The 55256-nt window shown below is 40.1% G+C and overlaps 2 protein-coding genes and 1 long non-coding RNA gene across 3 annotated transcripts in view; 1 reads left to right on the top strand and 2 right to left on the bottom strand.

Annotated features, from left to right (window-relative positions):
• The first annotated feature begins 8663 nt into the window (after nt 1–8663).
• IFIT5 (interferon induced protein with tetratricopeptide repeats 5) lies at nt 8664–13323 on the top strand. The gene is made up of 2 exons (XM_026085015.1): nt 8664–8797; nt 11337–13323. Exons 1-2 carry the CDS (start codon nt 8793–8795, stop codon nt 12769–12771), a joined length of 1440 nt encoding a protein of 479 aa, XP_025940800.1. The 5' UTR covers nt 8664–8792; the 3' UTR covers nt 12772–13323.
• A 5273-nt stretch (nt 13324–18596) lies between these two features.
• On the bottom strand, nt 18597–47690 carry SLC16A12 (solute carrier family 16 member 12). Its single transcript, XM_026085018.1, has 7 exons — nt 47601–47690; nt 29085–29302; nt 26914–27017; nt 25472–25615; nt 22487–23078; nt 21134–21393; nt 18597–19196 (listed from the first exon to the last, which is right to left on the bottom strand). The coding sequence occupies exons 2-7, from the start codon at nt 29192–29194 to the stop codon at nt 18934–18936; spliced, it is 1473 nt and encodes a 490-aa protein (XP_025940803.1). The 5' UTR covers nt 29195–29302; nt 47601–47690; the 3' UTR covers nt 18597–18933.
• Nucleotides 47691–54870: 7180 nt separating this feature from the next.
• Nucleotides 54871–55256, bottom strand: part of LOC112975236 — a 1282-nt gene continuing 896 nt past the window's right edge. The window contains exon 3 of the long non-coding RNA XR_003256522.1: nt 54871–54947. This is a non-coding gene — a long non-coding RNA (uncharacterized LOC112975236). The remainder of the gene's footprint in view (nt 54948–55256) is intronic.

Raw genomic sequence — 55256 nt, forward strand, 5'->3', positions numbered from 1 at the left:
GCCTGAGGCGCCCGGCGCCCCGCCCGGGTCACACCGGGGTGGATTTGCCCCCCGCGCTCCGGTTTTCAGCCCCTTCGGCCGCGGAAACGGGGCCCCTGAGTTTTATTTGCCAGCGCGCCTGCCCTCTGCGGCCTGTTCCTAACCGGAGTCACAGTAATCCTCCCCGCGCCGCCCCGCGAGGGGCTATTTCGTTTCGTGCCCTGCGTGCCACCGCCGAGGCCGCTCTCCGGGGGGGGGAAAGCCGCAGCCAGCAGCGGGCCCGCGCTCCCTGCCACGGCGGCTCCCCGCAGGCGGAGCGGGGAGGCGGCAGGCGCCTGGCACCGCTGGAGGAGGCCTCACGGCCTCGCCCATCAGCGCGCTGCACGCCTACGTCCCTGCAAGCGCCGACAAGTTGTAAGGACTACAAAGCATTGTCAGCATTGGAGAGGACACGCGGAGAGGTCATCTATGCCTTTGAGCATAGCCTAAACATATCAAATCTAATACAAGCAGGCTTAAGTTACATGCTGGCGTGCAGCTCCAGCACAGTTGCCATCACAGCTTCCAACAAACCTGTTTACCTTCTTGCTCTGGTGCAACTAATTGGCATTGCGCATCTGTAAACTCCCAGAGAAGAGCGCCTGTGGTCAGAGGATATGGGGCCATGCTTGCAGAAACTTGGACTGAATTCAGTCCTGAAGTATAATACAAATATTCATGTTACTAGGTCCACAGCAGTATCCTCAGAATAATACAGAAACCTGAAATAAAATACGCAGTGGTAGAGCAGGAATGTGTCAAAGAAGAACAGAAACATTCCTGATTATTCAGAGAACATTAAGATTTTCAATTAAAACCTTAATGCTTTTCAGAAACCACACCCATAAGAGAGCTCTCAATTTTCTCCTCTCCAGTATGAGAACACAGGTGTTGGCTCATGATACAGAGTGGAGGGATTGGGAAGCAGAAAAGATCGTATGATGGAGCGGGTGGATTGCAGTGCCTGGATACAACTGAAAAACTCAAAATCACAGCTTTTAACAAGGCTGTTAACGAGACTGTGTTACACTGCTAGGTAGCCAGGCTCCCCGCAGCCCAATGCCTTGGTCCCTTGCTCTGCGAGCCAACCAGTTGTGCTTGGCACATGGGGTCACAGCACACCATGTACAAAAGCCGCCAGGTTCCCACACTGCGAGTGTGTGCCATAGGTAGCAGAAAGTAAATCCGGAGCTAACTGACCATGTCTCACTCTTAGCATCTCAGATTTGAGAGTAGCAGTTCTGCAACTTTGCATGAGAAATGGAAGAATTCTTCCACCCAGCAAACAGCAAAACGACCCTCCTTTTCCTTAGATTATATCCCGAAGACCTATCCAGGATAGCCAAACTGTAACACCGACTCCACTTTCTGCATATCCCATTCAGCAGTAAGACAGTCTCAGTCTGCTCTGTTTGCCCCTTCCTTTACGTGCTGTATTTCCTACACAGAAATCTTATACAGCTGAGACATAGGGAAGGGGTCGCTGCTTGCTCTCCCCTTGTGTACCAGAATATGAGAGAGCTAGGAAGGATTTGCCTTGATGTTTGTTTCAAGTTTATAAACAAACACATTTTTAAAATAATGATTTTAAAATATTTTAAAGTATCCTTAAAGCATTCTACCATTGCATATTCTTGCAACTCAATTCCAGGCCCAGAGCTTTGCAATTTGCTATTGGCCTATTTGCTATAGGGCCTTAGTCAAGGACCCCAAACTTGTTCTGCAGTAGGGGAGGGGAATAATTATTTGGAAATTACTTAAAAATGTACTAATTTATAGCAGAGATGCTAAATATCAGCATCAGTTACTCAGAGGGTGACACTTTGGCATTTTGCTTAATAGCCTGGCAGTACTCCAAAGAAAGAGTTGGGCTTGTTGATCCTGGTGCCTACACAAATTCCTTCTCTGGTAATGACATTCTGCTTGGCTGAAATCATCCTGCACTTTCTCTTTTCCCCTACTCAAACTGTTTTACATTGGTGATTACTGTGCTTTATTAAGCATTCACTTCAGGACACTGCGTAGTTTCCATTGCCCTCACATGTGAAATGAAGCTAGACCTCTCACACTGTGTCGGAGACTGCTGACACTGCAGTCACCTTCAGGTACTAGGAAAGCACCACCTGCTCCGGAAGTGGAGAGCTATCCCATGCTGAGCTCCAGCCTACCGTGATCGCCTTGCAAGAAACAAAACTTCAGTTAATGAGCTTAAAAGTTGGATACACCTCTATGAGCTGCAGTACCAGTAATGACTGCAGAGTAGATACAGCCAAAGGATTTAAGCCTGTGGAAATTACCTCCTGTGCAACATGGCCTGTTATCCTCTCTCCCCCATGATGGGCATTTCATTAGACCGCTACACTATTACCATTAATAGCATTCTTCTCTAGCTTTGTCAGTGGAGGCCTGCGCCTTTGGAGCCAGTTTTAGGCAATGAGGTATACATCTGTTTTACTTCCACCATACCTGTGGAAGTAATTCTTCTTTGTGATTTTCCTGCTTCCTGCAAGGAATTTTTGGGATTCAGTTAGTTTACAGGGTAAACCATCAGATGAAAAGCACTATAAAAAGTGCAAAGGTAAAATGCCTGACATTTAGAAACAGAATATTATAAAACAATACTAATATGAGTCTCAAGGGCACTTTTAATAAATTTATAAGTTTTTCTGTAGTCTTTTTCAATCACAAAGATGCTAAGGCCACAGATGAACTGCCTTTGGGGAAATATGATAGAAGAAAAGAGCCTTCTAAGGCATTTCAATATCACAGCATCCACTTGTTCTGATATGTAGGAGGTAGTTTGCGCGCTTGATAAAAGTGATGATGCACCCTTTGTATTCCCGGATCCTGTTTCTTAGGGCATACTCACTTGTAAGCCTTAAGGCTTCATATTTTATTTAGAAGAACTTGGGTAGCAAAAATATTGCTCAGTGTTTCACTTCGATTTTTTGTAAAATTAATTACAGGGTACTCTTCCCTACAGAGAAAAACCCAAGTTATAAAATGCCACAACTGCTGCTGTCAAACATAGTAATTATATGCTAAACTAGGCTAATTGTAACTAGCATAAAATGGGGTATTTAAAGTGATTCTGTCATTTACTATGGTATAGCTCATCTACATTATTTTAATAACGTAAACTACATTTCAGACAATTATTTGGCTGAGCTAATGATCCTGGGGGAGAATTCTTTGTCAGCAGGTATCCATTTCAGCTCAAAGGAAAAGTACAGATTTAAATTTTATCTCTAAAATGTGTAAATATTTTTGAAGCCATTCATATTCTTGTGTGTGCTCTGAACACTCAAGTAAATTAAGCTTTTGTGTTAAATATGACTGCAGTTGTTGTTTTTTTCTAGCCCTTTTCTGCTCATGCGTTTTCCAAGAAGCGCTTGCATTTGCTGCTATGCAGTGCAGCTCTCACAGATACCAGCCAACCCAGCTGCAGCTTTCCCTGAAGTCAAAGCAGCAGGATTAGAGAAATGTTTCTGAATTTTCCTGTGTTCTGTCAAGCAAGTTACAAAGATAGCTACAGAAAGGCCTTGCATACATTCTTCTCTTACATTCACTTACTCTATTTTAAGCACTTTCCTGCACTTATTTTATTCAATGATCATTTCTGCCTAACTGAAGCATATGGATGCAACTAAATTTACAAAAATATGGATGCCAGCACAAATCATTGCTTTCCAGATGGAAAATTCCTGTATTCTCCCACACGTACACATGTGCACTGGAGAGTGTCCACACCTTCTCATCCTGTTTGAAACAGACTTTCAGGCCATAGCATGGATACAGTAACTATGAGACACGCAAAAACAGTGGTGAGGAACATGCTTTCTTCACTAGAAAACAAAGGACCAGCCTATAAATCAATACTTCAATTCCTTAGTTATCATATTGCAGCTTCAATCCAACCCTGTTCTTTCTTGCCAAGAGAAAGTCTGTGAACACAACACAGACTAAATGCCAAGCAAGCAGGTAATACAAGGAAGACAGCCAGCCAGGACAGAAACAGAAACAAGAAACCCATAGATACTTAGTAGCACAGTAAATCACTAATGTCTACAGTTGATTTTGGCCTTGCATAAGCATTTAAATACATTTTTCCACAACAACCCATAGCACAGATTTTCCATAAAATACATGGATCTGTGTAGATCCCCTAACCCTTTTGCCTGACTACTTCACTGCCTCTTTTCACTGCTCATCAAATACATGATTGCTGGAGCGTTGCATGCTATGCAGAGTAATAGCTGTGCCCACCTTTATCTGGAACTCTGAAACCTCAGCTCCAACAAAAAAATTATTCACCTAAATGAGACAAGAAGCCCATATCTGAGCTGTGATCCATAAAAGCCTTACTCAGTTGTTACCTGTACACAGACATGCCTGACTTTTTTACTTTTTTAAGTTTTCCGGAACTGCCCCAGTCATGATAATGCCAAGCAGCCTGTGTTTTACTTGGATTTTCTTTGGTCCAGCTGGCATCCAGCCAGAGCCTTTCTTCTGTCCCCATCTCCAGAGGGCCTGACCCAGAACATACCCAACAGAGTGATCATATGAAGTCTTTACAATATGCGCTGGTATCTATCATTTTCTTTCAGATGAGGTAGTAATGATGGTTGTTTCCTTTTCCATAATAGCCTAATGGTTGGAGTGCTCATTAAGAAATGGGAGAACCAGATTCAGCTCTCAGCTCAGCCTAAACTGCCCAAATTCACATTTTTCACATATCAAGAAGGTGCCTGAAACACCAGACTATCTGCTAATATAATTTGGGGCATTCCCACTCCCATTAATGATGGCCAAGAGTCACAGTCACTGGATCTCAAATCAGAGCACCAGGAAAAAAAGTATGATGTGGTCTTCTGGCTCGAGCACTTATCTGAGAAGGGGAGTTTGGGATTCCAGCCCCTGTTGCTTCTAATTTTCCCCAAAGTTTCATTACTGGCTGTGAACCAACAAGTGGCTAATCTCAAACACAGAAAGCCCTCAGATCAGTACCTGGTACTAACTAAGGCTCTCCTACCTCTTGTAGGAACCAGAAGCTCTCATATGTAAGGTTGGCTTTTTTTTTTTTCCTTGAAGAAAAAGGAATGAACTCTTCTCTATTTATTTGAGGAAAAGGGTGAGGCATGGCTTTCAGGCTGTGGATACCAAGTAGAGAGAGGTGACTCCCTGCAGCTCTGAGTGAGGCATCTAAGACCAAGAGAAGGACAGATCTTAATCTGTGCTTCACATGTGGTGTTAGCTTGCAGCAGCTCCCAGAGGATGCGCTGACTGTAGCTCCCTGCTCAGCGATTTCTAGTTGTTGACAATTTATCCTACAGCAAGGGCATGCCCACTCTCAGCAAAGTTGTGCTGTGCAGATATTCAAGCAAGGATCAGTGTTTTTTCACACATCATCCTTCCAAACATGGAAGCCATAGGGCATTTTACATTTACATAACACCACTGATATATGGACCAAGTTTACCAAAGGTACTCTCAAAATTTAACATGAAAGATTCAGAAAGTGAGGACAGATTCCCAAATTAACAAGGAGATTATATAATTACCAGTTAGATTACAGTCTTCCTTTCTAACCAAGGGGTCAATACTTGTTTTATCTGTGTTCTTTCTGCTTCATCACGATCTTATTCACACCTTTTCAAACTCCAGATAACCTTCAGGACTCAGGCTCTTTCCCCACTTTCCTGCGGCATGCCAAAGGTATCACGACTGCAGGTTGATACAGGAAGATACATCTCCAACACAAGTGCACCAATACTCCTATTTATGGATTGCCACTGCTGTGGGAAGGGAATCACTCTGTTCCTTCAGCCATCTTGAAGTTACTTCTAATACTAAGGGAAAGGAAAAAAACAACATTTATTAAAATGCAAGATTAGTAAAGCTTACTTTGTTTAGAGACAGGTATTCAGAAACAAAAGAAAAATCTCTCTATAGAGTGTGTATACTTTAAACTAGCACCTTAGTTTGTTTTTAATTCCTTGATTTGCCTTATTCAAATAAAAAGCTATCATATTACCACCACACCAGCAACATAAACCAATCCTTATGCAAAACCTGCATCCAGGACAAGATGTCAGCGAAAGGACAAACTTGTCCTAAAGATTCATTTCTCTCCTGGGATTCCATTCAGATTAAAATCTCTCCCCAATTTCCTGTAAGACCTACTAAAGAGATCACTTTGTAAAACGTCATTTATTGCCCTTATTTAGCTCCAGACAATCTGATGCTCATTAGAGCTGGCTAGATGGAGCCATCTCCTGGCCAAACCATGAGGATGAATGCAGTTTATCAACAAATCAAGAACTGACCTCTACTTTGAATAAATGATTCCTACACACTTTTGAGGAGGGGATATGGACTTTTCAAACTGCAGTAGGGAACCTTTTAAAAATTAAAACCTAAAACTCTTACAAGTGTACAATTTGGAAGTCACAGAGTATATATGGCTTATAAATAACAATGAGTACTGTTAATTTTTGTCTCTTTACAGAGATTGAACATGGTGGCGGCAGCAGCCACATATATACATATACTTATATATATATGTAAGTAAAGCCAATAATTTGTTGTTAGTGTAATAAAAATCTTAACAGTCTAATTCAAGAATCATCATTCATCTAGATGTAATTATTCCAGAGAAATGAAGAATGATAATGCAGTTAGAGTACTTACATACAGAAAAAGTCACAATAAGAGTAATAATACAATTAAAATTGTAATATACACACACTTCTTGGTTTCTATCTCTTTTCCTGAAGTTATGCTCACCCTTCCATTGCTCCTCTAGGTCTTAAGTCAGTAGTTTTGGACTGCTGGGGAGAGTAACACCATAAGTCGTCAACTTCTGAAGTTCTTTGCTGGGAGGAATATGATGTTGATGTCGCTGGTTTCTTCTTGCCCTCCCCAGGATCCACTTGGGGTCATTTGCATATGTTTGCTAACATGCTTTTACACTTTTCTGTTTCTCCATTGGTCTGCAGCTCCAGGTTACATCCAAACTCACTATATGTGGTGCAGTTTATGTATGTTAGATACCACTACTTTGTTCTCTTTGTTACCATCTAAAACCAGTTTTGTCTCTCCATGTTTGCCTTTTTTTTTAACTGACCATTAGTGAGTTGTTTATAGCCAAAAGTAAAACTGATTAGCCCCAGACACTTGGTCAATTAGAGAAGCTGCTGTCACTGTTAAATGAAGTAAAACAAAGCTGCAGGCAGGTCAAGAGAGGTTCAGACAGAGCCAGCCTGACAAGCCTCAGATCTGAGGCCTTGCAAACTCAGTACACAGCTTATGGCCTCATACTAGCAACAGCAATAGCACATTAGAGGACTACACGGTTAAGAGTGGTGCACGTAAAAAATAAAGCAAACCTTCTGAAAGGCCTCATGGCCGCCTTACACCCACAACCCCCCCATAACATTGTACTGGGGCTCCTTGGACACAGCTGCAGATCCGGGGCCTGCGTGACTTCTCCACCCTTCTTCACAAACACACTGGGAATATATTGCTGTCTCTTATACCACTTGTCATTGCTTTACCTTTATTTCAGCACTGGCTGTAACAATAAGTAAGTCACTTTCACGTGCTTTGAGCATTAACAAAAAAATTTTCAAACTTACTTACATAGACATTCGTTATTTCCACATAGACTACAAATCTGTCTGTATAACATGTCTGTTAGCACATCTTCCCATAATGTGTTTCCAGGATACAGAGCAGTCCTGGATAGACTTAAATGAGTCTTCTGCTTTGCTATTTCCTCCTTATTTTCTCAAGAGGATGAAGATAACTGATGTGAGTATTCTGGTTCTGATCATAAAGTTTATCAAAGAAAAAAATCCTGCTGCCTGAACAAAAACTATTCAGAATTAGTCTCACCTCTTCTGGAAATCTATTCTATAGCTTGGTCCCTATGACCAACAAACTTTTGTCCTTAGGGGTTTGTGTTCTGGACAGTTTTAGAGGAACCCTGGCAATATCTGCACCTATAGCAAAGGCAAGGGATGTTCAGAGGGTCAGCAAGTCTAGGAGATAACTGACTTACACTTGGGAATACTTCTGCACCTTTAAAAGTGTGATTTAGCCATCTGAAATAAGAAGGCCTAGATGTTCAAAAGGAATCAGGCTTCTAATTCCTAGTGAAAATGGTACTAACCTAAGGGCCTTCTAACTGTTATGACCTACTAACAAGTATTAAACGAAGTAGTTTGGAGCACCTGAGGATCTAGGAAGTACGAATCTGAATTGTTTTTATCCTAAATGCAATGCTGAGTGACACAATACCTTTAAACTAGGAGCTTAAACTGTAGCACAAAATTTTGCAAAGATTCATCAGCAGAGGCAGGAAGGAGAGGTGACCCCATTCCCTAGTCTATACAATGGTATCAAGTTCAAATTGCATTAGTCTGAAATATTTTCTTTAACATAGAGGTCTTTGGATTTTAAGCAAATTAAAATGCTCTGAGCTACTAAAAGCTGTTGCCACTTTCTCTGCAGCACAATTCACTTTTTGGCATAAAGCCAAGATGAAGAAAAAACAGCACAGTCACTCCGATGTTTCTATTCCCCTACTGGCAGCTATTTCAGCTTCTTTAGGAGATTCAGAGAACAGTCTGAGTTTCACTTTCTGATTCCCAGTAACTTACACACAGATCACATGAGCACCGGAGCACATAAAAAGGAACTCGTAACAACAGCGAGCAGCACTCCATTGCTCTTTAAAGCTCCCCTAGAGCAGCTATCAGAGAAGGAGAACCATGAGGTAAGTCAGCAGCCCAGCCTCTGAACTCTGCCTTTTTACTGTGTTCTCATGTCACGTGAAAATTGTAAGTTATTATTTGTAAGAAATGGAAGCAGTCAAGGACTTGGAGGACCAAACATTAGGAAAAAAATTACAGAAATTACAGAATATTTACTGGGAGAATCAAAATAAAATAAGGATTCTGTTGAATGCTGTAATGTTATTGCTTCTAGGACAAGGGCCAGTCTCTATTTTGTAAACAGAACTGCAAGAAAATCTCTGCATGCCTTTCATGGATGAAGTAATACAGGTTGTAGTAGTAGCTGGTGAACAGCTAGATGGGTGATTGGCACTGGTATTTCTGAGAATTTGTTTTCTTTTTTCTACTACTGTGAGGAATAGCAAACAAGATAGTGCAAGTTACGTACTGCAGTTTGTAGCATAAGAGAAAGGATAACATTTCTGAAGACTGTCACACTCACCCAAATTCAGCAAAGCCAAGATGTTTATGACAATTTTGAAAATATCAGCACTTAGAAATTATATGTTGAATTAAGCTAAATTATATTTATATAATATTTATATTATATTATTATATTATATTTATATTAATTTATATATTTAAATTATATCTGCATCACAAATCTGTTTTTATGATTTATTCATGAATATTAATTTTCCATTCATTAATTACTCTCCACTGTTGTTTTCACCCATCAGTTTTTATGGTTAAAATAAGGATCTAATTTAGAAGTCTTATTTATAAAGCTGTGTTTACTTCCTTCTTTGAGGGAGGCAACAGATTCTAAGACATTCTACAGCTTTTGTCCATAGACAAGACAGTATGGACTTTAACACATGCAAATGATCAAACTGAGGCTAGGAGCTACATACCCAAACTTCTGCATGTCCAGTTCAGCGCATGTTAAAGCCTAAGTTGTTGCTTTTAGAACACATTACTTAAAAAGTAGTGGTTAAACCTAAGACAATATTTAAATCCTAGTTCTTTACATGAAGCCTAAATGGAATCAAGTTTCTCAAGTTTTATTTCATTTTCCATCATACAACATTTCCATAAATGGCCAAGGGATAAAACAGTGAAGATAAAGAAAATACTGGTAAACAGAAGCAAGACAGTATTTGCCAGAATAAGCAATCGGGCAAAAGTACAGATTCTTTTTTTTTTTTTTTTTTTTGCCATTAGTGTTATGCAGTTGCATGCCATAGTTTATTCACTTTCAAACTGTTTTCTAATACCCACTACCTACGAAAATAACAATAGAAACAAAGGAAGAAAAGGCATTTTATAGAAATACATCTTCTTTTATCACTGTTCTACATTGTTAATGTGAGCTTTTGAAAATTCTGATGTGTAAATATGGCTTTAGAAGCCTACAATTAGGCAATTACTTCTTCAAAATCTTAGCCACAACTTACAGCTGTTCTGCATCACACGCTGCCCCAATCTTTGGCCTGGTGCTCTCCTGATCTGGAAGAGTGGATGGAGCAAGGGATGTCACCACACAGCATCATGCAGAGAAGGCTAAAACTCGAACAAACTTGTGCTTGTTTACAAAGACAGTGGTGGCAGAGAGCTTTGGTGCTGACACCTTAACTTTTCTGCAACTACAGTGGTCATATTGTCTTTCCATATTCTGAGGTTATGTTTCATGAAGCCAGCAGAGGTGTGGCGCTGTCCAAACACTGGAGCAGCTCCTAAATATGGATGTCATTGGTGCAGGATATGACTTTTCAAATCAAAGGCACACAAGAAACACACTTCTGAATAAAAAGCAAGCAGGTGGAAGCATGCAAGGTTGGTTTGACATGACATGATTCTAGGGCAGATCTGTTTTGGCCTCTAATGCCCACACGTGTGCTTAAAATATACAGAAAACAAGAGTAGTAAAAGTCAAGAAAATTTCTTTGTAGGGTGTAATAAGTGAGTAAAAATAAAAATAAGTAATAGAAACAAGCATATTATTAAAAAACCATTACAGGAAGCAATAATATTCACAAATAGCTATGGGAAACAAATTAAATATCAATTCATCAATATCATCAGAACATAAAAATGGTGTTATGATCCAACAAGCAAGCATTTGCAAATTCAGGAAATTCAAAATAAATTGTATAATACAAACTTTAAAAACTACAGAGGTATGAGAAAGGCACTAAATCACTTCCTCCAATTTTGGGGGGAAGCTTTTATTTGATTACCTCTTTTGGGTAGGCTTCAGTGAATATTTTAAGGGCAGAAATATACTCCTGAGGCCCTAAGGTGTGCTAGCTTTACAGTAGAGACTGACCCTCTTCTATGACATCCAGGATCTTTTGTTGTATAACAGGTGACCTCAGTTACATTGGCAAGAATTACTAGAAGAGCTATTCAGCTCTTTAGAATGATGGTTTCCCACAACTTTGGCTTACTTGATGTATTGTTGTCTAGTGGTATCAACTGAGTTATTGCCTGCTTTTAAAGTATGTCATGCCTGATTTAAAAACAACAGTAGCAAGAAGCAGATCAGATGTAAGTAAGCTTTTCTGTGATTTCTTCTAGTATCATTTCCAAGAATGACTTCAAGAGCACCCTGCTGCAACTAGAATGTCATTTTACATGGATTTTGCTGAAGGATGATGTGGATCTAGATAACCTAGAGGACAAAACAGGGCATCAGATTGAATTTCAGTTCACAGAATCCAATGCTGCAAGTTACAATATGCTAGCATATGTGTGTCACCTAAAGCACTTAAATGAGGATGCCCTGAAAAATCTACAAAAAGCTGAAGAAGAAATTGAAAAAAATTATCCAAATGAAACTGACAGGAGACGTCTTGTTACCTGGGGGAACTATGCCTGGATTTATTACCACATGAACAGATATGAAGAAGTTCAAACCTATTTAAGCAAAGTGGAAGACACCTGCAAAAAGCTTTCAAGTACTGCTCAATATAAGATTCAGCTTCCAGAGATCTATGCTGAGAAAGGGTGGGCATTATTAAAGTTTGGGAGAACATACTATGCCAGAGCAAAGGAGTGTTTTGAAAATGCTCTGAAGAAAGAACCCAACAACCCAGAATTCAATGCCGGCCATGCAATAGCAGTGTATCGCTTGGAAAGTATTTCTTGCGGAAGCAGTGAAGATGAAAGCTCATCCCTGGAACCCCTGAGGCGTGCAGTGGAACTGAATCCAAATGATACTTCTGTTGTGGCATTACTTGCATTAAAACTTCAGGATTTAAATCTAGCTGATGAAGGGGAAAGATACATTGAAGAAGCAATGGAAAAAACCCCTGATTCTCCTTATTTTCTGCGATATGCTGCTAAATTTTATAGAAGGAAAGGCAAATTAGATAAGTCACTGGAGTTGTTGAAAAAAGGCCTAGCAGTGGCACCAACATGTAGCTTTTTGCATCACCAGATGGGACTCTGCTACAGAGCAAAACTGTTTCGACTGAAAAAGGCTGCAAAATATGCCCCCAGAGAGCAAGTGGAAGAACTCATTCGACTTTGCATTTTTCATTTTAAAAGAGTGACTGAGCAAAAGTCAACATTTTTTCTTGCCTACAGTGACCTAGCAAATATGTATGCAGAAGGAAATAAGTATCAAGAAGCAGAAGAGATATTTCAGAAAGTGTTTCAAATGACGAATCTACACTATGCAGATATACAAGAACTCTACTACAATTACGGACGCTTTCAGCATCTTCATAGGAAATCAGAATCTGAAGCTATTAAATATTACACAGAAGGGCTGAAAATTGAGACTGATTCCCATGGGAGAACTAAGTGCAAAACTGCTCTGAAGAAATTGTTGGAACAGAGAATTCAGGAAGGTTCAGAAGATGCAGCAGCTTTTAGTACACTTGGATTCATTCATCAACTAGACAATGAGAAACTGAAGGCAATTGAGTGCTACGAGAAAGCCCTGGAATTGGATCCTGAAAACGAGGAACATCTGAATGCATTATATAAGCTACGACTTTCCATCTGAATCTAAAACTTTCAAGAATTCTCTCACAACACCCTTCCCCCCCCCCCAAAAAAAAAAAGTTTCAACAAACTCTCAGAACTATTTTTAAGGTTGAAATTATAACCAGATGGAAGACATGGTAGCATCACATTCTGGTGATAATGTAGAAACTGAAAGCGTTGATTCTTCATTTACCAACTAAGAGTACGCTTGCTAACATTCAAGAGCTTTGAATGCTTTCTATTAAGGTTGTGTTTGAGTTGCGATCTCAAGGACACAGAACTTCTAAGTTAGAAATCATATCTTCTACTGAGAAAAAGGAAATAGTAATACTGTAACATTTAATCTATCTGCATGAAAGGCATGATGATACTAAAATGTACTGGATATTTCTGATACCGTTCCAAACATCAATAACAATTCCCTTTTAAATGTTATTTAGAAATAGCTTGTGTTGAAGACCTGTGTTGTTTAGTACCTCATGCTGTTCAATGCCTGTTTGGCTAGCTCACTGGAAAGCTTATAAAATGTGTATTATTGCTGTGAATTATTAAAAAGCATGGCATCAATCAACTGCTGCTTTTGGTATCTCTCTGCAGGCCAATCCTCATGTTAGTAGATGAAAGAAATAGAAACAGCCATTTGAAGAAGTAACAGGAATAAAGTTTTGGCAGGATATGAAAGGGTCAGCCCCATTTATTTCCCTGGACTCTGCAAAGCTGGCTTCAGAGGTGTTCCACTGAAGAATTAAACTCTGCACTGAGTATTATCTGTCCAGTTCAGCCAAACCCATGTTCTTGGGAACCACTACAGCAAACATTCAGAGAGGAAGGATGATGCAGAAGAGGTGGCTCTCTGCGGCCATAGTTGCCAGGGTCAGAAAACAAACCCAAGACTCGTGCTGCACCAGACATGGGGTGCGAGTGTAGCTACAGCAAAGAGTTGCATGAGCACTGGCGAAAGGGAAAACAGAATACAAGGTGTATGTGGGAAAGGGAGTGAATGAACAGAGTACGCAGGAATGGAAGTAAGCACTATTTTTGAGAACATGATTGTCTTCAGACCACCAGCTAAAAGCAGTATTTTTTACAACTTGTTGTTCTATTTCAGCAGTACTCCACCTTGGTATGATAGATAATAATGCTTGTGGAAAATTAATGCTGCACTTCCAAAACATTTCTGAGCCCTTGCTGCTAGTGTAGAACAAAGCAAATGGGTGACAGAGCCCAGGAATCAGGTTAACGTGCACGTTTCAGGGGCAACAAGCACCCGGAGGCATAACTGCTTTCGTCACATGCTTGGCAACAGCCCTGTTAAACTCCCAGATTCACCCGCAGTGCTACAAGCAGCCAGCACTCATGAAGGATGCATGTTTCTGCCTTCGGCCACCCTGAAGCACTCCTGCCCCCCAAAACAGCAGCCCTGTGCACAGACAGGACGATGGGCCTAACAGTGTATATAACACACTTAACCACACCTTCTCCCTAAAAAAAAAAACCTAGGCTGGGGCAAAACCTATCCTCATTTTCTAACCACCCGCCAGGTTTCCTCTTACAAACAAAGGTGGCCCTGCTAGGGAAAGACAGGGGAGGGAGGAGAACAGGACGGACTGGGAGCAGGACTGATACGCCAATCCTGAAAGTTGGCAGGAACAAAATTAGGGTTGAAGTCAAGAATTGGTGATGCTCTATTGCGTTGCACTGGCTACGTGACCCCACCACCCTTATCAATCTTGAGGTGTCTAATATCCACACTGTTTCCCTCTAAACCCTCCTGAGGAATTCAAGACACGGCATTTGCACATCCCTGCTCCCCTCCATACCATGCTACCAGAGCCCATTCTGCCCCTTTCCTGGAAAATAAACCTTGCAGAAATAAAGAGAAGCAATAAAATATTCTGAGGAGAAAAATGTGACCCTGAAATTTTCATGATGAGTCAGAGAGGTTCAGTCTCCACCATGAGAAGCAAGTCACAGTGAGACCCCACAATTCAGGATCTCTTATTTATCGTGCCTTGCCTTGTTTAGGCTCTGGAGGATTGTGATAGACTGTGGTATGCTACCCCGGGATGCTCTGTGCAAACATTGTTTTCCAGCCCTTGTTTAATATCTCAAAAATGCAAAGAACTTATTTCCCACAGGGCGGTGCTGCTGCATTGCCTGGCATGGTCACCCAGGAAAAAGGCTGAGCCTGAGCTTTTGGTAGCAGACAAAATGAAACACAGCATACAGTGTCAAATCCCACTGCCAAAACAGAACCACACAGAGGCTGACCACATCTCATCCGCATTAAGTATGAATACCTCCATGGAGTCTATGCTTTCGATGCAGGAAAACAAAGGAGTAAAGACAACCCTGCACGGAGTACTCATTTATGAACCAAAATACAAAATTAAAACACAGCAGAGTTGTCCAAAGACTTACAAATATATCAACTTTAAAAACCAATTAAAGATCATATTCTGCACTTACTTACACTGAATTCACTTTCACTGCATGGCGTAGAGTATTATTCCAAGCAGGATCCATTTGAGGTAGGATCCACGTGTTTCTGTCTTGGACAGATGTTACCCAAGCCAGGTTAGACCACGCTGTCGCTGGAAGCTATATAGGCTCAGCAGGGCAGCGCTCCAGCCAAGCTGAACTTCACCAGTGCTCAGCAGGGCTAGCAGGAACGGGCAGTGTTATCCTGGCTAATTATTCACTGCTAGCTTGGGTATCTCTGCCTACCACTGCACTGTGCCGCGCCAGCACATCCTGTATGGAGAACAGCTTGAATATTGTTGCTGTATAGTTCTGTTTCCAAGCAAACATTTTCTGCTGAATTAGTTCTTTAAAACAAGAATTAATTGTGTTAATTTTAAGTGAAACATACGAATGGAAATGCCTACGAAAAAATATCTTGAAATAAATAAAAATATATCTGAAAACACTAATCATTTGTTACACGGTACTATTTAACAGAGTATAAATGTATATGTTATTATTCCAAAATTCTTTCATAATATGTAATTCTGGCATGAATAACTGCTGACATGTCATGAGGTTGAAAAAAAGTAATTAAAATTTCATTAACAACAGCAGTGACTTATAACTTACTGAAATAGTATATTTTCTTTATAGACCAAACTACTCCCTATTTCTTGGTATGAAACTTTTGCACTTGGATCTAAAAATGACATTTTAATTACTACTAATTAGTAAACTGCCTTTAATTTTTTTTAATGGGCATATTGTTCCTAACTCATTTTAGAATATTTATGGAGAATATTTTTTCTTTTTTTAATGAATGTATCTTACAACCAAACTTAAGGCCCCTTGATATATTTCATCTACTGTCATGAGAGTCGCAATCAGATTACATCCCAGGATCACACAAACAAAATTAAATCAACAACTGAAATTGCCTTTTATTTTTTCTTAGGATACAAAAGTCTCACCAGTCCTGACTCAGGCTAATGGTCCTTCCTCACAGGCACAGACCAATAAAGACAGCACCTTCCCTCTGCTCCTGTTCTCACAAAAAGATGGCTGCATAAACCTGGAAGAATGACTGCAGATTATTTTAGCCAGAGGAACAGTCACAAACCAAAAGAAAAATATGGTTCAGACAAGTCAAACTTGCAATAATAACATGTTATGAATTTTGTTTTCTTTCGGGGGTAGTTTATAGGAAATATTCATTAGGAAACAGAGGTTGGTGGAAAGATGAAAGACAGAGTTCAGTCTGGATGATGAAAATTTGTCCAGATTCTTTGGCGTGCAGGTGTTTTGAACTTCAGCTTTCAAAAATAGCTCTTTTAGGCTAAGTTAACCAGCTCTGTTATATTTACAATCGGAATCTTGCCTGAAGAATGACATTAGCAATCCAAATTCTGACTGAAATATTTCTGGTGTTTGGCTTTAAATATTAGTTCAGATTCAAGATAAGATTTTTCTGGTGCAAATACTCATTTCTATCTGTTACCTGTATGTCCATATCAAACTTAGAGGCCCTCTCACCTTCACTGTGACCAATTTAAAAGCATGTTAGGATGAAATGAAGGAGTCCTAAAGCTGCACTTCTGAAAAATACACAAACCAGATGAAAATAAGTTAAAGCCATGGGCTAAAGTCATTAGTATGGTGGGTCCACTTTGCTTGGCACTAAAGATACATCAGCCCCACAGAGGAACCCCTTGATCAAGAGTGCTTCTCCCACAGGATACCTCCTGCATGTACCACTCCGGCTGCCTCTTAGAAGCTCAGTAAGGAGAAAGGGGCACATTTGGGGAAACCTTTGGCCTATGCAGATACCTGGGGTGCCCTGGGTCATTGGCCCTGTGGCATCTGGTGGAAATGCAATCCATCCTTGGTTGCTCCAACCTGACAGCACACAGAGCTGAAGTAATGCCATGTCACTAGTTTTAAGCAGGTTTTGCACTCCCCTCTCAATCTGTGTTCTGTGCACGTAAATCATGCCACTTGCTCTGAACAGATTCCTGGAGTGTGGTCACTATAAACGCTTTGAACGCTGCCAACTGAAGTCAAACAGTATCAATGTTATATTTGAAATATGCATGGAAAATAGAACTACTTAACACATGTACTATTTATATATATGAAAAATACATCATGCCCTTATGGTTGTGCTCTTTACTCTTGATCTAAATCAACTTCACAGTCTACGTTGCTTTCCCTTCTGAGACACTGAGTGGAACAGGACATCACAACACTGAATACATTGTAGATGATTATCAAACTACTAGTTCAGCACTGATGAAAATTATCTGGACTCTGAACAATTTACTAATAAACAGAACAAAGCTTTATACAGTATCAAAATACGGAAATGATTTGCATTTCAGAATGTGAAGTTCCTCCATCTCTGACAACAGCTTCATTTTGGAAATGCAGAAGCATCCCATTATTTAATAAATCAGCACATCAATAATTTATCCCATGAGGTACATTCAGTGCATAGCATTTACAAAGCAGCCAGCTGTAGTATTTTGCTAGCACAAGTAGCAGGAAATCATCAGCAAATCACAGCTGTTGTTTTCTGGCCACCCGTGACAAATGACCTGATCAACTCTTCAGCTGGTACAAATGAGTAATTTACACCATGTAAAGACAGAGCTCCTGGATCCAAAAAAGGAGACAGCCCTGACATTACAATATGCAGGAACAACCTGCCTGCCAACATCCTCTTTCCTAATGGCCTGTGGAGCGAGCAGTTTCTCAGTTATCTGCTTGCACACTCTACTTCAACTTCAACAACTGCTGATTTCACAGAAGGGGGAGGCAGTGCATTTGGAAAAACACGAGCCTCTCCGCCTGGCCTCCCAGGCTGATGGGCTGCCTTCGCACCTCCACCAGCTAACGCAGTGAAAGCAGGCTCTGTCTGTCAGTGCGCCTGGTCTCCCAGCACAGATGTACTGGCAGCACTGCAGCCACCTTCCCAGAAAGGGGTCAGCTGGAGGATAATACTTGGAATGGCAATGCTTAGAAATTCAGGCTTTAATGATCTCCAGGAAAAAAAGCGATGACTGTCTTAAAATTTTGGTGTAGCAGAGGTTTGGGAAAGTAGCTCTAAAAACATACTTCAAATGAAGTTGCAGCTTGCATACAAAATTTAGGCACACTGTAAAAAAATAAAGCTGCCTCAGAGATGCTTTCAAAACAAACTACAGCTTCCTGCCAGATTTTCTTAAAAATGACTTTGGTATGTGAAACAGTTATTTGCAAAGAGTTTTATGCAGATGGATAATTGTGAAGGTTTTTGGTGGGTTCTTTGAATAGTCCACTGAAACATAATAGACCAGGACACCAAAAAGCTTATTTCTTCGACACTGTTTAAAAAATAATTTAAAACTTAAATTTTGTTGTTCATTTTGTTGACTGATTACATCACAATTTACTTTTATTATAGCCAATTGTCACCTTTGATATTACCTGCAGAGTCAACATATTGCATTAGAAACAAATCTGTGAACACTTGTATCTATAAACTCTCTTTACTTTTAATCCAGCTCTGTCCCATTATTTATTAACTTTGTATTACTGTTGCTGTATGTCGATTTTAGCCTACTAAAACATGACAGAAAAATCTAACTGGGAGATGCTTTGTTTCACAGGAGTAATATCTTCAGCAGCATAACACCACACAGCCACCTCTGGCTGTGCTGAATCTTGATGGCACTTGTCATCTGTTGCTGTAGCTGTTTGTATCCGCAGCCAAAAATTCAACATCCTTTTGGTCTAATTCTCCTGTGACGGAATAAGCTATTGCTCCATTTGTCCAGATGTGCTGTTTGGTGTTAGTATCATTGGTAAGTGACTGCAAATGTGTTCTTTTGATTTTCTTTGCTAGTCTTGCAAAGCACAATAATGTTGAACTAAATATCATAGAAAATCCACACAGGAGGAATGATGCAGTATAGCTGCCAGTTGTATCCACAAGCCAACCTGCAGGAAAAAAAAAAATCATGTTTTTTTAAGGTTTCCAGGTTTTTGATAATTTATAAATTCTGTGATCAGCAGCACTGCTGCAGTTTTACCATATATCAGTACAATTAAACAATATAGACATACACAGCTGTCACTATGCCTCGGGGGTGGGGGGAGAAGGAATTTGACTTTAATATCAGCAGGTAGCTAAGGTTTTTATGGGCTTCTTTTCAGAGGTCAAATCAATGAGAAAAAGCACAGCAGACATCACTATAGTACTAAATAAATATCTTCCATATGCACTGATTTAACTGTCAGTCTTGAGACATGCTTAGGGAGCTCTGGGATTAAATATTGTGTGTGTGAGATTCTCACACAGAAACGTTATGTGAGTCATGCCCTAGGCTCATGCATCAATTAGAAATATTCCATTTTGCAGTATTTTTGCTATGGCAAAGCTAAATTAAAAGCATCAGAAGCAGAGATTAATTGGAAACTGATGTGAGCAGCAAATAAAATATGCAAGAGACATACTTATATACATGGCCTTTTTAAAAAGAACTCTGACCTTCTGCAATGCTCAAAATTGTCTTTTTACTCATCACTACTTCATTAGAATGACACTGACAGGAAAAATGATGTTTTGTTATTACAGTGATGAGGGCTGCATAAGAGCAGACAGCAGTAAAGTTGACTAACCCAACTCTTCAAAGCACTTCAGAAAGTAGAAGGGTAAGTCCTCTGGACTAAAAAAACTTGTAACCAAAGGAGAGTTTCTTTCTATTTTCAAAATCAAGTAATTTCACAAAGAATCCTTTGTTTTCCCCACCCGCACAATTTCTGCTTTTAGGAGGCCCATTCCATAGTCTTTCTTTGAATTTCAGATTGCTCCATGTGTAGAAATCACCCCATCAAGACAGTACTTAACTGGGATGTAAAGTCTTACAAAAAGTCTAGGTGTGTTATTTCTCTACTCAGGGGCTACCTTCCCATTCAGTGTGCATTTGTTGTCCCTTCTCTCCTATTACATCACACCAAAGCCCTACAATTCTTTATGGGAGACTGAAAAAAGAGATGACAAGGTGCTTGGCATCTTCTTCTCCCCAGTCCAATAAACACACTAGAGGAAGATCATTCTGACCAGTTCAAAGGAAAAATAACAGGACTGTAAATAATTTATCCAAAATGTTGCAAAAATACCTAGCTTGAAAATCAAAGCCGCAATACAGTACTTACTCTTAGCCACCAATCTCTTTATCTCAGTGTCAATACAGAGAAGAATGGATAAGTTCTGTTTTCATTTTTGTTTTTTGGGTTTTTTTTTTTGTTTTGTTTTGTTTTGAAGAGGGTCAGCCTTCTTTTCTTGAAAATTTTTGCTAATCCTACTAAAATGGGGCAAGGAAGCACATAACAATGTGCAGTGCTACCTTTATACAATGTCCTCCTTCTACTCAGGTGGCTCCAGGCAGCCTCTCAGTTGTCAGACATTTTGCTAAGGAGAGTACTTAGCTGGATGCAGTGCTTGCTGCCAGTCCTGATGGCTCTGTCTTCCCCTTCTCTGGGGACACAGAAACAAGATGCAGGAGAGCAGCCCTGAGCTGCATGGCCAGACCCCTTCCATGGCAGTGAGGAGATCATGCAGGAAAGCCCGGACTCCACCAGGCACACACCTGGGCTTAGCCTGCCCTGCGCTTTCATCTCTCGCTACACACACTTCCGTAGAAAGAGGATACTCCATCAGAAGGTAAATATGAGACTCTCAAAACTTCCATGACTTTAATTTTCCCGAACGCTATAATCAAAACGTAAAACAGTCATTAAAAATGATAATGTTTACTGTGACACTGATATCCTTTTTTGACCAGTTCTAAACTAAATGCTGGACACTTCTGCTTTGATCCACAGGTAAATCTGAAGTAGCAATAAGATTATAGGAAAGTCATTTGTGAACTGACCTGCAACAGGCGGGCTCACTAGATATGGTATGGCATGCAGAAAATACACGACACCCAAAGCTGATGACAAGGAAGAAGTTCCCACTACATCTGCTGTCACAACAGGGATCAGCGTTACGTAGGCTCCATCAAAATAGCCAAAGGTAAATGAAAAAGGCACAAGCAAGGGGAAGTTTTGGAGAACTGGCAGGAAAAGACAACATAGGCCATCCATTCCCACCGCAAAGAGGTAGCAGAAGTGCCGATACTTCTTCAGACACCTGCAAATTTCAACACAGGAAGGAATAAGAGTATCACTGGACACAGTATCTCAGTTTCTATGTCCCGACATGTAGCATTTCAGCCTCTCTCTCTTTTATATTGCTCAAGTTTAAGTCCAATTGCATACACAAACTCTTCAAAATGAAAAGCTCAACCATCCATGAGCTCAGCTAGGGAAAGCTGGCCATCTACAGCTGAAGAAATGTTCTGGAAAGCAACACCAGAAGCTGCACACGCTGCTGCTGTGGCTCTTACAGCTGCCCCTGGTGAAGGAAGCAGCTCAGCTTCCAGGATTTTGCAACCCTTCAATCAGTGCTCTCAAGCTTCAGTGTTCAAAGCAATACTCCACTGGACATTACATTTCAACTCAGTACCTCTCTTAGCTGTCGTGCTTCACATCAGCCCTTAAACACTGGAGTTAGTGTGAGCTAAGTGAGATGGCAATTCCCCTTCTCCCTGCCCCACAAAACAAATGATTAATTTTTCCTACAAACTGAATAGCAGAAAGAATAATGTGTCCTTTAGAATTAAGATACTTCTTAGCTCAGCCTATCTTTACTGATGTTACGGCTACTGCCCAGCTATGCATATCAACAGTTGGAATGAGCTGGCTTAGCAAAGCAGTGAGTCCTCATATACTGGAAAACGTATAACAAATTTAGGTTAGTCCTTTTGAGCAGATGTGTGACAACAGTGGGCCAGACCCTTTTTCCTTTTCCACCACTTCTGTGCCTCTCTAGCAGCACAAAAGAGAGAGAGGGGCAGGAGAAGTAGAGTGATATCCTCTACGGAATAGGTACAGAGGCTCATGCTCAGTATACCTTTTGCGGTGGGTTACATTTCCATTGTTGAACTCAAGAGTTTTGCACAAGCACTTCATTTCTTAGGGAAAAAAATAAACTAGCAGAATTCAAGGAACTCAGAAAAGACAAAACCATTAAACAGCAAGCACTTCTATAAGTTAGAACGTTTGTTGCAAAAGTTATGCATGCTACAGACAACCTGTCCATAACGTTAACTTTTATATGTACTACACTTGTATCCAGCCTCCCACCAGCTAAAGCTTACATTTGTTTAGCCATAAGCCATTACCTTCTGTCTGTTAACCATCCAAAGGTGATATTACCAACAATATCAATGACACCAAGTATGGACATGAGGAAGGCAGCCTGGTGATGACTCACTCCAACACTCAAAGCATAAGGCACTAAGTAGACAAAGAGAGGGCTACAGCCATAGGCCATAAATAAAACCGACACTGCCAGCACCATGAAGCTTGGCATCAGTAAAAAGTCATATTCCTTCCATGAGCAGTAGCATAAACATTCATGGGACCATGCTTTGATTAAAGGTGAACAGATGGACATTTGCTTTAAGTCTTGTTTCTGTGCCTCAGGGACATAATCCTGTTCAAGAAACTCAGGAGCAGTTTTACGGTCCTCCTTAAGAGCAATAGGCCGCATCAAGGCACCACAGACACAGAGGTTTAAAACAAAACCTCCCAGGATGAGTAACGCTCCACGCCAGGAAAACTGCTCAATTAAGAGCTGGACCACTGGGGCCAAGATGAAGGTACCAATTCCACTTCCTGACATGGCTATTCCATAAGCCAGCGCTTTTCTTCTGTTGAAATATTTGCCCACCATTGCAATGGCTGGAGAATAACAGAGTGCAAACCCAAGTCCTAGAAAAGAAAGTATAATGCAGATGGCTTAACACTGAACATGACACATGGAACACATTAAATTAAACAACATAATCTACTTCCATTAGCACAGCTGAATAGTCCAGTCACAGTGCAAAAAGAAACCAGGATGATTCCTTTCTTCCACTGTCAGCATCACTGACTTGACAAATCTAACAGGTCATCATTAATCTATAGTAACAAGACTCAGTAAGGAGTGATGGGGTTCATTTGATAATAAGCACAAGGACTATCAAGAAACATCAGTAAAACTATATGCCAGCCTCTACTGGATGAGGTCTTACCCCAGGGCCTGTGCAGCAAATGGCACTGGGCACACCAGCCTGATGAGGCACTGCTTTGTGTTCAGGCTGTTGCAAACCTGTCCATTAATTTTTGTCTCTGAAACACAATATAAGGAATCTGTCTCTATTACAACATGTTCTATGGTATATCCTTTTCATCAGCTAAACAAAGTCCACACAGCAGCTGGTCAGAATCCTGACCATTTTTAAATCCCTGTGTACAAGTAAAGAGGAAAAAAAGCCTCAGAAGGCAAAACCATGTCCAAATTAGTAAATAAATAAGAACCATCTCTTCAACTGGGGAAAAAAGGCATGGCTTCTGCTGAAGAAACCAGAGTGCAGACTTTAATCATCAAATGCTTGCCCTAATACTGAAGCATATATTTCCGAATCAGACATAAAAATAAGTTCCTGACTGGGGTTTTGGAGCATGTCCTACATTCAAGTTAAAACTGTCCCCATTGCCTTTGGCAGAAATTACCAACAGGGGACACAATCAGCTGGAGCCGTGACAGGCTTGCAATGTTCTCCTGAAAGGCCTCACTGTGTCCGGCAGGCACTAAGCCTCCTAGGACAGGCTAGGGGGATTTCACTGACTCAGTGCAATGCTCGCCTGCTCTGGCGCTCATCAGGATGCGAGAGGAGGAACAGGGCCTTGGGCTGGACTTGTCAGGGCAGCAGAGCCTGAGGAGAAGCTCTGCGCTACACATCACCACTTGCGAACTGTGAAAGCTATACTCTATCTGGTGTATGCACCATTTTTTTTCCCAAGTGAAAATGTCCCCAAAAGCCAATAAATGTCCTGTGAAAAGTAAAAGGAAAATTTGGGACTGAAAACATGTTCATACTTCTCAGAAGGAACTCCGCTACTTATTGCCAGTCCCCCACCTCCTCTCTGCTTCACCCTTCACAGTTTTAAGTCTTGCTGCTTTTACGGATCTAGACCTTAGTCAGTTATGTTGCCAGCTCCTCTCTGGGTTGGTTATAGGGTGGCTGTTAGTGCATCAGCACCAACCATTACCACGAATTTTTTTTCTACATTTGTCAGTCCTTACAGACTAAAAGTTCACTGCTTGTAGAATGGGCTTTTTACAACTCCATGTACAAAGCGCAATGCAACTGCTTTCCTACCTCAATATTCATAGTGGTTCTCATAAAGGAAGCCTCAGTGGCATTTGAATGGTATGTGATACGGTCCTTTGGGTTACAAGGAGCCTTTTTATTTGTTACAAACACATTTGTCAAAGATTAACATTGTAATGCAGAAGTGACCTGCACCACAATGAGGATTTTTTTTTTTCTTAACAAATAAGCTGTTGGCAGCATGTGAACAGCAGTAATTCCACCAACTTGTTACTAAACAGCAGGGGACCAAGTACAAGGGCTTATATCACCGTGGCTACCAGGTCAGTATTAATGAGTAAGGAATGTCAGTGTAACCACCAGCCCTTCTTAAGTTCTTCTGTGTACAGCAAACGGAAAGATTGAACAGAGCAAAAATATCTGTTACCATCACACCTGAATGCAAAGGGATGATCAGCTACAGCAACACAATCAACCAGGAATTTGTTTACTTTTAAAATGGAATGTGATGCAGATAAATAAGGTGTGCAACTGAGGTGCTAGATATTCACCCAGTCGTCCTCTGCCCATTTACTCATTTGTTTTTATTTAACATTTTTAAATATGCAAATATTTTGGGGCACTCAAACTCCTACCACAACAAACCTCTCCCAAATCACAAGCAAAAAGGAAATCTTTTTGTGCAGCATCTGCAACAGAAGTCCCTCTTGCCACTCATCATTTCAAAAGGTTATCCATAGCCCTCTCTCAACAGATACTAAAGAGTTGCTTTTGCAGTATGCCAGTGTTGGGCTGTATCAGACTCATCAAGTGCTGAAGCCCTCACAAGGACAGCCAAAAGCTCTGTTTTATAATGAAGGCAACACATTTGAGTATCTCTACAGACCAGTGCTTCAGCATTGTGAAACAGCAAAGGAGATTATCCCTCTTTAATGGGAGGATCATCATTTTAAACAATCCTGCATTGCTTTCCTGACTGGAAGAAACTGGATGAATGCCTCCTACCTGTAAGGACTCCTAATGACAAGTAGAGATGTTCCAGGCTGGTGGCAAATGAACTCAAAATTAGTCCAGTAGATGCAAGCAGCCCTCCTAGTATGATACCAACTTGGCAGGACACATGATTACTGATGAGACTCCCAAGTGGGGCTTTTGAAAATAAATAAATAAAATAAATAAATAAAGCTGTTAGTTAATGGCAGGTCCTTATACAGAGTTCATTGCTGTGATCATCAAGGAAAAGGAAACAGCAGGCAAACAGAAGAAAATGGTGATGACAGCTACACCAAATGGTGTTCCAATATCCTGTCTATCATAACAGTGTGAACACCAAAAACTTTTTGAAAATTATTTTCCTGAAAATCAGGGTAAAACTGAAATTTAGTGTAGCTTTCTCAGTGCCCACTTTAATAGATCTAAATCATTATGAGACACAGCTATTTTGCAGTTTTTGGGGGTCAAGAGAGGCCACAGCCACAACCAAACACGGCCCACACTGTTCCTTATTCCACATTTACAACTGGAGAGACCTCTCCCCACCTGGAGTCTGCCTTTGGCTCTCAGTAGCTTCCAGGTGTCCTTCATGCAGCCTCACTCCTCCCCAGCCATGCATGCTTCGTGTCGCGCCCGCACAAGAGAAGTCTCACATCTTTTGTAACCATTCCCAGGAAGTCTCTACGCCTTCCCCTGTGCTTCTGCAAAGGTGACGGTTACCAGATCACCCTGCCTCTGCCCCAGGGTGTCACCACCAGCCCTTTTCCTCTCTGCCAACTCGAATGCCAGGGCAAGGTTACCCTTGTATCTCTTTTTCCAAGATACAACCTGGCTGATGCAGGAGAGTGGCTATGTCTCATTCCAGCTGTGTCTGCCTTCTTGGCAGGCCCTGTGCCTTCATGGCAGTTCTCATGGACTAACCCTCTACCACCGGATTAGGGCTTGGATTTTCACACAGCTTTTAAGTAAACTCATGAGAAACTCGGGACAACTGCAGTATTGATGCACGTCATTTTAGTGGCACAGACTTTTCTTTTAAGGGAAAAAGATCTTTGTAAACACACAAGTTTACTAAAATCAGAATGGTTGTGACTTGATCTGAAGGAAAGAAAAATAGTGTTAAGTCTGAAATACGCTTCCAACCAATCGGAAAAGAAACAAGCGTTCATTTAGCTCTCAAACATGACTTGTCCCACTAGACATTGTCAAAAGCACATTTCTGAAAACTTACATCATTTGACAAAACAAAGTTCTGTTTCTTTTCAGTAGTATGAAGACCCTTCCTTCCTGCCTAACTATGCTGGGGGGAGCAGCTTAGATAAACCATACCCAAGAGAGCCTATAGCCACAATCTTCCCCAACTGACTCCACCGGCTGGTGAACGCACTAAAACTAGATGTCCCATGGAACTGAAGAACAAGCAAGCACATTGGTCTTAAAAGAGTAATACACACCACAGAGCATTGTGGCACAGTCTACAATGGAATGGATCCAAGCTGTTCTGGCGTAATCCTGACCAAAATATGCCTGGAACTCCACAAAAAAAATGGAGATGCACCTAGGAAAGAAAAATGAACACCAATTTGTTAAACATGGGGCAGTTGCCTAGCAGAAAACACTAGTCTCACTATTCAGGGAAAAAAGACAACCTGCCTGAAGGTCCTCTCCAGCTCCTGAGAAAATCAGATCTGTGGACTAAATGAGATGGAGAAATTTTTAAACAGTGGTCAAGAAGAACTGGAAACGAAGGACTGCCTTGATGCATATGAAACAAGACATATGAAATGGGGCTCTGTGATTCTGTGACAGGGCGTGCAAGTTGAATAATTACAACAGTACTTTATGTAAAGAGTTTAGGCTAGTGGGATTCAATGGGAGAAGAATCCTTACTCTGCATTGACAACAACTGAATCACAAAACTGTGTCCAAGTAATATTCCAACAGTGGGATTAGACAAATTAGACTGATTTAGATCCTATTTCAGACAGATCAAGCTAATACAGAGAGATTATGAACATTAACAGCAAGTTTCTCACTATGGTATCTGATAACAGATTTTTACAACTTTTTTTTTTTAATTGAAATAAAATTTAAAGTGTGCAATTATCACCAGCAATTTATATCCTACATCATGATGTTGCTTCCCTGGTACCCAAAGCTCCAGTTCCTGTTCTTGACTCACCAAGTTGCCATGCAATGGTGGCATTCACACCTGTGCAAACCAGAGGGACAGGGCCACCATAGCACCTATAGAACCAAAACCACCTATAGCTACGTATGAATGAGTGCACAAGTGCAAAACAGCGAGAACTGAAAAGCAGTATCTCATGAATACAGACACAAAACACGGCAGGAGCCCACGGACCTTTTAACAGTTTTATTAAAATGCTTCCAGGAGAAGTTTCTTTGCTCTCCTAACAAGATTACTGTTCCACCTATCTCTGCAGGGGAGTGGATTAAAAGGCTGTACAGTTTCACTCTAGTTTCTGAATAAGCAGAAGAGCCCCCGTTCCACTCTCTTCCTCCTCCTGCAAATCAAAGGTCACTTTCTTCAGCTCTATTCTTGCATGTATGTACTCTGGAAGGGTGCCAGTCGTTAGATGATTTCATGGATGTAACGTGTTTCACATGTGAAAAAGGAAAGAAACCCACCAAGAAATCTCTGTTTTATTATGGAGTTGGTATGTTTGTAGTAGATAAACTACCACTGTGTTAACATTTGCGGGCCCCATTTATGCTGTTTATTCCAAGATCTTAGACTTTAGATTCCTAAACCTGGCAGATTTATTTTAAAAGAAATATGTAATTTATGTAGGAAAACTGTATTTATATTGACTGTCAAACAAGATACTGTCTCTGCATCCCACACTTACAGGGTGCCTGCCTATCTCTGCTTAATATATCTTACATGTCCATGTTCATACAGACCAGCCTCCTTGGTGTCTGGTCGACAAATAAAGTCACCCAACACCAGCTGTGGAAGCCATATTGCCCCCAATGTATATACTGTGTTTATACAGGACAGAAGTCTATTCCTGTTCTTTCTATTTCTGAGAAATACAGGAAATATTTCCTGCATATTTAGGATACCAGAAGTAAATATAGAAAGGGGCCTCTCCAGGTCACTGACCTTCTCAGGCTGGATAGTACCTGAAACACTTGTGGTAGGAGAGGGGATTATTTACAGATTTCTCAGATAGACTTGGGAGCCAAGCAAATCCTCTGGAACTGGCAAAAATGACCACCACTGTAGGGTTACAGGGACACAGTAGACCTGAAGAGACCCTAAATGATTCCTCCCTCCCCTACCAAACCACCACAGCCTTAAATAACACTGCCTGCTTGAGATTTTGGTTCTGCAAAAAATCAATGAGAGGGTGTTGAGAGATACAACAGTTGTCAGACCAGGCAGGACTAAAATCAGAGGGCTCTTAACCCGTTAGCTGTCCCCACACCTTTGCAGATTTTAGGAAGCCTTTAAAAACATAGCAAAACAGAGGTATGCATCTAGCCAGAATCAACCCCTTCAGCTGTGGGCCATTAGAAGATATCTCAAATATATTCTTTTCCATAAGGAAAAAAGAGTAACACCAGAATGGATCAGAAAGACAAGAAGTCACTTTACCTCGTCACAGCCCTGGTACAGATGGTGACAAGGAAACAACCGGCAACAATCATCCATCCCCAGCCGCCATCAGGAGGGGACGTGCACGGAGCCCTCCGGGGCGATGCCATGGTGCTGGGGCCAGTCCTCCCTCTTCCCCTGCTTACTGGAAGGGGCTGATGCCAGCCGACATGTTGAGTGCACACGGGGGATTACCTGGTGCATGGGTTATTTGCCATCTGAAGAAAGAGTGAGAGAAAAAAAAAGGCAGAGGGGGAAGGAGGGTTACATTGCACATAGTGTAAAACTGCACTGTCAAGCTAGAAAATACTGCTTCGGTCTTATCACATAAAAGTGAGGATTTTCTTTTAAATGCAGCTGATCAAAATTTCTTAGAAGCAAGACTATGTCATCAAAATCTGGCCCACTACCTGGCATAATCTATTCCAGAGTAATTTTCCCAGCAGTTACACTCTAACACATGATAGCATTTTTCCCCCAAAATGTGATGGAACATACATTTAAGTCACATACTTTGCTGGTACCAATCACTGCAGCTCCTTTAACTTCAGTGTAGTTTGGCTTGAATTTTATTTTGGGTTGCAAAGAATCTTCCTTAGCAATAACTATACTCCCTTCTACATAGCTTAGTGGAAAATTCATGTTTGGGGGAATACAATTTTTCCTTTTGTATGAGAGTGAATATTCCTGGCAAAATTAGAGCAGAGCTGCGCATCCACTGTGGGAACGGAAATCACTTTGTTATTCTCAAACTATGAGACCTAAACCCTAAATGAAGTCTGTAATCAGGCAGGACATGGCGACTTTGGTTTCTGAGCATGGACAATTCACTGAAGGTTAGAGCTGTCCCCCCTTCCATCCACTTAAACCAAAGTAGTGTCTGCATCCAGGCCATACCTCAATGTGAGCTCTAAATACAAGAGTGGTGCAGGGCACCTGCAGGAGACCAAATCATACCCACTGGGCCCTATAAGAGGACCTGTTGCAAGTGTTTGAGCAGCTTCACTAATCACGTCATGGTCACCAGTAGGATTTGGACCATGTTTTAGCCATCACCAGAGGGTACCCATCCCCTGAATGAAGAAAATATTTATGAGAAATAAACAAACATCTGACATCTGTTATGTCTTTCAATTTTACTTAGAGAAAAACCTAAAATAGCCTCTATATTACATAATATGACAGATGCTGAATATGAAACATTCCCACTGACAAGAACCATAGACTTCCCAGGAAATGTTACCTGTTACAGCATATAAGAGGGGTGCAGAGCCACACAAAAGTGCAACTCAAAAAAGCAGGTGCATGGCTCATAACATGCCTTCGCAATTCCCAAAGCTGCTCTGTCAGGTGCTGCTCAGGGCTTGGCTCTACAAAGCCTGGAGCTCCCTGGCCCAATCCAGCAAGGTACCCCAGCACTGACCCTTGAAATCACTGCAGGAGTATCTTTGCGAAGTATTCGTCAGCTGCGTTTCCCAAGACATCAGAAGTTGCATCACAAAACCATTACAAAATTATTTTTAAAAACCATATACGCATTGCCAAGCTTAAAAGTGAACAAAGTGGGAGAAAATAGGAAGAACAACAGCAACAAAAGAATCACCTTTGAAAGTTCAACTTCATTTTTATTAGGCTGTAAATGATAGCCTGTAACAACACTGTGCAAGAGGATCAGCGGACTCTTTTTAAAAAGGATAAGAAGAATTATCCTAATGTACCTGCTTGGCTTTCAAAGCCTGAGCATTGCAGCTGATCATACAGGACACAATCAAGCCCTATATACTAAAGCAAGTCAGTCCATAAATGTTAAAACAGAAAAAAACGAGTAGTGTTGTCCAAGACAGGAATTAAGTTCAAAAGCCAATTACCACGCTGTAGCATGAGGCACCTGAACTGCCAACTGGAAAAAAAAAAAAAAAAAAAAAACCCTACACAGTGAAGGGGACTATCTGTACTCTCACTACAAAATGTGTGCTTGTCAGCATTTTCAAGCAGTGATTTAAGGTAAGGGTGTTTGAAATACTATCCTTGAAAAATACTCACAAAAGATGACAAAATTATATGATACTGCCATCCAGTCACACAAATTAACGAAGCTACCACAGAATATCTATTCCAATTCTCTGTATATACCTCAAGTACCATTTATTACCACCTATGTGCTAGTCAGCTGGTTAGCTGTCACTCACTTTACTTGAGGCCAGAAATACTGTATACTATTTGGAAAGAAGTAGCACTGTCCTATTTTCTCTCTTTTGTATAATAGGCTTTGCTGATACTTATTTGTATGTAAATATTTTTATAAAGCTTTTTAATGATTCAGAGCCCTAAGCTATGCCCACTATAAGCATTAGAACATGTACTAATGCAGTCTACTATTCTCTTCTCCACTGTCACAAACATCTGTTTCATCTTAATTTAAACTTTTCAGAAACACTTTCCAGGGTCTGTATTATCCTCTGCGCTTATGGAGCTTAGCACAATAGGGATCTTCCCTGCAGCTTGAAATGTGTACTATTACAATATAACATGCACTAATGAACTCAAAGAGAGCTCAGGTATGACAAAAAGAATACCTCTAACAACCCATTTTACTTGTCACTTCCATGGCTCTTTGGACAGATACACATTGCTCCAGTCTCTCTGATTATATAAATATGTCACTGTTTATAGAAAGAAGAGGCCACCTGACATAGCTACAGTTTGGATTATATAGCAATGGTCATAGCAGGTCACAAAGATCAAACAAGAATTCACAGCTGGGATTATTAGAGCTTTTGTAAGCAGCCACCAGACCTGGTATCTCAGTCCTAAATGCTTCTAAGTGAGTTTAAAGGGCCAAGCTGGATGCAGTCTTTACAAGTTCATTCCTACAACTGATTAGAAAAAACACGAAGCAACTGTGATACAACTGAGTTTGCAATTTCAAATCTTATCTTCGAAGTATTCAATTGCTAGGGCTCAAGTTATCTAAAAGATCAATGAAAACTCTGGAATGAAGACCAGGACCGACAAATTTGCTTTTCTGACACAACTTTCTAAAATATGGTAAAACTTACTAAAATAGGGTACAACCTATGCAGCTGATAGAGCTTTCTAAGCAGCCTCAGCAAACACCCACATGAACCAAAGAACATCACCAGAAGCCTTGCAACCTCCTGCTTGAACTGTACAGTTCATTTTTTCATCTTACCTATTTGCTTCAGGACAAATGTACAGCAACACACGGACCAGCGTGTACCCGCACTCTCCTTCCCTACTACATTCTGAAACGGTCTCCAACACACACACACACACTCTTCCCTTGTGAAGGTGTAAGGACAAATAGATCAAAAATAGCAAAACAGACTGGCTAACCCAATATGATAAGAAACCATGTGTGTAGGCAAGGAAGTATAGAATTATTCATGAAATCTATGTGAAAAGAGCATTAAGGAGGTTGGAAATGCATGCAGCTAAAAGTCAGAGGATGCCAAGCACATTACAGAGGAGACGCATACAAGAACTTGCCATTCAATTACTTATATTCTGTATTTGCCTTCCAACATGCACTGCAAATTTGTGAGCATACCATACCTCTTGCCATTTGTTGAATCCGTAAGACAATTTTGCAGGGTTCATGCTACATTTGGACTAAGCTGACATGAATGATTCTTTATCTTTTAACAGATAGTGGCAATTATACATCCCTTTCTATATAGCTCCAAGCAACGACTGTCCTATTAAATATGTGCAAATATTAGATTGATCAGTTATCAAATAACTAAGGCTGTGGTTACATGATTTTTCATTCTGGATCAGTGAATGACTAGACCTTCAAGCAGTACAATTTGATGTAAAAAACAACCACATCCCCTTCTACTTGGCTGGAAAACAATATTCAACACTTTTGTAGGTGTCTGCTTCTAACCTAGCTGGGGAACAGCTGATATCCATTCTAGCATGAAGTGGCACAAATAGATTATACCCTGATTTGGCATTAAAGTCTCCCATTACAACATCTTCCTGACAAATTCACTTGAACAAGCAGAGCAAGGAACAGTGCTCTGCATGATGTGGCCACTGCACTTTGGATGAACACTAAGAGCCTCAAAGGTTGATTTATTGTATCATTACAAGTTTAATATGTTAAGTTTTAATGTCTGAATAGTTGAATAGCTCATGAAAATCCATGACAGCTACCTGAACTGAACAGTGAACTGATAAATTTGCAATCATTTTGTTCTAAGTTTTACTGACAGTCAAAAGTAATACAGTCTGGTGGAGTTTGCATAAATGTGTGATACATAAGAGGGGCCCTAAGCAATTCAGATATACCTCTATAGCACTTTTGTAGCACCATAGCAAAGCATGACTTCTCATTCTGGATTTGAGCAATATATTTCACTGCCTCATCTTGAGGGAATGAAAATTTCATTTCAAATTCTGACTATTAAGGGTGGAGAGTAAGTTACAGAAATGCCTGAAGGGGATAGCAACATTCCTGTTTTACTATACATGTAAAAGCAAGGTGGAATTATACACAAAAATCTTTCAGAGGAATTAATAATCTCCAAATATGGAGTTCTGACTAATTTTTACATACATAAAGCAATAGGTAAAGTGCCAGGACCTGAGCCTAGACCTCTGGCCCAGCTTCCCAGGCAAGGGTCAGATAGGGTCTGAGACCCTAGTCAGCATTTTAGCTGTATGTTAATGTACTTGGGAAAATTTTGATCACAAGTTAGGTTAAGTAAGCATAAATTCAGCATTTGGTTACATGATCACTTGCTAATATTTTGACAGAACCCTGTTTGCCAATGTACACGTGAATGGCAAACATTTAGTGAAGTTACAAGCAACCGAAAACAGTCTTATCCTAGGAAATGCCTGGCAAACGCAGTAATAGGCCACCCAGCCCTCCTATAATAGGTCAGTGCAAACCCCATCTCCTTGACTTCATGTTCTCTTCAGGGAGTACTGCGCCCGTCATAGTCACTGAACTCACAGACAGGCAACGACCCTTCTTGTTGCTCCTGTCTAAAATACACTTCTTCTGGCATTCTGGCAATTTTATTCTGAGGTTAGAAAACTTCTTTTGCTTACACCCTGATGCTGTTTTCTAATTATGCTGTACTGCAGATAGCACAGATTGTGGCCTCTGCAAATGAAGCCACCAAATAGCCAGAAAGCACACCCCTTGTTTGAGGAGCAGTGTCCTCCCCTTCCCAAATCTACCCTGGTCTGCTCTCTTATGTTGCATCCTTCCTGATGCTTTCTGGTGCAGGGTAAGATTTCCATTACAAATCTGTTCAACTTCAGCACAGCAAGGCCTGATCCCAACTGTCCGTACTGGTTGCTACTACAACACATCTCATACATACACAAAAGTTCCTACTGCTTGACCTGGCTGAAACAAAGCAGGGTTAAAAGAAAAGTTCATGGAAGAGCTCTGCACTTTGCAACTTTTGTTAGATAATTTTCACTCAAGAATTAAATAAATATGCTTTAGAGTGAATTCATAGAAGATGGCAGTGGAGTGAAGGTGGCAACAAATTCTGCTGACACCTAAGAAAAGCCTCAGTTACCCAGTGTGCCCTCAAAGAGTGACCAGTTAGTGAGCTGGTTCCCAAGTTAATATGTTAGGTTCTAATTTGGCAGGATAAATAACCTATCAGTTACTTAGACAGCTGTTTTCAAGAACTTTGGAAAGAAAACAACTGTTCCTAAGAGCACCTGCCCGACTCAGCCAGCAGAAAGGAGCGGGTGAAGTTGCTAAAAAGATACTACCTTAATGTTGCTCCTCCTCACGAGATCCCTTTTGCTAGGGAAAGGAGCACAGAAATCCACTGCAGCCTAGCAACTGGACTGCACAGAGGACGTGAGCCACTGACCTTTTTAAAAAGTGACATGCAGCCAATGAAACACTAACTGCCCCTCCGTCTGTCTGTCCCTCCATCGTAAAGATTTTCTTCTTTAAAAAAATTGCTTCAATAATGATATCACAACAGTGGGAAGTGAAGACGCGAAACATTCGAGTGAAGAAGCATCACTGCATTGAGAGAGACCAGATATATTTGCTTTGGACTGTTTGGAGTCCTGGAAGGTTGATTTTTCCTATCTGATTTAGCTGCTCAGTTCACAGCATTCGTGTACCTGGGCGTCATCATTTCACAAAATGCTACCTCACCTGGAGCACAGTTCAGATGCTTTTTAAAAATGCTCAGGTCCTAGTAGGAGGAGACTTTAGATGGAAAAACAGACACAGGGCCAGATCTGTATCACAGCTGCCCCACAGCAGGAGCATACTGCCCCTGGACTGACACCAGCTCTTAGCCTGGCTACTCTCCACTTCTTCCCACTGCCCTGCAGGGTACATACAGGTAACCTTAAAGCGGCTATGCATTAAGATGCCTTTGCAATTCCTTCTAGAGCTGTGTAAAAGGATTTTGTGTAGTTTAGTCCAAAGCAGTTATCCCAAATACACACCAGCATAAATGAGCAAAGAATTCAACATGTATTTTTACCTGACAAATAATAGAGAAATGTGCGCGAGACAAGAATGAGGAGGAGACCAATTTAGATAATTTTCTTTCTGGATCAATGTATGATTTAAATACATAAATATATATAAACTATACATGCCATTTGCTACCTTTGCTGTGAAGACGGGTTGAGCTAGGCCCAAGAAACTTGTGACAGTCTCTGTATCCAGAATGACAGAACACACTCCTTCAACAGGTTAATTCACACAAATGAATTCAAATTCCATTTCTTGTGAACAGGAACATACACAGCTTTGAAAGTCACTTTGAGAAGATTCGTGCAGATGAATGTTCATGAAGAACAAGCATAAAGCAGCCTAAGCATAGCTAGAGAAAATTAATGTTAATGAAAGGCTAATGGAAATCTTTTAAGGAGGGGCTTCCCTATGGTATCAAATAATGAGTAATATTAACAGCCTATTTGTATTCTGATAGTACAGTACTTCAGGACTTCAGATCAGGAAGTGGGTGTCATTGTGCTAGGCACTGTATAAACATCTAATAAAACTTGCCCATCAACCAAAATGTATCAAGATAGAGAAGATGAACGGTATGAGAGAGCAGCTTATTAACAGGTCACTCAGGATGCTGAGTGGCAAACGTTCTTCATTTGCTTAAGTTTGTGCGTAGGGGGGAGATGGTTGCTGAAGAGGACAAATTGGTCAGAGCAGATGTGGGAACAGGAAAAACATCGTGGAAAGTGAAGGGATGTTAAAAGGCTAGTGGGAAAGGGAGGTGTCAGGCACAGGGATGAGTGAGACAGTGCAAAAGAGGGGTGGGAGCTGAAAAAACTCCCCGTTACCCACAAGAGAAAATACTCCGAGTTGAAAGAGACTGTAAAAGTACAGGTTGCAGAATGGCACAACGCCTGTTAGTCCCCTCCCCACCGAGGACCGTGTCCCTGGGAAAGGAGCAGCCGGGCTGGCCGCCCATTGCGCTCCTCCGCAGCGCCGGCTCCTCCGCTTGTGAAGTTTGCCAGGAATCACTGAACCAAACGGCACGGCTAGAGGCCACAGCAGAAATAAACAGGGCAGCCTGCTGGGTCAGAAGCGCTCCGATGAAACGTGTAACGTGAACTGACCTTTTCTCTGGAAACCATTGCAAGGGGCTAACAGAAAACCAACAGCTTGACAGAAGTGGTCTATAACAAAAGGTTAAGCAAATTATAATGAAAATCTTTTGACCCTTTAAAGTAGTTTCTAAAGCTACAGGAATGGCTAGGTTAGCCCTTAAACAGTCCTTTAACTACAGAGGATAATAAATACGAAGGAACATTTTTGTAGGAAAGCCCCATGTGCACACAAAGTTTTTTCCTACTTTGCCTGCTTACAGACTTTTTGCCCACTTAATATTAAGTCCACCTGGAAATGTGTATTTTTGATTGACATCCTGAAAGATTTTTAAACTAACAATTGCGGTGCTTGCAGTTTCATTTTTCACTGGGATGAAAATAACAGAGAGCTAAACTACTGGAGCACATGTTGCTAAACTGCTTGAGCACATGGTTGTTACCGAAGTGAGCCCTGAGCCTGTCAGCGTGCACCCTCTTAGCAAGATTATTCTATGGTAACATATGTTCTATAAAACACATACATATTCTGACTGAAAAGAGACCTCTACCAACTGACTAACCATAAGCCAGCAACTAAACTGCTAGGGTGAGGATTAATTATCACTGTCTATATTTTAACATCTTTCTTTCCTTCTTCTGCAAATAAGTTAGAATAGCTGAATAGGTTGAATAGCTGAATAGGTTAGAATCAAATCTTTTTGTGGAGGAAATGATCACTCCCTACTGTCCAATAAGTACAACACACAAGACTCTTCTATGACAACATTTTGGCACTGTTGGTGTTGATGTGTTGCTGGTGAAGTATCTGTTTATCAGTTGAGAGCAAGATAGTGTCAGAACTCTTTCAGATACTAATTGCTTTTCTAAATTCTGCAGCTAGGACATGGTGGGTAGGTAGTAGCTGTGGAAGAATCTGTTTTTTTTTTTTTTTTTTTTATTTATTTTTATTTTTTTACAGAATTACTTATATGTTTCTTGATTTACAATTACATCATTACTTTTGATTTTTAAAGGTATCATTAATGATGATTAATCATTTTGTCAAACATTTCTCATTTATGGTTGAGCTTTTAAGTATGTGATATTCCAATCATTTTGAGTCATCCCTATTGGTTCAAGGAATCATAAATGCACTCCTCTGGATCAGACACTTATTGACATCCCATTATATCCTTAAACAAATATTAAGATATGATCAAAATTGTTTGGAAATGCTGAAAAAGCTTTTTATTTAAAGCGGTCTTCAGCTGACAATTTTCCCACACTTGATATATTAATTTTTCCATCTTCGGGAAAATGTTGCCATGAGAAAGAATAGCACTACAAAGTTGTCATGGAACATGTGGGAACAGGGACCTTTTTCTCAGACCATCTTGTGGTCAGTTTGTGAAAACTATTACTCTCCCCTTTTATTGATGTACACCAGATTCCGCTTTGGTGATAACAATCCAAGCATCCATCTCTGCTTGGGTTAGCTGGAGACAACCTAGCAAAGGAAATACAACGCAAGTGCTCTCCTGGTCCCTCCAGGGAAAATGAGGATGCTATCAAGCGCCCCACGAGTGCCCAGGCATCAACACTGCAAATCCGCAGGGACAGAGAGAGAGAAGTGCACTGAACACAACAGACATGCAATTTCCCCCACTGACACGAAAGAAAAGTAGCAACGGCCACTCAAAAGCTGTGATTGCTGCCAGCTCTCTCGCCTCTCAGCTCGGACAAGGAACCTGGGCGGACGGACCCCGGCTCCAGCGCACGGCCCCAGCGGGGTGGCCCAGCCTGAGCTCGCACGGCGGCACAGCAGAGCTGCCACCCCACTCTGATGCACCCCTAAACGCAGGGGCAGCCGAGGAAGCAAGAGGGAGGACCACAGGAAATTGATATGCCCTCACCTAGAAACCTCAGTGATGTACTTTCAGAAAACGTACTTGTATTTTGAGCTCTTTTGCAGTTGCCATCCTTTCAGCCCCTCCTTTTTATGGAAGCGCCTTATTCCAGTTATGAAACATTCATTTGGTTTATAATGTCCCTGAGGTTCCCAGCTGGGTTTTAGTAAAATAAGAAACTGCACTTTAAACAAAGATACTTTCCTTTCCTGTTCTTTAAATGTACAGAGCCTGAGTAGCACTCTCAGGTTTATAAGAATTTACAGGGGAAAATACTTTTCACTATTAGTTTCCAAGATGCGAATCATACAAAATTGCTTTTCTAAAGGAAAGAGAGATGACTATTTCAGAAAACAAATTCTGTATCTACACAACAAGTTATCCAGAAAATTACCTCTGTTTATCTCATGTTCCAGGGCTGCTGTTAGCGTCCGTCCATTTTCTTTTCCTTCAATATGCAAGATTTGTTTGCAAAAGCTAATCAGGCATGAAAAGGCAAGGCAGGTTATTTCCTTTCATTCACACAAGCTTATGATTCAAAACAGATCTATTAGGCTACTTAATGCTGCATGTGCTATTCTAATGGACAATATGCACCATATGATACCAAACTGTCACCATGACCATTATTTTCCTGAGGAGGCTTACAGCTGAAACCATGAACCTTGTGAAATTATGATAACCTTATTATTTCAAAGCCACTATTAATTTTCCCTTTAATAATGATAACATATAATTATTGTATGTACAATGGTAGATCATTATAATTCCCAGGAATAATGGAAGAGAATCTCTAAATACAGCAAAAACAAGAGTTTAAGGAAAAAGAAAAAAAAAAAGAAAAAAGAGCAAGCCTGCTGTTTCTTGAAACGAGCTTTCAACAGTAAGTACTGATGAATATTGCTTTATGGGGCTAGGTACTTCTGAGAAGTAACTGGACAGATCACAATTACCCTAAGAAAAGCAAAAATAGCATGGCCATAGGTATATACCAATGAATAAATCTCTGTACAAGAAGGTGCACGTGTATGTCATTGCACTGATAAGGCTACAAAATACCTCTCTGTGATGACCCCTATTGTAAAAATGTTGTACTTAATAATGAACGCATTTCACAAAACAGTGCCTGAAACGCTCTTTTACCTGAGTAAATATAGAATTTCTCATGTTTTTTATTCCTCATACACTATTTCAATTCAGTGATGAGAATAAAGTATTCTTATAACCTCTAGTCAGAGCAAAGTTAATCTACTTGCAAGGAAGATTATTTGCAGTAAAGCAAATAATATGTAGAAATGATAGACCAAACTTTTTATATCTGATTTTCAATTTGTTACACTAATTTGCTACTTGCCAATAACACCAGTCAATACAATATCTAAAGTGATTCCTTAAGACCTATTACCTCTTATATCACTCATTCACTATGTAGTTTGCTACACATATACACAAAGAAAAAATGCATAATTAAAAAATAAAAAAGTGCAAAATTAAAAATTATGAACAATTTTTTTGGTCTCCTGTAATTAAGAATCTTGAAAAGAAGCCAGAAACCATACAGCTGAATCTGTAAAATATAACATCTTTAAAACACAAGTGAGATTTCTAGGAATCCATATATATATGTATATATGGATATACATAAAGGTAGACTTTAATGGGCTACTTCTAATCTACATAAAACCACCTAACTATGATTGAGGGCAGTATCATGTACAGCATGAACATGAATAAGTGTGTGAAAGAGTCAAATAAATATATTATATAATACACATCCATTCAATACATATAAAGTTTTTCATATTCCAAGAACTTATAATGAACTAAATTCCTTTGTGTGTTCAAAAAGCCATTACAGGCCTAAACTGAGCCTCAAAGCCTCCCAGAAATGCTAAAATAAGTAAGTCATAGTCTCATCACAGTCTTGTAAATGCTTTTCTATTTAGCTTCATGCTTAGAGCAATTTATAACCAAAACTATGAAGATTGAAAAATAATCAGTGTACAGGTATCAGGGGACGATAAATCTTTTATATGAACAGCTTTAACCAATCCTCAGGAAACAGCATTAGCTTCAGTTTCAAAAAATTCCTCTCTGCCCAGATGAACATAGGCTTGTTTTTTTGGCTAAATGCTGAAGTGTTGATCTTATTTAAGTGCTATTTACTATACTTCCTTAACATAACTTGCTGTCACGTACTGAGTTTGTTTTTTAGCAGTACTTAATACAACTTTTGCACATTTGCTTCTATTGCCTGAATGCTTTAGAGAGAGTTCTAGTGACTTTCAATCCATCTTCTGCTCTGCTACAGAAGCAGAAATATGTCAGCTTAAAAATGCACGTCCTGTTTTTTTCTGCTGTAGTATATTCTGTGAGTTTTTGTATTAAGCTAAAAGCCCACCTGAGTATGTCTATAGCGAGGCAAACGCCTACTTTAGGTACATTCACATAATTCCCATTAAAGTCAGTAAGAATTGCACTGAGGTTTCCTAAGGCAAAAGTTTATCTCAACAGTCCTCTTTCCCACCTCCTTCCACCAGCTTTGACCCCATAATTATTACCTACCGATAACTCAAATACAGTCCTTCCAGGCTCCATGATATGAACTTCAGAGTATCATTCAATTAACTTCAAAACACATTTCATACAGGCATTTAAAGCTCCAAATCAGTCATTTACACTTTGACAATAAGATATCTTTCTATGCACTTCAAATACTTTAACTTTACTATGATACTGCTTATACTGGGTAACTCAGCATAAAGCAGCTTTCCATGAAATTAAACAAATGGTTCAGCTTCTGTTTAGAAAAAAAATGCCTATTCCTTGAGTAATTTTTTTTCATATAAAAGAACTCTGCTGAAACACTTAGAATTAAGTTTTCTAAAATATTCACCAGAACTGGTGACAATCCCATTTATCTCTGAATCACCAGTCTGTAGTTGTGGGCACTTGGTAAATATTTTAGAACATCAAAAATTCATCATATGCTTCAAATCACTCATCTAAATGGAGTGGGACTGTCATCTCTTCTTGCAGCATCAGCTCTGTTTAACGTAGTAACTCAACCAGCTGCTTCTGCTTAAATTGTGCAGTTAGACACATCCTGGACAGTGTTAATAAGCTCCTATATCCTCTTCTGATTATCATTATTGAATTCCTGCTCCTCAGAAATAAGGATGTGTCTTTCACCAATAAGCCAAACATGCCCATTTTACAGATTCAGGGTGAGGGGCTCTACTTGCTGAAAAGAAGTTCATGTTCACATCACCACTCCTTATACAACAGCTCCAGCTACTGAAGGATTCATCAGCATAAGGGAAACTTACTCTGCTGTTTTGAATCACTACTGTTTTTTCCAGTCTAGCTTTAAAGAATGACACTGATGATGTTTCCAACACTTTCTAATAAAATATGATGACCAAAGAGAGTCACATTTCAGCACGCCTGTCTCAGAGCCTAGACTGGTGTCTGGATGTGATACTGAAAAGAACCTGGCTAAATAAGACTGCCTTCCTGGTATGAAGGACTGAAGCTAATAAGGCTTCCTTTAAGACACAAATCACATGAGACAACACATGCTACATATGCTGGCCTGACATACATCATTTAAAAAACAAGTTCTTCCCTAGAGAAAGTTAAAATTCAGAGAATTAGCTTTACTTAGTAGATGAACTGGCTGCTGCACAACTCCATACCACAGAAAAAATGGTCATCTCCACTAGCTCTTGCTAGGACTGCAGATACAAAAGGAAGAGTCTTGGCCCCACTGGGAGTTTTGCCACAGATGTCAACAGAACCAGGGTTTCATGCAACCTCTTGAAGGGTCAAATACAGAAGAAAGGACTGTACTGACACAGAGCATCTGATCTTGCTCTTACACCAAACTGGCCATGGGCTAACAATCTTGTCTCCTCGCCTACAGAGTAAAGCATGGCAGAGATTGTAGGGTATCTCTGCACATGAACAACCACAAGATTTGTACTGACCAGAAAGAATATAATTACCTTTTCTTGTATGTGCATTTAAATGTAATAGCAGGAATATTTCTTAGGAGAAGGCACAGGTAACAATACATTAACTGAATTAGCAGGTGTGACTAGCAGGACAGGCATTCTGAAATGTGGGTCTCTCCAGTCACCAGGTTCCATTAGAAAATGCTAAAAACATTATCAGCGCCATTATTTAAAGCTAGACTGGAGAAAACAGAATATTGAGAGCAGATACACTGATACAGGGGATAGACAAGTCACCTAATAGTAACTTTTCTATCCTCAACATGCGCAATTTTGATTCACACAGCAGCTGCCATATTTGTGGTGATAGCATCTCAAGCTGAAAGCTGGTCAGTGCTGAGAAACAAGGGTTAAATCTCAAATATAAATGTATGGAAAATAGAACAAAATCCTAGATGCTATGTGAAGCAGTAACAGAGACAACAGTCTTTCTTCTAAGTCAGAGATGACAAAATGTGCAGGAAAGTAGACAGACATGTATGTGTTTATAGAAAACTTTTAAAGTGCCACATTTTGAGGGAGAAAGAACTAAGATTGTAATTATTTTATTAAAGCACCATACCACTTTTCATATGAAAGGTAATGAGAATAGTGGTATTAGCTCTCATGTCTTGGCCAAATCTAACTGGGTAATTTGTATTCTATTTGCCTAAAAATTCTCTCTGTAATACTAGTATTTTTCTCCTTCTGTCACACACACTACCAACCTTTGACATTATAAAGGCAGAATTGTTCACTCTAGACATCTCTGCATTTTAGTAGCAGGTGAAATGATTTATATAAACAGTCCTGTTCTGAGCAATTGTTAATTATTTTGGTATTATCAGGAAACTCTAAACTCTCTAACTAGGCTAGGGCTGGTCAGAATCATATCTGCCCAAAGGATAAAATTGCAACACATGCCTTCTGTTGTCCTCTACATATATCTTTTAAAAGAGAGAGGAAAACTTCAGAAAATAACAACAGAGAAATGCTACTACTAGTAAGCTGGGAAGGAAACATCAAATGCTAAAATGAAAGACAAGGAAACAGATGGAGGTCAAGGGAAAAAAAAACTTTGTTTGCCATTAAAAAAAGAAATCTCTGACCAGGAAGAACCTATTTGACTGCATAGACGTGGTGAAAACATGCATCTGCTCACAGTTTGTCTTGCTGAAATTACACACAAAGTAAACTGCACACAAAGTTAAAGAACAACTGACATGTCTTGAGCAGATCAGCACATTCTTCATGTTCAGTCTTCCATTCTGCCTCACCAAGCATCTGTATTTCAACAAGATCCTTGCTAAACAGCTTATTTAAAAGCTTTAAAGCTTTGAGAAAAGTGCCTCAGAAGTTCCCACCACAAAGTGAATTTTGGTGCAGCTGCTTGATTACATCATTTGCAGGAACCATCAGCAGGAACCTTCTATGCTACTTACAGGTTGTACCGCTGCTAATGCTTACTGCAGCCCAAAAATACAGTTTCTCTATTTTAGGTTAAAAGCCATCCGTCTTCATAGATAATGTTTTGTTTTGATAAGTGAAACATGAAGAAAACTGCCTATCCTATTACAAATAGTTATATATTTGCTTTGCAGATTTCCAACTATTTTCATTCTCTTAAAATTAATTTCCATTTTCACTGTCTTTAGCATTCCTATAAAGCTCCTCAGCTTGTGTCCTCTCAGTTCCATACATGCACAGAACTATCAGCAAGCAAAATATTAAAATAGTTGGTCTGACAAACATGCCAATGTTCACATTTAAGGAATTTATGGAGATATAGCTGAAAAGAACACTTGAAAAAATAGCTGAACACAAGAAAGCAAGGGACTGGCTAAACGCATAAAAAGCACAAGACCAGGTAAGTGAGAGGCAGCTCCACAACCAAGAACCCATGGGTGCCTCTGGCAGAAAACCTGTAAATGGGAACAGCTGGAATTTAAGAAAAGGTCAAGTTACATTAGGAGTAACGAGACAGTAGGTAGGAAGACAGGAATCCAGTTTTCCCAGATTGTATCATGCTTTTCTCTTCAGCAGCTATACTGACAGGGGACAGAAAGCCATAAAAGAAAGAGGGAAAGGAGAGAGTGCATATGGAGCAGCAAGACAAGACATTAGTGAATCATCTTGTTAAATGTTAGACAGCAATGATAAGAGAACACATAAATGGTGAAATTTTAAAGGACTTGAAAAGAGAAAGAGAAAGAGAGAGAGAGAGAGAGAGAGAGAGACTGATATCTAAGGAAAAAAAAACACCCTAGAACGTATCTAAGAACCAGTTATAAATGAACCGATCAAAATGTCCCATCTCTTCCCTCTGTTAAACTCAGCCCTTCTAATTAGGGCGGATGGGAGCGGTGGAGCATTTAGAACCACAGAGGCAGCTCTGCCTGCCAGAACTCTCATAAAACATCCAAACTGTCCTATCAGCAAACTCTCAACTGGAAACATTTCAGAAGCAAACGATGCAGATTCTGCTACTTAATATGTCTTACAGACCAACTGCAGACCATTTATCATAGCATCTTGAACCACTATTCAGAAATTACTGTATTAGAAAGTTTACAAAAACAAATACTTGACTAAGAAATTGAGGAAAAAATAGTAGGAAAAAATATCAGCTTTCAGCCTAGTACTGTACTCCTACAGGAATTATGAGAACATTAAAAAAAAAATCCTAGATCCACCATCTCATCTTCCTTCTTGACACTAATGGTCAAGGAGCAGTTGTGAAGAAAGCAACTGCTAGCTATTCACATTGGACAGTCACATGAGTATCATTTGGCCACAGTCTCATCACATGCATCTCAACTCAAGAACCAAGAAACCTCAATAGGAGGACTCAACAGTTATCCTCTTATCCTGTTATTTCAGCCAACCTTGTAATTGTCCTTTAACTAGATCCCATTATCAATAATCCTTTTAGTAGGATCAGTTACATTTTAAACAGCTTATTACATGGAATGACGAGAGAAACAAAAGCAACTCAAGAATGATTTTGCCAAAAAAAAAAAAAGTTTATCTTGATATACGGAGGATGATATTCCTTAAAATCTCTTTCATCTGAAATTAAGGTTTTCTCTGAAAGAGTGATTTTTTCAAGAGCTGCTTCTACTTATAATGGAAATAAATCCCAACTCAGAGATAAACTTTTATGAGAACATTAAATAATTTAAATTGCATCTTCTGAACGACCTGAAAGAATAACTCACAGTATATGAAAAAACAGATGTTACAGAGAACAGTTGGTTCACCCATGAGTTCATAAACACCACATTAATGAAAGGATAATCTTAATCTCCTTGTCAAAACTGATGAACAAAAATTAAAGGGCAAATTCAATTAATATCTTGTTCTCAGCTAAGACTTCTCCCAGCTGTGATAAGAGTGCTTCTCAAGTAACATCCATATGGAAAAATGTTGCTAGTATATCCTGCCTATGAATGTTCTTTCTGAACAAATTATTCCTCAGCTGACATGCTTCAAATCCTGCATCTTTAGATCATTTTTCTTCTGCAGTAGGCATTTCACATTACATCAGTTTGTGCTTCAAAAGCTTTAAAAGATTAGAAACTTCCAAATTCACCTGAAGAAAAACTTTTTTTTTTAATCAATCCTCAAGTGTCAACTGATCTCCTTTTTTTACTGCACAACCACCCTAAAACACATTCCACTTGTTTCACACATTATCCTGCTTGTCACTATGTTAACATCCTCTTTTTCTTTTTTTTTTTTCCCATCCGATTTTTATGTAGTCCCTCAGTACAAACTGCATAGTCCTTCCCTGTCAGGAGTTTTCGATACATTGTCAACATCCTTTATGTGCCTGTTATATTCTGTAGAAACAACAAAACTACTTTAATTTTCAAGGAGTCTGGCTGAAGAGTGTACCAGGTTTTTACAAGTGTCTCCCAAGATTTACTTCCTCATCTAGATACAAATAAAGCAGTAAAGTTACCTACTAAAAGGGTCCCTCTGCAAAATGCCTCTGCTGAAATGTCCGAGATGGCCATGCAAAAGCTCTCATTCAAAGTATTTAATTATCCCATCCTTTTTGGCACACAGTCAGAGCTTGGCAGCTCTGACCAGCTTCATTTTAACATCAGTCACGCGTGGGTTGTTTCTATCTAATGTGCGCTATAAGCAAAAGACAGGATTACGTGGTGTGGGTTTCAACTCCCGGAAGATCCGTAAGATTACTCTCCACTCCATTAACTTCATTAAGAATAAACTAGCTGTGTGGGACAATTCTATTTATTCTTTTCAACTTGCTATTCCCTCAGGCTAAATTAGATGGACACTAACAGAATGAACTCTGACCACAAACAAAAAAAGGTGAAACACTGGCTTCATCCTAAATTTCTGGTTTTCTCTTGCACTGCCATGCTCTATTGCCATATATATGCTGCATCTGGATCCCTAAGCAAACCGAAGGGCGATTGTTCAGAGCTCGAGATCTGTGCTGTGCACAGCTGAATTAAAGAATGTGGTATGAGAATACAGCGTTTGCTCCTACGGGAAGCAGGCTCTCGCTGGTGTGCACAGTGATGTCTCTGCTGGGAAACTTTGTTGTCCTGCCAATTTACATCTCAGCCACATGTCAATTTACAAAAATGAAAACCAAGCTTAACCAATGTAATTGTTCTCCTATTACATTCTGTTTTGACTGCTGAGATTTTCACATTTTTAGGGTGGAAGCCAGGTCCTTCAGTACCTAATGACACAAATTGCTTATTTTTGCTGTGATTTTGAGGGCCTTTAGTATCAGCTGCAATGCTGCATTCAGTACATTCTACATCTGATGTCAGCTTCTGCTGTCATCAAATTGTATTTCATGGCAGCTGCATTTCCTAAATTAAGCATTTTGTCTTAGAAGTGACCCAACTATCAAACAGAGAGAAACAGACTGAACTGTTTTTGATGAGGCAACATAAAATATTAAGTCCCATTCAACAATGAAAACAACTATTACACGGAAAAACCTTAGCTCTTACTGGAACACAGCACTGATCTCTCTCAAGTGGAGGGATTACCTGGTCTTTTGTATTAATTCAGTTCCTTCAAGAGGTGAAGTGATGCTGTTCTCAGCTGATTGTTCTTTCTCAACTGATTTCCATTTCAATGCTCTCTCTGCCCACAGGAGGACTTTTTTAATGCCTTCAAAAAAAAATAGATGCACTTTTGTTTGTCAGATCTGCTATTGCTAACATCATGGTATAGCTGTACACGGTGGTAGTTTGCCCCAAGGAGCATTCAGACTATTTAAATAAAGAAGCACCATTTCAGAAGTTCAGCAATGAGAGAAAAAAGGAGTCAACAAACAGAGGACATGTTATAGAGAAGCTGTCCAAATGCCTGCCACCTTTATCCAGAACAAGTACTGTCTGTTTGTTAGATTAAGCAGATCAGATATGTAGCTTTAAAGCCTTCATGGAAGGAAGCGTAATTTAAGGAGGGATTTGCAGGAAAGCAGGGTGGCCAAGAGATGCACTTAATAGTGAGAAAATTCTCCAGGCACAAGTCACAGCACAGAACAATCACAGTGAGAAGAGACGCAAGGTGTTTGCTATCCACCCTGATAAGACATCATCTGGAAAAGTGGAACATTTAAAAGTGTGGGCTACCAGAAATGCAGTGCTCCTTATAAAATAAAATGTTGCTTCTAATGGCGAGGAGAAGTATAAAGAAATCAGCACAGTCAAACTGGAACATCACATCAAATCAATTCCTTGAATGCCACTCAGAACATCAGGCTACAAACTCAAAAGTTAGTCCCTATGATGAAAAAGAGAGCACCTATGTCCCCACCAAATTCAGTACCACACTGAATTTTAAGACCAATTATTTATTGAACATCAACAGTGAGCCCGGCCTGTTCAGACAAGGCTGAGTATGATGTCCCTGACCCAGGAAATTTCAGTCTAAATAGCTGAGAGACTGGATGCTGCATCAGCAGTGACAGAAAGGTGAAGATGACACATGCATTGAAAGGGAAACCATTTTGGCTTTGAGAAGTTTTCTTTTTATTTCAACTCTTCCCTTCCCTATCCTTTTAATAACTTTTATGGGGAAGAAAAGGTGATGAGCTTGTAGAGCTGATTTCAGAGGCTTCTGAAGGAGAGGAACAAATGCAAAGCCAAGGAATTACCAATCCAAACACCCATGCCATGCACCTTGGGGAAAGCATACGAAGTAATGCATACGATCTCATGTGGAATCACATAGTCCATCACAGCATCGTCAAATTAGGTCAGAGCAGAGCTGGGAGAGAGACCACAGACAAGCAGCCCGCCATACCGTCCTACAAGCCTCTAAATGCTGTGCACCAATAGGTTGCCTGAACAAGCACCTCTGTCAAAGGACCTCCAATCTTGTCAAACACAACAACTTGAGGAGATAAGCCCTAAAATGGACCAAAGGAGGAGGAAAATATATTTGCCTAAGTCATTTGACTTTACTAAGAGGAGTTGTGTGGTGTTCAAGAAGCTCTCAAAGCCAAACAGATTTAAGATGTGTGTATGATGAGTATTCTAATACACGACTTAAAACATTGTGACGGTCCCAAAAATGCTGTGGCCAGCATTTGAGTGAAATGAAAACCATTTGAGTCAGGAGGGACACACTAATTAAGAAACTCAACAGCACCATAGGCTCCAAGAAACCTCTAGGGAGGTAGGGGAAAGATCCCACTTCCCACATTTGCATTTCACATCTGGGAACTGTGAGTCATCACATCCATATTGGTCCAAATCCAGAAACTGCAGGAAGGAAGGAAGCTTGGGGGGGGGGGCAAAAAAATAAGTGAAAGACAGGGGAGTGTTTCCATCATGAACAAAGGGAGCGAGAGAGAACCCAGCACTGTCCTGCTGAGCATGAGGAAAGTTAAATTCCCAGCTTCAAAACTACTTTCAGGTCCTATTTAGACAAGAACATGCAGGAGTTAATTGGTTGTTAGCTGAAATATCTTCTTAGTTTTTGCCCCCTAAACTTGCCTTTAAGATCCTACGCAACAGCTGGGAAAGACCTTTTGTTTTTGAAATACAGTAAGACAGTGTTTTCTTCTTCTATTTTTTTCCTTTCTGGAACTTCGTTATCAAGAACTGAAATTTCTTTTTTATCATATTTTCATCTGCATTCTTATCTAATGCCTGAAATGAATTCAAAAGAAGCTTAAAAACATTAGGTACTCTGTTACTCCAGAAGAAATGGAGTATAAATGTCATGTGTAGGTAAACCCCCAAGGACACTGGAAAACTGAGACAGCTGAGGAACTCCAGAAGTTTCATCATGTCTTCTGGCAAGTTGTGAATATCATTTTGATGGTATCACCAAGTGTCAAGACCAGAAGAAACATTTCTTTTGACAAGCACAGGCCAGCTCTCATCTAGCAAAGAGAAAATTTGTAATTCCAAATCCCTCTTAGATCACACACACAACTTGAGGAGAGTTGGAGAGGGAAGGGTGACAAATTAGGTCTCCATAAATAACGTAATAGTGAGTTAAAACAGCAATAGTGTACATTCTAATTAAATATCCACAAATGGCCTAAGGCTGCGCATTACCATTATTTATGGACACTGTCATGATGATCCTCTGGCAGCAACTATTGTACTTACCATTCAAAAAGCATTCAAGAACAATATTTCACAGTAACTTCATAGATTCTTGTGATAAGCAGCACCGTTAATGAAAATAGTGTTTAGTACTCAAAAGAGTTTTCTAAGAGTCCAATTTATCTCAGATGCATTGTTTTTACATTATTTTTATCTCTATTGAATTAAATGGACTTACCCGAGCTTACACTCTGTATCAACTTGTAAATCTGCTTCCTGGCGCATACAAATATGGAGATATGTCCGTAACATATATCAGACATATAACACACAAAAAAGACAGTTGCTACGTATATCTGTTCATTCTTCTCTGTCATTTACATAACACCCTAAGACAGCATTCATACCAAAGCCAATAAAATGATCTCACAATGAAATACTCAAAAAGGAAGAAAAGAGTTAGTCCAAAAATCCTGCAGTAAAAACAGGTAACATTGAGTAAAAGCAGACACTAAGGACTGATTCATTTACTGCCATCTCAGTTCATTATCCCATCAAATGAAGCAAGCAGAAACTAATAAATGATACGTAAAAGGAAAAAAAAGCACTGTTTTATAAAAAGATTATATAAAAATATAAATATTATATATAATATATAAATATGTGTATGTGTGTATACATGTGTATGCAAAATAAAATATAAAAAATAAAGCAGTGCAAGTCCCAAGGAAGAGAATGGAAGAACAAACTGCTTTGTAGACAGCCTGGGCCTCTACAACAGTGGATTACAGCTGAAAAACAACTTTTCAATGGTTTTTAGATTGTACACAAAGTAACTGACAGACTTTACTAATGAGTACACTCCTTCCCACTCAGTAATAAAATATCTCATTCCCTTAAGGCAGCTCCACAATCCTGAGCTGCCAAAGACACTGGGGAAGGGGTCTGTCACAAACTGCTCGCTCATCTTCCTACTTAGTAAGTTATCCTGCTATCAAAGTGATGATCTATTGCCTCTGGTGCCTGCAAAGCTTGTAATTTTGCAAGGACAAAGTGACATATTTTGTCTTTACAGTGAAGGGTAAGATACTATTTGTGCCTCCTGGCTACAACTGGATTCTGCAGAATGCAGAATAAAACACATCCAGATCTGTACTACCATGAGTATCTAGCACCATGCTAGATAGGTATCATCTTAACAGCTGAACATGCAGCACCCACCCCTCTCTCCAGAACTCAAAACTGAGAATGCTTCCTCCTAAAGCAGAAGGATGAAGGACCTTAACTCCAAAACCTTTGTACTTGGTGCACAGCTCCTGAAAAAAGGTCTCTGCGACTCCCAGGTGAGCCAAAATGAGAACTAACACAAGAAAACAGAGCTGCCATTTCATAAGTTGGTAGTTCATGCCTATATTCCAGATGCAAAACTGCACGAGCCTGTTCAATTCAGCAGGAAATGGCCAACGTCCTTGCTTAATGCTGACCTGTGTATACAGTAAAACAGGAGGAACACAAAGGCTGTGCACAAATTACAGAATTTTATTCAAGATCCTAACCAGAGCTCTGTGTCATCAGAAAGGTAGAGAAATGTGTAAGATTACAGCTTGCCCCTGCATGTAGTTACACCCAGCACTCCACAAGCCTAAGAAAGACCAAAGAGAAAATTCCAGAAAAAGGGAGTCTCCATCTGGACATCTCCATCCAGACCAGTTGAATTGTTCTGCAGTCCTAGGGACAACAGCTCTTTGACTTACCATGTGCTAGCAAGTGCAGACAGCTTCCAGGGAAGAAAACAAAACCATCTTTGAAGTTTGATAAGCCAAATAAGAAACACCTACATTTTCAGAGAAGAAAAAAAGTAGTAATTAGCCTGAATGTCTTGGGTTTTGGTTTTAAAGGACTGCATCTTTCCAAGTTTCACCATATCAGGGGTTGGGAGCCCACTACCTGCAGGCAAGCTGTAGCTTGCAGTTTTACAGTCTGCAGCCACATTGATATATGTCAATTAACACAGGCAACAGTGCGGTGTATGAAAGATGTATTTGGCTTTCATAAAGTTGCTGATAAGAAACTCCGTTTCTCTTAGAAAGAACAGTGAAAACAAAGATATGCACACTGCTTTTTAAAAACTACACAAGACTATCAGAAGACAATCCAAACTGCAATTTTAGTGACCAACCATGGCACAAGCAGTAAGGATAACATTTTTCTCAACTCTAATGCAATTCCTTATTTTATGTTAGAATGAAAAACTTTATTTTTTCTCTGTTCAATAAAGACTGTAACAGCAAATAATTACTCCCTCAAGTTCTATGAACAATAAAGTGTACCAGCATTCTCTTAATACGCACACATTCTACACAGAATAAGTTGATGGCGTGCAAGTGCTTTCCGAGTGGCCATGATGGGATCATGGCACAGAAACAAGGTGCATACAAGTAAGAATGAGACAAGTCCTAAAACAATTTGCAAAAGCAAAAGTAACAGTGATTTCCAGATTCAAAGCAGTTACAGCACATTACAGAAAACTCATGCTCCACTGACTTTTCAGTCTCAATGTACAAATTAAAATCAATGCTATTTGCATTATCAATTCTGCCTTTCAGAATTTAACAACAGGTCTATGCTACATTCAAAGTATATTTAACATAATATGCATATGAAAAAGAATAATTCCGTGCAGGTGGCAATTTTACTCACTAGGTTGAAAGGTACCCTCTTAGAGGTGTTTTTAGAAAAGCAATTAATAATCTCTCTTAGAATTTTAGGCATCCTTCTCTCTAACAGAATATAATCTGATTAATAACACTCATTTCCTTATGATGCCTAGTTTTATCTTCCAGAAAAAAAGGGCTTTTAAAACCCTTATGCTGCAATGGAGAATAGTACAGAAAATATCTCCTGAAATTATACAAACGCATAGGTAGACATCACTGACAAATTCATTAGGTGAAAACTCAGAACTGCATCTGTAAAAATACAGAACCAGTTCTTTGGGTATACAATCAGCTAACTGCATGCTAACAATTGCATTAAGATATCTGGGCTTTCAAGAACATTTTTCAAGCAACAACCATAACCACATCTCCTACAAGCCACAGTTTGACAGGCAATTCTTTCAGCAGCAGCAATGCCTGCAGAAACAGCTCTTACCTCCTGCTCCCTGCCTCATGCTCCCTCCTCCTGTGCCACTGGCAGCCGTTTGCAGGACCACAGAGTACAACAAATCAGAATTAAAAGTAATCAATAACCAAAGAAGAAAAGGCTCTCTTGAACCTGTGTCAGCTCCCTGATGCAGTTCACCACCAGCCCCACAAATAGTTGTACTAGTACATCTCGGAGGGTGGCAGGGGGCTGCTTACGCAAGCACGGTTGTCTAAAGAACTGCATGCCAGATTTCTCCCTGAGGAAGCAATTGTGTTTGCACCAAAACATCTGAAAAATCTTCCCCCCTGTGCCCAATCCATGTGATCCTGGCCCAGGAATACAGATCTGGAATGGATCCCTGGGGGTCTCCTAGTCCCGTCTCTTGCAACGGCAGGCAAGTACCAACTGAACAAATTCTGTCAGTCAGGAAATCTTTTTTGTTAGGTCACTTGCTAGTTAAATGAGTATACAACTTACAGTTGAAGTGAATATACAACCTGGGGAAAAAAAGGTTTCTTAGCTTTCCTCTCTCTACACAGTAGCTAAGTCAGTTTTGATAAAGCTTTGTGAAATAAAGTTGCATGCTGCTATTTTTTCTTTCTTTGCCACTTCCGAAATTGAGTTTAAAGCAAAAGTTAATGATTGAATTTTAAAGTAATTAAAATGGAAGCACCTAGTAAAGTCCTGAAAAACTTTTAATTAAAATGCAGCTGCTATTATACTGCTGTAAAAACATATATAAAATATAATGCAAGAGAAAAATAGTATATAAAACAAAACAAACCCAAACCCCCAAAATGCACAAAATGAGTGATATATAACTACACACAATTTGTATGAAAAGCTGATTGTTACAGTTAATGATTTGAAGTGGGTAATAACACACCTCTAACCAAGGCATAATAGAATGACTCTGAGCAAAATGCAATCCTGTTGCACTTCATTAAGCTTCATGTTATCCCTGAATTTCCCAGTGCTAACGGAAATGTTTCTTCATTGCCTCTGCAGGAGCAGGCTACAACAACAAACAGACTCAGCTATTCCAACTAACTTGTTAACTTAATGAAATCAGCTCTGTCACAGGGCTATCTCACAAACCCAAATTCACCACCAATAACTAATTAACAACTTACATTTAGAGATATTAAACAGAACACTTAAAATAAATGAGTGGCAAATTAGTCCGAAAGTTCAAAATAAGGATAATACTTATTGCGTCTTCTGGCAGTTCTTTTTCACGAACAGTTCCCTGAACTGTGTCAGCCTATCTGTGAGCACAACATTTCCTGTAAGGTCTGGTGGTGATTTGGCATGTGTCACATGTGTCACACCTGGTTAAGCCCTGCAACAGACTACGTATTCTTCTGGATACGAATTACTTATACATCCCAGAAGAAGAATCAATGACATCTGGGATCGGGATCACTACGATTTGCATGGCTTACTGCTTCTGCAGAAGACCACACGCTTTCCGGCCCTTCATCGAACAGCCGCCGCCAGAGCTTTCAGAGCCGGCCCTGCGGGCAGCCAGCTCCATGCGCCGCCACGGCGCGCGAGGCCCTGGTAACGGCCGCGAGCACGGGCGCGAGGGCGTCACCTGCGGAGCAAAGCGTCACTCTCCCACCTCCGGCACGTCAGCAGCCGCCTCCGAAGTGACTTGGAGCAGGTATATTCTTCCCACTTAGGAAACAGAAAAGAGAATTAAGTTCTCTGGTGTCACCTAGGAACTTGAAACTGCTTATTTTGCTTTAGCTGGCTCACTGGCATCTTGTCTAAGCAGCAGCTTATATGTGTAGTTTCTCAATAACGTGGTTTACAGACTTTTTTTCTTACCCTTTGCAATTCTAGAGTCCACGACACAGGGAGCGCACGGAAGATCTCCGCTGAAACGCCGCCGGAGCGCCGCAAACCGCGGCCGCGCACGACGGGGCTGGCTGCACCGCCCCCCTCCGCGCACCGCCCGCGGGGCCCAGCCGCTCCCTCGCGGCC

Source organism: Apteryx rowi, unplaced genomic scaffold (genome assembly GCF_003343035.1).
Source record: "Apteryx rowi isolate R43461 unplaced genomic scaffold, aptRow1 scaffold_658, whole genome shotgun sequence".
NCBI lineage: Eukaryota > Metazoa > Chordata > Aves > Apterygiformes > Apterygidae > Apteryx > Apteryx rowi.

Excerpts from the sequence above, each read along its gene's own strand:
- SLC16A12 (XM_026085018.1), bottom strand. The coding sequence starts at position 29,194 with ATGGCATCGCCCCGGAGGGCTCCGTGCACGTCCCCTCCTGATGGCGGC. Across the intron at positions 27,018-29,084 it reads TGTACCAGGGCTGTGACGAG|GTGCATCTCCATTTTTTTTG; the intron begins GTAAAGTGACTT and ends TTTCTTTCCTAG. Across the intron at positions 25,616-26,913 it reads CTGTGCCACAATGCTCTGTG|CCCCACTTGGGAGTCTCATC; the intron begins GTGTGTATTACT and ends TATTTTCAAAAG.